Source organism: Chenopodium quinoa, unplaced genomic scaffold (assembly GCF_001683475.1).
Source record: "Chenopodium quinoa cultivar QQ74 unplaced genomic scaffold, ASM168347v1, whole genome shotgun sequence".
Lineage (NCBI taxonomy): Eukaryota > Viridiplantae > Streptophyta > Magnoliopsida > Caryophyllales > Amaranthaceae > Chenopodium > Chenopodium quinoa.
Genome location: NW_018743014.1, coordinates 1927834 through 1999922, shown reverse-complemented (window position 1 = coordinate 1999922; position 72089 = coordinate 1927834). Strand labels below are relative to the sequence as shown.

Here is a 72089-nt window from a genome sequence, read left to right as displayed (position 1 = left end):
AATAATGACATGTTATGAGGAAGAATGAGCTAATTTGATTAAAAATGTAGAAATTGGGCATACAAGTAGTGATATAGGCCTTATTTTGGCCATTTTAAATGAAATTGCGTCCAAAAACCATTCAAATGCTCTTTTAATGTGATTTCAAGCCTTATCTTCCTCTCACTAGGTAATAATGACATGTTAAAAGAAAGAATGAGTTGATTTGATAAGAAGTGTAGAAAATAGGCATACAAGTATTGATATAGGCCTTATTCGGGCCATTTTGGTTGAAAATGCGTCTTAAAACCATTGAATTGTTCTTTTAATGTGGTTTCAAGCCTTAGCCGCCTATTAATAAGTAATATTGACATGCTACGAGTAAGAATGAGTTGATTTGGCAATAAATATAGAAAATAGGTGAAGTAGTAGTCATATAGGCCTATGTATTAAATTTTTGCCTAACTTAAATTGTAAATGTATTTTTACATACATAACCTAAGTAATTATTTCTAGCTAACATCATTTTAGTTTAACCAAGTTTTGCAAGGTACAGAAAGGAGGTCCATTGACGAGCAAAGAGCTGAATGAAGTTCGAGACATGTTAGCGTCTTTCATCACATATAATTTAATTTGAACTTGTTAACTTATACATTAATTATTAGTATAGTTTGTAAATATAACACCTTTTAATTAATGAGTTGTAAAAGCTATATGACATTTCATTGTATTGCATTTACGGTTATTAATTAATATTTATGTATTGTTGTTATTATTCCAATGTAAAAATTATTATATTATTAGTATTTTTAATAATAATATTATAATAATAATAATAATAATAATAATAATAATAATACGGGTAATAATTATTATTATTATTATAGTTATTATAATATATATTAATGGCATAATTAATACAGGATGTGCAGGTTTTTAATTATTTTTAATTATAAAAAAAAAATTTAAAAAAAAACAGGTTTTTCCCACCGGTTTTTACAATGAACCGGTGCCCAAAACAATTTTGAAAACTGGCACGCTGACTTTTGGCACCGGTTCAATGTGAAAACTGGTGGGAAATCTCATGGTTTTGCCACCGGTTCAATTGAAAACCGGTGGGAAAACTCCTCCAGCTATTTGCTAAATCGCATGTTTTTGCCACCGGTTCACTCCAAAACCGGTGGGAAATATTTGGGGATTTAGCACCCCCCAAATCAAGACCGGTTCAAAACCGGTGGGGAATGTGTGGTTTGAACCGGTGGGGATTGGGGTTTTTCGCCTAGTGGTGATTGTTGATCTAAAATTGATGCAGATTATGTCGTTTGTTAGCTCTTCTCCTTCTAAGGGAAAAAAATACCAGTGTGGTGTGCTAATGGCCAAGCTCACTAGCTAGACAAGGAAGAATCCAGGCAGGAAGTTCATATCCTGTAAGTTTTATGACCCAATCACATAAACAAGGGGCTGCAAAGCTTTCGAATGGGTTAATCAACCTGATGGGACAGATTGGCAAACAGGGATTATCAACAACCTGTTGTTGGATAAGAAGCTGCTAAAGGGTGAAGTCAATGGCTTGAAAAGGGAAGTTGATGAAATCAGTGGCCAAAGGAGGTGCCTACTTAATGAAGTTGATAGTTTGAAGATGAGATGCAAGGCCTTGAACGCTGACAGGAAGAGAATGAACAGGGAGGGTAATGCAAGGAAGATGTCTTCAATCAACTGTTTTGGTTGGGTGGGCATGGCTATTTGTATTGGTTTGTCAATGGTTGTAGTTTTTCTAATGGTTAGGGGTGTTTAATAGTAAGTTGTATGTAGTATTTGATAATTTGTTGTAATGACTTTGGTTTTAGTGTTATATATATGAAAAATTATGAGTGTTGTTGTAGTGATAAATATCCAATATATATGTATCTACACAGCATTTTTATCACTTGATTAAGCTGTTAAATTGAAAATGTTTAAACTTGCACAGATGCACATATTAAGCACTTCATGAAAACTTCAAGTTGACAAAAGAAAACATTGCAAATCTACATTGAAAATGGATAAAAGTACTTCAAGTGCAGGTTGCCAAAAGAACCTTACTTGAACCTGTTTTAATGGCAATCAAAGCCATGCAAAAGCTACAATAATGTAACCAATTGTTTAAATGGCAATCAAGGCCATAATAGACACAATGTTATATTACACAGAGACAATGTTTTATAACCAATTAAGAGTACATCACTGGGTGATGTTTAACTTGCTAAAGGTTTGCAGCTTGGACCTTGTAACAACACCTGTTTGGAGTGGTTGTTGAACTGTGGGTGGTGCAGGCTGACTTGAGGAAGGCTGACTTGAAGAAGGCTGACTTGAGGAAGGCTGCCTTGAGGAAGGCTGGCTTGAGGAAGGCTGACTTGAGCTTGGCTTCCTGGACTGTGACTGTGTTTGCTTGCTTAATGGCAGGCAACCTTCTTGCTCTTGAGGAAACTTCTTGTTTGCTATGCTGTTTGGTCCTGCCCCAATTGCCTCTATGACATGGCATGTAAAATAAAAAAGTCAGTGAAAAAACGTACATATATATTAAACCAATTGGGATTTGGTGTTATGATTGTGTTACCTTTTTTGCAGCCCTAACCTCTTTCTTCTTCCTCTCCTCCACTATCCAAGCTGTGTTCAAGGGGGGTCTGCCTGCTGACTTTATCAGCTCTGTTGCTGGTGCAGCAGGTCCTTTGCAAGTCTTGGCATAATGCCCAAATCCCCCACAGTTGCTACATTGCTTCTTCCTCTTTGTGCTTGCTTGACCCCTTGCAGTGGAACATTCTCCTGGCTCAAGCTTCCTTTTTTTGTTTTTAGGTCTCCCAGGCTGCACCTTAACAGAAGGAGGTAGTGGTTCCCTTATTTGACTCTCTCCCAGTGCTTGGGACCAGGCATTGGTTGGACAGCTGGTTCATAAGCATCCCTGTATGTGTCCATGGTATAGTATGGGTCAACATATGCCTCTATGTCACCCCTCACATCCAACATGCATGCATAAGCATGAACACAGGGAATGCTAGTGAGTTCCCAATGGTAACATGTGCAGGTCTCCTTATCCAAATCAACCAAGACTTGGTCATCCTTCAGCTGCAACTCAAATGTATTCCCTCTTGATGGTTGCACCACACAGGACCTAGCCACAAAGTCTATCCTAGCCAGAACATGCCTCACATATGGCACTAAGTTGTGTGTCATTTCTTTTGAATCCTCCCACTTTTCATTATTCCTGTTCATTATATACCTCCTCATCCATTCCATTTGGGTGAGGATAGGTTTATCTCTAGCAGGCCTAATCACTGCATTGGAAGTCTCACACATGTTGGACTTGCAGTTTGGTGTAAATGCATGTCTACACCAATGACTGGTAGGAATGTTGGCTAAATAGTCATATGCCTCTTCATCAAGGAATTTGATAGACTCCATGGCAATTTCATGCTCAAACTGACAATATTCAATGACATACCAGTTCAGAACAACATGAATAAAAGCAGGACATTTATAACAGATACAGACAAATGCAGACAGAAGCATGAACCAATACTCAGACAATATAAGTAACCATGCAGACAAGACAAGTAACCATGCATACCACTATTCAGGTAAAATGAAGCATATAAAAGCAGGACATTTACAACAGATAAAAACAAATGCAGACAGAAGCATGAACCAATATTCAGACAAGATAAGTAACTATGCATTTACTATAGCCCAAGACAGATGCAGACAGAAGCATGAACCAATACCAGTATTCAGGTTAAATGAAGCATATAAAAGCATTTATGTTTAAGCAAACCAACTTACACAAGTGGTAGCCCTGGCTGCTCTCCAAAATAGCTCCTTGAAGGTTGATCCAGTGTAGTTGAGCTTGAAGTTAGCCCAACTATGCCTAACACAGAACCTTTGTTCTGCTTTGGGAATTACATCAGCCATTGGTTTAATTAAACCCTACCAAATGCAGACAAATGCAAAGTCAAAAGCCATACACATGGAAACTTAAAAATTGAACCTAAATACTAAAAAGGGAAACAAAAGCGTACCTTCTACCTGTCAGACATAATGGTTAGCCCAGCTCCTAGATCATGTGTGAACATTGCCATAAGGGATTCCAAGAACCAACCCCAAGTTTCCTGGTTTTCTATCTCCACTGTAGCCCAAGCTAGGGGAAATAAGTTGTTATTCCCATCCTTAGCCACTGCCACCAGAATTTGCCCAGAAAAGGCACCTTTTAGGTGACAACCATCCAACCCTATTATTGGCCTACAACCTTTTGCAAAGCCATCTCTCATTGGCCTTAAACAGATGAACATTCTCATGAACAAGGGTGGCTCTGGGCTGTTAATACCATCAACAACAACATTGCACCCAGAATTAGGGTTGTACTTCATCACAACTTTCCCATAATCCCACACCCTTGCATACTGCTCCCTAGCTGAACCAAATATGATCAGTTTTTCCCTACACCTAGATAACCATGCCTTATAATAACTCACTTCAATTCCTAAATTATTCAAAATCCTAGCCCTAATCTCCTTAATTCTCCAACCTGGGTTACTCCTAAACTCTTCTAAATACCTCTCTGCTATATATTCAGCAGTAAGCATCTTGTTTTTCTTCACTCTAAAACAGGTGTGGTCTAATATCAAGGTTTTTATTTGCCAAGTTTGCTGCTTCACAAGTTTTGATGCAAACACCTTGAAATGACACTTCACTCCCCCCACACATGTACAAGCAGGCATTCTACAGGTATAGTTATTGAACTCACATGCACATCTATACCTACACTGAATTGTAATCCTTTTACCATCATTATGCAAATAGTTTGTATATTTTTAAATTATTTGTATATTTTTTTAAAATAAATAATAATAATAATAATGGCTATTATTTTTCGTTATTTAAATGGAGTTAGGTATCGCATTTTCGACCTGGTGCGGGGAGGAGCATGGACGTTATTAGAAGTAGAAATTATTCAATGGAGAGCTCTGGGCCCAGACACGTTAGATCCCGTGGTATTTCGGCCTCGGCTCGCAGACAACGAGTTCACTATCTCGAGGAGGATGAAGATGATGATGGTGATGAGGAAAGGAGGAGAAGGAGGACGCAGATGAGGATGTGGTGCTTGGGATGGACGATCAGAGTGGACCATATGATGATTACGGTCCATTCAGTCACAGGCTTGATGATATGTATTAGACGCATAGGGTATATGTGCGTAAGGGTAGAGATGGTAGATTTGTTAGTAGATCTGGCACAACATATACGTCCACTGTGTCTATGGTAAGCAGAAAACGGTTGAGGGCCGTTAATGATTCTTGGGTGGTGGGGGGTGAGATGGCTGGGGGACTTGTAGACGGGAGTGTGATTCCTAGCTTTCTAGGACGCATAGCTACCCGTATCTAGGAGGACCAGGAGAGGGCTTTGGCTATGGGCATTTTGAAATTCCAAACCCGGAAAGGACTTGTAACTTTTTGTGTAGATGGGCTGAGGCTTGGCCGGAGGAGAACGAGATGTTCGGCCGATTGCAAGGCACTAGAGTGAGTCACCTTCCTACAACCATGAACGATAAGATTGACTCAACGCTGATCATGGCTTACGTTGAGCGATGGCAACCGGATACGAACTCTTTCCACCTTTCATTTAGTGAAATGACGATCATGTTGCACGACGTCGAGGCCATCCTTGGGATTCGCGCAGAGGGAAAATGACTTTTTGTTGTGACTGATGATAGGCCGTCATCGAGCCTACCAAATATAAATCCTATCTTGGTCTCACTAAGTAGTAGCAAGGGTAAAAAAGGGTCGAACCCAAGAGAGGCGTTGAATCAACCACCGAGTACTACCGTTTAAACAAGTTAAATGAAGTCAAAATTGGTTGAGTTTCAAGTAACTTCTACTAATTCAATACAACTAAAAGCTAAGAGGATATTAACAATATTAAGAGGAATCTAGGGCTTGGGTTATACTACTCAATTTCATCACAAATCACAATTAGCATGCAACAATCAAGGTAAATTAAAGGGATAAATTAAGGGAAGTCATCTAAGGCACCCAACTACTCTCTCAAGCTAGAGGGATTACTTAAATCATGAATACAACCTACTCTCGTGGTTACAAAGCATAAAACAAGTGTTAAAGCATAATCACGATGACATAAACATTCCCTTGACCAGAAATTCCTATTCTCATGGCATTTCGGGTCAATCAAGCATAAGGGAGCTAACTCAAGTTCATCTCTCGATCCTTCGTTGAGAAAGCTTGGATAAATAATTCTAGCAATGGCCATATACAAGAACTAAGCAATTAAACCACTTAAGCTCAATTAATTAACATCCCACAACAACCAAATTAGCACATGCAACTATTTATTAGTGACTACATTGAGGGTTTTACCCAAACCCTAGAAATTAAACTACTCACAATCCATGGAGGTTAAAGCAAATAGAGATTTCAAGCAATTCATGAACAAGTTCAAACTAAGGATTAAGGTAATTAACAATCTAAGCATGCAAGAATTAAGCAAGTAATTAAAAACAAAAATAGAGAGTAATGGAAGAGAAGAGTAAGAAATAGTTACTATGAAGCTTCAAAGTGAGCAACAATGGTAGAACTTGTCTTCTACAATGGTTGAAATTGAATATTTCCAAGCTAATAATTAGAATCTAACTAATGATTTGAGAATTTAATGTTCTAGGATTACAAAACTAAGAGGAAGCTCTAAAAACCTTGCTGCCCCGTACAAATGAGTTCAAGGAGGGTATTTATAAGACCCACAAATAAAAAGGACGGAGAAAACGAGTAAGGAGTTCGACTGCAGGTCTGCACGGACGTGCCATATTTGGCACGGACGTGTAAGGCTCAGCACGGTCGTGCCAAGTTTTGCAAGGACGTGCAGAAGGGCCAAAAAGGAGGCAGAAGCTACTGCCAAGGTCTGCACGGACGTGCATATTTTGGCACGGTCGTGCATCCTTGCACGGACGTGCCATCATCTTGCACGCCCGTGCAAAATGCCCTGCCTAGACAGCTTAACTTTCGGAGGCTGCAACTTTTTCGTTTCTTGCCAAAAATGAACTTGTGACTAGTTGTTGGAAAGCTCTTGAGACAAACTTTAATCTCCAATTTGAATCGCTTCAAAAGGTTGAGTAGATCAAAAGTTATGATCAGTTGAAGTTGACGCTTACGCAAACGACCTTTCAAGGTTCTCCAAAAGATTTTCATTTCCCTTTAAGGAATTCCTCCTTCTTCCTCCATGGCTCTATCAACCAAGCTTGCCCTTATCTTGCTCACTCATGCTTAATCACATCCATAGTGCTAAAATTAGCTACATTACATCAAAAATACAAACAACCCGTGAAGCATGGATGGTACAAAATTTGCATAAAAATAGGTTAAAAAAATGAACTTTGATGTCGATTAATAACGAAAATAAGGTTCAAAAGTATCCTAAAATCATGCCAAATAACAAGTTATCAAATCCCCCAAGCTAAGCTTTTTCTCGTCCTCGCGAAAAACAATAATGTCAAACCAAAGAAGGGGAATAAGTTGTTAGAATCAAAACAAGGAGGGGCAACAAGGAAAATGCACATACACACTAATCCGCATGGTAGCAACCACAATCACTTTTAGCACAAGTGAAAAGAAATTTAAACCTCTAAGTTGCCCTAGAGGACGAATTTTTATCTCGTGAGGGCTTCCAATGAGCTTACCCACAACTCACACAAACCACAACAAAACTATCAAACTACACAAATTCCGATGTTATTATCACCCAAGTCAACTCATCGGGATATAAATCGCAAGCAAGACAAGTGAGCGATTTTCAAGAATTACCAATCATACAAATGTGCACATGATTTGGGGGTAAAGAGGAGAACTAAGCAAGATTGCACTAAGATACTTCTTTAGACCTTTTACTAGTTCATTAGAGCACACCTAGATATTCCAAAGTTTCAACAAGCCCTTTTTCGGTTTTAAAATCTCAAAATGCTAGTCCACCTCCCAAAATGCACACCCAAGGCCTCTTAACTACACTCTAACTCGGGAATTTCACAAGAAATAATGATGTAAACAAGGTGTGGGAGGCATCCACAAGTTAACCTCTAAAGAAGAAAAATTTGAGAATTTTCGGGAGAGTTTTTGTTCTCCCTTTTTATTCATTGTTTTATGCTCTTCTTTTCTTCTTTTTTGTGTTTTTTTTTTCAACTTTCAATGCTCTCACCTCTTTTAACTGTGAGCGGCTCTTTCTTTTATTAAGTACATGTGACTTATTATGCCACTTATTACACATGATACAAATATAACCAATTCCCTAATAGAGTTTCATTTTGGGGAGGAAAGGAGGCACATTAAGGGCACAAGGGACCGCAATTCAATTCAAACATATCCTACTTGAGCGAATTAGACAATATCCTATACTAGGTGTGCAATTGAGCATTCATTGGCTTTCATTTCATCTACACTAATGCAATCAATATTAATAAGCCTCTAAATGGCCCCAACTCTTGCATACACCCTTCTAAAAGAACTAGTACTCATCGCTCAAGAGTCAAGCAAGCAAACCATATAAGCATTGTCATTTGAGTCTCATCCTTGGGCAATTTTTTTTTTCATTTTTCAATTTTTTCATCATTTTTTTTTATGAAGAGAAAGCGAAAATATTCACATTACTAACTAGAGAGGGGACACTAATATTCACATGACAAGAGGTTTGGATTTCAAGGAAGCTAAATTGGATTAAGGGCCTTAGATATTAAGGAAATGAAACAACCAAAACAAACGCAACCAAAATAAACCAACATGTTAAGAAGGCATGCAAATGACTCCCCCCCAAGCTATCATAAACATTGTCCTCAATGTTAAGCAATAAAAGCACATAAAAAAAAAGGAGAAAGAAGACTAACTCAAGGATTGGGTCTTCTTCGACGCTTGAACCTCCTTGGTACCTTTGTTCCTGTTGGTTGTTGTTGGTAGACATGCACTTCGTGCTGTTTTTTTCTCTTTTTTTTTTAAAGTTAATCCACTACAAAAATACTCGGGTTACCTCCCGGAAGCGCTTCTTTAACGTCACTAGCTTGACGACATTGCGCTATCCATAATTAGGGAGGGTCAGGGCACACCTTTTTGACCCATCTCATTGTTCCCACACAATTGCCATTTTCCTTAGGCAAAATAATCACATTGCCATCATCACTAGAAATGCAACCAAACAACTTGTCCATCAACTTGACCTTGTTTCTCTTTTTCTTCATGGCCCTCTCTTGCTTTTTCTCCTCCGGAGCATGAGCCAATTCATCTTGTGACTCCTCCATGTCTTCTTTCAAAATATTATATCAACCCGATGAACTTGTTTAACCATAGGGTCATTCAATGTTTCCGGAAACGAGAAAGAGATTCTTTCATCCCCAACATGTAAAATAAAACCGCCCTTGTTTCATGTCAATATTAACACCCGCGGTTTTCAAAAAGGGCCTACCCAATATGAGAGGAATTTTTAAATCCTCATCCATCTTCATGATTACAAAATCACAAGGCACAAGAACTTTCCCCACTTGAATTGGGATGTCCCTTAAGACTCCCAATAGGACTCTAACCGAGCGGTCGGCTAGTTGGATTGACATTTTGGTGGGGCTAATCTCCCCAAGAATTAATCTTTTTGCCATAGAGAGAGGCATAAAGCTAACACTAGCCCCAAGATCACTCAAAGCATTTGTTGATTCAAGATCCCCAACCTTCACCGGTATAGCAAAACTACCGGGGTCACCAAACTTCTCGGGAAGCTCATTTTGAGGAATAACACTTATCTCTGTTGGAAGGGAGATAAAGTCACTCTCCTCAAGCCTACTCTTGTTAGAAAGAATATGTTTCAAAAACTTTGCATGTGTAGGCATTTGTGACAAAGCATGAAGAAGTGGAATGTTTGATTGAAGTCCTTTCATTTCATCAAGGAACTTGGAAAGTTTCTCATTTAGCTTCTTCTCTATCATCCTATAAGGGAATGGAATATGAGGCTCATATGCTTTCAATGAAGCTTAGCTCTTCACTTCTCCCTCGTCTCTCTTTGAGGCACCCTCATCACTCATTTTTGACCATCCTCTCGCCTCCTCACTCACTTCATTTTCAAACTCACTTTCAACTACCCAACTATCTCCCTCATCTCCCTTTTTTGCAACATTTTCTCTCATAATTGGAGCTTCATATCCCCCTTCCAAAATCAAGGTGATTGATTTCGCATGTTCTATTGGATTCTTTACCGTTGTGCTTGGAAATTGACCATCGGGGTTAGGGGAGCATCCAACTTGTTGTGCAATTTGAGATAATTGACTTTCAATCATCTTGTTGTGTGCTTGGAGTTGTTGAATTGAGCTACTAACTTCCCCATTGATCTTGATTTGTTGGGTCATGAAGGTTTCCAAAACGGATTCAATGTTGGATTTTTGAGGAGGAGGGGGAGGAGGAGTGGGTTGGTTATATTGTGATCTTTAATGGTTTTGATCCCTTTGGTTAGGGTGGCGGTATGGAGCTTGTTGATTTTGAGAATGGGATTGGTTGTAGTGGTTTTGAGGTTGGTTTTGGTTGTAGTTGTTTTGTGGGGGGCCTTGATTGTGTTGCTTCCATCCCGTGTTTTGTTGGGGTTTCCAACTTTGGTTGTAGGATTGGGAGTATTGTTCATTTCTTTGCCTAATTTCCGCCGCTTGCTCTTGATTTGTTGAGTTACAACAAGAGGACAAGTGATCATTTCCTCCACAAGTCTCACAAGACATGACTTGTGAGGAAGAGCTTGAGGGTGTGAGGGTGGCTTGATCTAGCTTGTGAGCTAGCATATCAAACTTTGATGCAATAAGATCTATTGCACTAAGATCATGAATTCCGCCCTTCTTTGTTTGAGGTTGCCTTCGATCACCTCCATATACATAATGTTTGGCCACTTCCTCAATCATCTTATATGCATCATCCACCGATAGCTTTTTGAGGCTACCACCGGCCTCGGAATCAAGGTTGGCCCTTAAAATAGGAGTAAGACCATCGTAGAAGCTTTGTACAATGATCCATGATGTAAAACCATGGTGGGGGCATTTCCTTGTGTAATCTTTGAAACGCTCCCAAGCTTGACTCAGTGTTTCATCAATGTCTTGATTCAAATTAGTGATCTTTCTTCTCAATTCGGCGGTCTTTTCCGGAGGACAATACTTTCCTAGAAAGGCTCTAGTGACTTCGTCCCATGTACTCAATGATCCCTCTTCAACCGTTCTCAACCAATGCTTTGCTTTATCACGGAGGGAGAATTGAAACATGTGCATACGGATGAACTCTTCCGAAATGTTGTTTTGCTTGATGGTTGTACACAACTCAAGAAAGTTGTCCAAATGAGCAAAAGGAAACTCATGAGGACTACCTCCGAATTGATCGCTTTGAATCATGCGGATGAGTTGAGGTGAAAGCTCAAAGTTGTTTGCATTTGTGGTGGGGAGACGTATGCCACTCCGAAGTTGGAATGCGTTGGGGTGGTCATAGTCTCGTAACAGAGGTTATGGAGGATTCTCTCCCATGTTATCTTCTTCGTTAGCTCCAAAAACCTCTTTCGGATCGGAATCCGAATATACAATGGAAAACTCGAGTGTGCCGTACAAGAGTCTCCTCACGTTTCTCAAAGTCCTATTTAGCTCTGGATCAACGGGAATAAGCGGTGATTGCTTACTCTTTCGTGTCATGCAAAGTCAAACAAAGCTAAGAAAAACGTTAGCAATGACTATCACAAGTTAAACACACATAAACAAAAATTAAGGTAAGAAAACTACTATACATATACACACATTTAGTCTCATTCAACAATAATGCATTCAATGTGACTTTGCCTCCCCAGCAACGACGCCAAAATTTGATAGGCCGTCGTCGAGCCTACCAAAGATAAATCCTATCTTGGTCTCACTAACTAGTAGCAAGGGTAAGAAAGGGTCGAACCCAAGAGAGGCGTTGAATCAACCACCGAGTACTACCGTTTAAACAAGCTAAATGAAGTCGAAATTGGTTGAGTTTCAACTAACTTCTACTAACTCAATACAACTAAAAGCTAAGGGGAGATTAACAATATTAAGAGGAATATAGGGCTTGGGTTATACTACTCAATTTCATCACAAATCACAATTAGCATGCAACAATCAAGGTAAATTAAAGGGATAAATTAGGGGAAGTCATCTAAGGCACCCAACTACTCTCTCAAGCTAGAGGGATTACTTGAATCATGAATACAACCTACTCTCGTGGTTACAAAGCATAAAACAAGTGTTAAAGCATAATCACGATGACATAAACATTCCCTTGACCGGAAATTCCTATTCTCATGGCATTTCGGGTCAATCAAGCATAAGGGAGCTAACTCAAGTTCATCTCTCGATCCTTCGTTGAGAAAGCTTGGATAAATAATTCTAGCAATGGCCATATACAAGAACTAAGCAATTAAACCAATTAACCTCAACTAATTAACATCCCACAACAACCAAATTAGCACATGCAACTTTTTATTAGTGACTACATCTAAGTATGCAAGAATTAAGCAAGTAATTAAAAACAAAATAGAGAGTAATGGAAGAGAAGAGTAAGAAATAGTTACTATGAAGCTTCAAAGTGAGCAACAATGGTAGAACTTGTCTTCTACAATGGTTGAAATTGAATATTTCCAAGCTAATAATTAGAATCTAACTAATGATTTGAGAATTTAATGTTCTAGGATTACAAAACTAAGAGGAAGCTCTAAAAACCTTGCTGCCCCGTACAAATGAGTTCAAGGAGGGTATTTATAAGACCCCCAAATAAAAAGGACGGAGAAAACGAGTAAGGAGTTCGACTGCAGGTCTGCACGGACGTGCCATATTTGGCACGGACGTGTAAGGCTCAGCACGGTCGTGCCAAGTTTGGCACGGACGTGCAGAAGGGCCAAAAAGGAGGCAGAAGCTACTGCCAAGGTCTGCACGGACGTGCATATTTTGGCACGGTCGTGCAGCGTTGCACGGGCGTGCCATCATCTTGCACATCCGTGCAGAATGCCCTGCCTAGATAGCTTAACTTTCGGAGGCTGCAAATTCTTCGTTTCTTGCCAGAAATGAACTTGTGACTAGTCGTTGAAAAGCTCTTGAGACAATCTTTAATCTCCAATTTGAATCGCTTCAAAAGGTTGAGTAGATCAGTAGTTATGATCAGTTGAAGTTGACGATTATGCAAACGACCTTTCAAGGTTCTCCAAAAGATTTTCATTTCCCTTTAAGGCATATCTCCTTCTTCCTTCATGGCTCTATCAACAAAGCTTGCCCTCATCCTTGCTCACTCATGCTTGATCACATCCATAGTGCTAAAATTAGCTACATTACATCAAAAATACAAACAACCCGTGAAGCATGGATGGTACAAAATTTGCATAAAAATAGGTTAAAAAAATGAACTTTGATGTCAATTAATAACGAAAACAAGGTTCAAAAGTACCCTAAAATCATGCCAAATAACAAGTTATCAACTGATGAGGATCAAACAGATTTACTAGCGGAGCTATTGGGGGTGGACAAGGCTCCGCTGTACACTGGGGCGCTTGGTGTTTGGGATCACGGCGATGTGAAGATCGCATCCGTTTTGCAGAGTTGTTTGCACCCCACTACACGTAGGACGCATGACACACAACTAGCTGCATATTTTTTTCTTCTCCTCGGGTGTATCTTGTTTCCGGATAAGAGCAGAAACAAGCTCACGCCACGCGACATAGTTGACGCATGTGAGCCTGACAGAGTAGGCCAGTTTTCTTGGGGGTCGGCTACGTTGGCGTATCTGTATCGCCAATTAGGATTCTCGAGTCAGGCTGACGCTGCAGGTATAACTGGATGTCTGACTTTATTACAGACCTGGATATACGAGTGTTTTCCTGCATTTCGACCACACCGCGACCCGGTTCCTATTGGTGATGGGATGCCACGTGCCTATGCGTGGAGTCCGCGGTTCGAGAAGAAGTCTGTTGACCGCCTCCGATCGATACGATTATTGCTTGACAGGATGTCTCCCTTAGAGTTAAAGTGTATTAATTATTTTTAATTTTATATTGTGATGCATTGATTATATGAATCTTACTAATTTGAAAAAATGTATAGGTGAACTAGATGCCTTTCGGCCAGAATCCTAGTAATAGGGTACCTAGGACCCTCTACACGGGACTGATTCAGTATCGTGAGATCGTAGAGGCGTACATGCCCCAGCGCCATCTCCGTCATCTTGGATTTGTCCAAGTTGTCCCTCCTCCACCAGCATGGCCTAGTAAGGCGGTCCGATCTGCGTCGAAGGATTACGTCGTCCAATGGCCGGAAAGCATGATTTCCACATGGGAGCAGTTCCCGATTGTCGCCCTCTTATGGACTGCGGAGCTGCAAAGGCCGTCAACTGGGGTGCCTCCCATGTGTGACCACCACTACATGGAATGGTACAGCTAGTATTCGCACTCGAGGTTGATCAGAGACCTCCACCATGAGGACGACGCCGATGATGATGATGTGCCACCGCCCACTGCCGTGGATGCGGTATGTCTCATAAAACATTTATTGTTGTGTGTGTTTTTTTTTTTTTTATTATATATCATTATTGAATTTCATTTTTTTTGTTGTGTAGTGGATGGGATAGATGATGCAACTGGGATAGGCACTCTTTTAGGAGAGGGACAACATGACGACTGCATCAGGTAGAGCTGTTATTGATGATATGGAACGGGCCCTTGCGCAGTGGGAGCGGGCGTTAAAGAGGGATTACTGATATGTTAGCAGTTTATTTATAGAACAATTTGTACATTATCATAGTAGTTTGTAAAATCTGACATAACGTTTTTGTTTGTAATATTTGACATTACCTTTTATGTTTGTAAAATTTGACATTATCTTTTTAGTTTGTAACGTGCAATACTAATTAGTCTGCATGCAAGATATAAATTTAGTCAAAATTAGAATACAAAAAATAAATGAATTGAATAAAAAGAGCAATACAAATACAAGGTTACATAGAAAGAGTATATGCATGAAAAACTAAAAGGCAGCTATGTTGTTCCAATGACGCATCCGGTCATGATACATCACATCCCAACCCTCTACGCTTGGTCTGCGAATAGTGTACCACCGAGGTAAAATCGGTGGCACCAGAAAATCGGATGACAGGTCCAATCGGGTGAAATGTCTGTATGACGACCCCAGAAATGCAATAGTAAACTCTCTCACCGGTCAGGTGACAGTCGCATGCGAATACCAAGGGAGAACCGTGCAAGATGGAAAATAAGCTCGACTATGCAAACCAAGCCCGAAATGCATGACTACACACTTGTAGATGATTGCAACGGCAAAGAAATCAAGTGGCGCGTCGAATCAATGATTTTGACCGCAAGGTCCTCCTCCCCACCGGATACGCTGAAGAGAACTATCCAAGTCTTCGCTGTACACATGACAATAAACATCTCGGTTTGCGGAAATTTTATTGTACATCAACTGACGCACTAAAGCATAGTTGTCTTCACCCATCTGAAACACGTCAGCCACGACCCAGAATCCGCAGTTGCCATCTACAACCACATCATTCCACCCGTCTAAGTATTCCATGATGATGTTAGGGATCTTGTCCTTATATGGAAACTGATCAATATCCACTTTTCTTGTTGCACATAACAATAAACACAATTAACAAGTCAGCAGTAAACTAAACAAACATTTAAAAAAGTAAAGTAACGTAAAGTACTATACCGGTTCCGGGCATGTTCACCGACGAAGAAGATCCGACCAGACGAACAACTGGATGACGATGAACGACCACGGCCACTACCACGATCACGAATGTACTCAAACGCACTCCTGTTCCGCCGTGGTTGTCGACCTCTAGGTCGCTCGACCCCTTCAGGTTCCTTGCGATCCAAGCATGACGGGTTGAACATGTCATGAAGTATGTGGGTAGCATCATAAATGATTGAAGGGTGACTAGAGGACACTCGGTCGGACATCGAATGAAACTGCTCCAACTCCTCCTGTTCACGGTCGACCGTCTGTAGAACAGCATGCTCCCCAATAACGAGCGTCTGCCAGAATGGATGAACCTGATCAACATGTAACGACGCCCTATCTTGGGTAATTACGCGGTGAATGGTGCATGCACAAGGTAGTCCATGAGTCACTGATATAGCACATCCGCACCGAATAGCCACTTCATCACCCAACTCCTTCATCCTGTTGTGCATTCTCAGAATCAACCCCAAGCAGTAGTGTGACACACGACCATGGAGAATCTTAAATATGAAATGGCAATACATCATACCATGTCGCCATCTAGAGTCCTCGAGAGAGTTCTTGATGTTGTTCTTCTGAATATCAATAGCCTTGTTTTTTCTCTCAAACTGTGTATCTAGAGCAGAGGTGGAAGAATCAGTCCAGTCCTTCAAAGCTCTATGAGCGCTCTCAACTCTACATGTTGTAGTGTTTCCAAAATAAAGAACTTTGTTTGTCCAATATTTGACAAACTTTTCCCTGTGAGGTTTCCACTGCTGCATCACATAGTTTAACATTGCCGGACACCATTGGTACGCATCCTTGAAGTTATCCAAGGCTTGATCGTATAGGTAGGCTTTGACTTTCACACAGTTGTTGATGTCCCATGTGCATAGTAGATGCTTTGGTTATGGAAACAGCTCCGCTATAGGGGCAAAGAGACCTCCCTCATAATCACTGACGATGGCTGATGGCTGAACATTAGGGTCGACGTAGTTTCTCAACTTCTCTAACACCCAATAATAACTCGCAGCCGTCTCATCCTTGATGACTGCATAACCAATCAAAAAGTTCTGGTTCGTTGGAGCCATTCCAATCATCTCAACCAGTGGGAACTTGTGCTTGTTTGTCTTGTATGTTGAATCGATCAAAATCAAAACGGCCAAGACTTGATCATACTAGCACATTCGTGATGCACAAGGAATAAATGAAACACCTCGAATGTCTCTACATTAGAATTAGACAAGGACAGGTAACCACGCGCTTGTGCCTGGTGTAGAAGCTGCTGTATAGGATTCCTTCCCTCTGACTGTTCAAACCTCAGTTTCTGTCTGACAATGTAGATGTGTCTTCGGTATGGCTGGTCTTTAGGAAATTTCTCTAACACAGATGCTAATATATTAGCACGCTTCACTTGAACATCACTCATTTCTTTGACAACTAGTTTTGCAGCAGGACTTAGGCCGCTTAACTGTCGATGACCCACTTGATATACTATCATCTCATGGTTGTGATACCCCCATTTAGAGTAACCCTTCACTTCCCAACCGTCACGACTTTGGTGTTGTCTAACCTTTACTCTGAACTCACACCCACAACCTTTCTGCTTTGTATTAAACCGAATCGCTGTACTGAAATCTCGTTACTCCCTTTTGCGATAACGGTCGCATCTCAAAATGCGATCCATTTTACCATCCCGTTGAGATTTATGAGTTGCTACTACTAAACAAAAATCAAATCTAATTGCAACCTGTTTTTCCTAATCAATCGCTTGTTAAACATCTTCGAAGGGACTATCATGTACAAAAATCCCACTATAATCATTTCCGTCTCCACCATAATCCTGCAACAATGACATATTATTTTTAAATACATAGAATTATATAAAGATTTAAATTAATACATTTAGCAAAAAATTAACATATAATTAATTTCTAAATTTTTTATTTGTAAATTTAATTTCAAAATTAACACATAATTAATTTATAAATTTAACACATAATTATGCATAAAAGTATTCATACAAAATTAACAAAAAATTTTTTTTTGAAATTATTAACACATATTTAATTTCAAATTAGTATCGAAGTTAAAAAACCAAAAAAAAAACAAAAACTTTAAATAAAATAATAAAAAAAATTATGAACTGCTGGGTGGCGTCTGGCCGGGACACCTCCACCATGACGGTGGCGTCTGGGCGGGACGCTGCCACCATGGATGTGGCGCCCCAGCCAGACGCCACTACCATGGTGGCGGCGTCCCACCCAGGCGCCACCGCCACGGTGGAGGCGTCCCAGCCAGACGTCACGGTGGCAACAGTCAGGCCATACACCAGCCAGCATTTCGTAATTTTTTACCGAAAAGTACCTCGCTTTCCGGCGACGATGACGGCTCTCCGGTGTCCCTCGGCGATCCAGTCCTGCTCCACATTTTTTGCGAGAGAGAATTACGTTTTGGGAAAAAATTAGAAAAGGGCAAAATCGTCAAAATAAAAATAATTGTGGGCGTTATGTAGAGATTTATGGGCGATGTTTAACAACTCCCACGGTTTCTGCATCCTTAGAGTAGATCCCACGCTAAAAAGTAAAGACTGAAAGCTCTTTTGGTAAGAGTACGTACTCTTGCATGTGGGCATTCAGTGTCTTTGTTGTACGTATTAACATTACCAAGTCGTAATTGTACGAGTCAACGCATAGTTCTCATGACTTGACGCACCAAAACAAGAATAAATACAACTGAATTGTTAACTGTGGTTGTAAATCAATAAATATAGCGTGATAAGATAATAACTCGAAATTGAAAGATCAGACAAAGATTACTAAATAACAAATTAACCAGATAAATATCCTAGGATCGAGTGGTGAAAGAAGGTTCAAAGTCAAGTCAATAGAAAAGTAATCATAAACTGTTTATTGTCACTTGTCCATGCTGATAGAGATTAAATCACAGCATTATGCAAAGTATGTATTAAGAGTATGCAGCTGAATGCCTGAATATACACATAAGTAATTCTTTAGTCCAAAAAAATTATTTATTTTAAAAAAAAATGTCGTGGGTTTGGGTTATGTCATTTAACACCATCAACATTATCCTTATACCATACTTGTTGATTTATAATCATGGATTAATTTTCTCCTTGGCTGCTGATGATGCTGCAAATTTGACTTCGTTAGCCGATAAAAGAGTTGCTGCAGGTATAATTATTCTCCTATTCACTTGCTTATACATTCAATTAGTTACTATGAAGCTTTATATTATTAAGAGTACTACCTAAATCATTACATGCACTACCTCAGCTTTCATTTACTTATTTATTTTTATTTTTTTTAAGAATACTTCGTATTTATTTTCAACCTTAGATAAAATTTCCAACTAGTATTTAAGATATGGGAGGAGAAAGTGAATGAAATACACTAAAAAGATGAATAGTACTATTATAGACGAAAGTTAGAGAGAGAAAGTGGATAAAAATACTCTCTCTGTGTTTTAATAAGTGCTATACTTTTGAACGGCACATAGTTTTAGGCAATTTAATTGACTTAATTAAAATAAGAGGTAATTGTGGTAGTTAGAGCATTAAAAAATTGTAAAAGAAAATTAGTCGGGTTAATAATATATTGAAACTAGGTTAGGTTAGTTTCACTATATTTAATTTGGAAAAGAATTATTTATAAAAATAATAGGACAAAATACGATTATAACATACTTTGTATTTGATAACGCCATGACTATATTTTTTTTTTTTTTGGGCGTTTAGAGAGCCACAAGGCGGGGGTGAGAATCGATCCCAGGATCTCTTAGAATCGGGAGGAAAGCTCTAACCACTTGAGCTATCCCTCACTCTCCCCGTGACTATATTAATACTATATCTTAGACCATATGAGTGTTTAAATAATTCAATGATATATGTAAAGAATAAATTATGGTGTATTAGCTAAATAAGTATTTAAAATTTATGTATTGCCACCGATGGGTACGAATAATAAGAAATACTCAATAACTTATTGTGGTAAATATGCTATTAGTAAGAAGATTCCTAATATTAATTTGTGTAGTACAAACTACGAATCTATTATTTAATAGATTCATCATTTTTTTTAAAAATATTATTACAAATTTACCATATTTAAAATATATTAAAATTTAAAGGGTAATTTCACTTTTGCTACCACCTAAATACATGCATCTCATTTTTCCTACCCTTAAATTTTTTTTTTTAATTTTACTACCACCTAAAATCACAGTTTAAAATTGCTACCAGTTGACGGATTCCGTTAAGTTTATTCAAAAAAAAGAAAAAATAAGTAAAATGTTAAAAAAAAAAAAAAAAAAAACCCAACCAAAACCCCAACCACCTTAGAACTCCAGCAACCCGCCACCTCCCTGGCCTAGTCACCTCGCTGGCCCAACTGTCGTCCCTCCCCACCACTAGACTCGCCGCTCCGGCGCTTCCCTTAAGCCACATTCCCTCTCCCAAAAACCCCCACTTAACCACCTTTAAACCCCACCATTCCCTATTTTGAAAATTTCCAACCACCACTCCGCTTACCCTAAAACCCTAGCGGCTAGGGTTTTCTACGGTGAGGAAGTGGTTGTTGGGGGTTTTCGGGAGTGGGGGAGGGGTTTTGAGGGTGTTTCGAATGGTTGGAGGGGTTTAAAGGGAGTTCCGGTTGTGGAGGGCGGAAAACCAAATCGAGAAAGGAGGGGATTGGGGGTGGAGGTGGGTCACAATACTAGCACAGGGTGTTTGGGGGGGGGGGGGGAAGCGACGATTCTGGTGGGGCGAATGGGGAGGGGGGTGGTTTTCGGTTCGGGGTGGAGGTCGGGGCAACAAGAAGGGGAAAAGGGAGGGGGGTGGGCTGCATTGGTGGGGGAAAGGCGGTGGGGTAGGGTCGTCGGCGCTTTGGGTGCCAGGCGCCGGCAGGGGGAGCCAGCCCCAGTCCACCACTACCTCCATCTCCACCTGTCAGCCACCCTCTCCCTGCGCCTTAACTACTAGCGCCTAGGGTTCCCCGTTCCCCCCGCCGGCGACGTTACCCCAGCCCCATTGTCACCCAGAACCCCAAACCCCGCCGACGACCTTCCCTCTCTATCCTCTTCCCAATGCAACCAGCCACCACAACCCCCTTATCTTTCTCCTCCGCCCAGACCAATCTTAAATAAGGGTTCTGACTGAACCACAACCACCATCCGTTTAGGGTTTCAACTGAGGTGGGGCGGTTTGGGTTCAATCTGGGCAGAGGAGAAAGCTAGGGAGTTGCGGTGGGTGGAGAAGAGTGGTCGGTGGAGGAGAAAGCTAGGGGGTTCGATCTTGACTAAGGTGGGAGGGGTTTGGGTTTCTTGGTGGGCAGTGGTCGAGGTGGAGCTGGCGTAGTGTAACCGGCGGTAGGGGGAACAAGGGTAGCGTTGCCGGCGGTCAGAGGAGCCTGGAGTAGTGTCGTCGGACAGGGAGATGGTGGTTGGGCAGGTTAGGGTTGCTGGTTTAAAGTGGTTGGGTTAATTTTTTTTAAATATAAATCTAACCGTTACTAATTTTAATCCATCACTAACTCGTTATAAAAGACCATATATGTTTAGGGAAAAAATACCCAGGTCCAAGTGGCCCTATCAGGTGGTGACACGTGTCACCCTAAAAAGGGTTTCGAAATGAACCAATCCTCTGTAGACACGTGGCACTCCCAGTCCAAAGGCAGAATATGGCCTTCTTGGCCCAATCCATGAATCAGCCCACTAGCCTTTTGGGTTTCATAACCCAAGAAGGGGAGCTGATTCCAAGACCCTATAAATAGGGAGATATCCTCATTTATGAGGGCATTCAAAAATATCCAACAAATCAAAGCAATATTAATTGCAGATATTCTCTTCTGAAATCCGAGAGTAACTCTTTACATTTCGCACTTTTAACTCCGTCCGCACACATAATAACTTGATCGTCGGAGGCGAAACTCCACCCAACCAGAGTTTCCGTGGTTTTTTCAGGTATAGATGATTAGCATCCATTCTTGGAATTGTAACTCTCCCGAGGGACTCCAAAAACCCCGAAACATTTGGCGCTGTCTATGGGGAGAGTACTTCTAAGATGGCTTCGCATGAGTCTGTACCGCCTACTAATGAGAAACGACCTTTGGCTGGAGTAGAGGCCTATACAGACCAAGACAGTGGTGACGACTTCTATGTCGAGACCTATGTGGCCCTAGACGGGTCACTCAAAACAAGACGTACCCGTTCCAAGGAAACAAGGGAACGAAGCGAAGACAAAGCTTGTCCAATAAACCCAACCGTCAAGCCGGTTGGACAACCCCAGGAGGTGGAGGGTGCTGCCCCCGTTAAAAGAGACGAACTCATGAAATTCATAACGAGTTTCAAAGGGGAAATCAAGGACCTGATAAACAAGAAGACGACTGGCACCAATAGGGGTCAGTCGGCTAAGAAGCCTTCTCCCTCAAGGAAGAATCATGTGAAGGACCGTGTGCCTACTCCTGACCCTAAACCAAAGGGGACGGATGGGCCCATGATTGATTTATCAAAATTCCGATTCCTTGAAGCCGAAAAAAGGAATGCCATCCTGCAAGTTCAGCCGGATGGATCAAGAAAGACTTACACAGATGCCTGGATGATAATCCAACTAAAGAGAAGTCAACAATTGTCCAAGTCGGCTTCAACATCGAATTATCTAGACAGTTTCCAGAATACTTCGATGAGGTATTCGGAAACAAACCGAGAGAGTCAGTCACGCGACTTGTTCGCACGTACTAGCCCTCAGATTATCCAGCCAGCACCGTATGTGCCCCAGCAGCCATACATGCCCAAAGGATCTCCACACATGCAGCTGGCCCTCTTTGGGGATCAGGTGGCGCAGAATATCCAGCCAATGGACAGGAAGCTCCGGCTTCTAAAACTTGGGGAATAGCCATCGGCGTTCTCCAAGGAGATAACCGAGGCGGCACAGCCGGCCGATGTTAAGAATGTGTTGGTAGGTACCTATGATGGTACCACCAACCCAGAAGACCACCTAATGGCATATACCAACCTCATATATTTACAGGGGTAGGATGACGCCACTTGGTGCCGATGATTCCCGGCAACATTTGAAGGGCATAGCCCAACGATGGTTTGGCAACCTGCCAGCCGGTTGCATCAATAGCTTCAAGACGATTACGTACTTGTTTGCTTCCAACTTCTCTATGAACATTCCTGCCAAGAAGACAAGTCTCAACATGGGAGCTATACAGCAGGAAGATAGAGAAGGGCTAAGGTCCTACGTCAGGCGGTTCAATCTGATGAGAATTCAGATTCAAGGGCTATCTGACGAAGTTGCATACACAGACTTCTTTAAGGGTCTGAAGGACGGGTCGACCTTTAAATTCAACCTCATCAGAAAGAGGGTTGCCACCCTCCAAGAGGCGTTGATGGAAGCAGAAGCCTATATACAGAAAACAGAGTTTTGCGCCATCAAGCAGCCGTCGGACCCTAAAAAGTCCGACAAAAAAGAGAGTCGGTCTGCTCAGCCGGCTAAAAAAGAAGAGAGCAAGAAAAGGAAAGAAGTTTGGGTGGCGGACAATTCTGGTTAGCCATCCCAGAAGAAAAAGAAAGAGTTGAAGCCGAACGTCCCCAAGTACGAGTTCATAAGGGCTGTTACTCCATCCCCATGGAGATCAAAGACCGGGTGACTATTGAGAAACCGGCTGCAATGAAAAGTTCCGCCAAAAGTCAGGACAAAAACAAATACTGTCACTTCCATGAGGATATAGGCCATGACACCAATGACTGCTATTACCTCAAGCGGTCGTTGGACCGTCTAGCTGACAAAGGGGTACTGAAATCCTACATTCTGAAGTCCAGGGTGACCCTCAAAACAAACAATGGACAGCCGTCCAAAAAATCAGACCAGCTTGCTATTAGCTCTGACACTGATGAAGAGCAGATCTATACTATAGCAGGCGGTTTCGCTGGAGGGGGTCCTACCATCCGGGGCACCAAGGACTACATCAGAAGGCTGGAGGTCAACTCAGTTGATGAGGGTCAGGCGTCGAAAGACACCTTTCCTGAGGTCATCATCACTGAGAAAGATCGGGGCAAGGTCAGGTGGCCGCATGATGACCCCGTAGTGATTGAATTTAAGGTGGCCAACCAAAGAGTGGGTCGAATCCTTATAGATACTGGGAGTTCATCTGACCTGATCAGCTACTGGTGCTTAGCAAAGCTCAAGTACAAGCCTAGGAGCATGCACAAGGTCTCTCACCCCCTGGTCGGTTTTAGGGGTGGAGTAGTGCATCCGGTGGGGAGGATTGACCTACCCATCCGGCTAGGAAAGAAGGGGGAAGGACGCCATATGGTTGTCAAATTCTTAGTAGTTGAGGAACTGACAGCCTACAATCTGATTTTGGGCCGTCCAACCCTCAACTCCAAGGTAGTCATCATCCCATCCCTCATGTTGCTGAAATTTGAGAGGGATGACGGGTCAGTGGGTTCTCTAAATGGGGATCAGAAGACGGAAAGGGATTTTTATCTCTTAGACGTCAAGCCTACAGTGGCCGCATCCGCCCAAGGCGAAGAACCCATTGACCTTGAGGATTTCAAGGAAGCCGCGCCTGCTCCAAAGGCAGCCGACAAAAAGAGGAAGGTGGACCAGTTGGTGGCCGTCAAAAAGGAAAAGCAATAGCAATCACTGATCGGGGAACGGTCAGATGATCTCCGTCCCTAGTCGGCTGGTGAACATATTGACATCCCTTTAGACGATGCACGTCCGGAGCGAACTGTTAAGGTTGGGACGGCTGCTTTTGCAAGGTTGGGTGCAAACTTGCACAAACTATTGAAAAAATTCAAAAACATTTTTGCCCTTGAAGTGGAAGAGATGCCAGATTGCCAGGCGTCAGCCCGGATCTCGTTGTCCACAAACTTGCCGTGGATCCAAAAAAGAAGCCTGTTAGGCAAAAGAAAAGAAACCACGATGAAGAGAGATCTCAGGCGGCTGCTGCCGAGGTCAAGAATCTGATGGATGCCGGGTTCATTCGGCAATGTTACTACCCGGATTGGGTAGCAATCGTTGTTCTAGTGAAAAAGCCGAATGGTAACTGGCGCATGTGTGATGATTACACAGATATGAACAAGGCATGTCCGAAGGATAGCTATCCACTTCCAAAAATCGACAGTCTGGTCGACTCTACAGCCGGTCATGCCTTGATGAGCTTCATGGACGCTTACTTAGGCTTTTATCAGGTACCTTGTGGAAAAAAGATCAAGAGAAGACGACATTCGTCACTGATCAAGGGTTATTCTGTTATGCGGTGATGCCGTTTGGGCTGAAGAATGCGCCTGCTACTTTCCAACGAATGATTAATACAGTCTTCACTAATCAAATTGGGAGGAATGTAGAGGCGTACATTGATGACATGATAGTCAAATCTAAGCTATAGACGGATCACCTTGCTGACCTCCGAGAAACATTCACCACCCTCAAGCGGGACAAGGTCATACTTAATCCCAAGAAGTGTGTCTTTGGTGTTGAGTCTGGGAAGTTTCTCGGATTTTTGGTTAATAAAAAAACAGGCGGTAATTGATATGAAGTCACCCCGCACTGTCAAAGAAGTTCAAAAATTAACCGGTTGTCTGGCGGCATTGGGGAGATTCCTCAGCCGGTTAGGGGACAAGTGCCTCTATTTCTTCCAAGCAATTAAAAAGAAGACTAGATTCGAATAGGGGGAAAATGCCGAGGCGACATTTCAAAAATTGAAAGAGCACTTGCATTCATTGCTAAGGCTGGTTAGCCCCCTAGCAGGGGAGGTTCTTTAAATGTATTAGGCTGTCTTAGACCATGCTCTCGATGCCGTTCTCCTAGCTAAAAGAGACGGCATTCAGCTCCCAGTCTATGTCATTAGCCATGTTCTTCGAAATGCTGAACTGCGGTACCCCTTGGTTGAAAAATTTGGCCTTGCTCTTTTCATGGCAATTAAGAAGTTGAAACCCTACTTCTTGGCACATCCGGTGGTGGTCTACACAGATCAACCCTTCGAGCGACCCATGACAACTTCGGAGTCATCCGTAGGATGCTGAAATGGGCTATTGAAATGCAAAGCCTTGAAATCACTATCGAACCTAGGAAGGAAGTCAGGCGTTCGCTGACTTCATTATCGAAATGACAAGGCCGAATGACCGGAAAATCTTGACCAGAATTGGAAAGTTACGTAGGCGGGAGCTCTGCCATGAACGGCTGTGGTGCAAGGATAATGTGCCAGTCTCCGGAAGGGGACAAATATGAATATGCACTACGGTTCAAGTTCCAGGCCTCAAATAATGAGGCAGAATATGAGGCCCTACTAGCCGGTATCCGCACGTGTAAGGAGGTAGGAGCAAGAAAGGTTGACGCCTGCTCTGATTCACAGTTGATCATTAGCCAATACCATGTTGACTACGAGGCCACCCGTCCAGCTATGATCAAATATCTTCAAGCAGTCAAAGATGAGGCCAGGACACTTGACAAATTTCACCTGAGTCAAGTGCCCAGGTCAGAAAACAATCAGGCGGATGCTCTCTCTAAACTGGCATCATCAGCCTCCTGTGATACGCCTAGGTCAGTCTTTTGGGAAGTCATGGAAATGAGAAGTATTGAACATGATCCCATTGGAGTTCTTGACCGAAGCTTGACCTGGATGGATGGCATCCGGGCTTATCTGGGGAAGGCACTTTGCTGGAGGCTTATTCAGAAGCGGCTGCAATGAAAAAACGGGCCGCAAGTTTTGAGATCCATAATGGAGAACTCTTTAAGAAGGGTTACCTCCAGCCGTTGCTGTAATGTGTTACCCCAAAAGGGGGAAAGAGGTTCTAGAGGATCTGCACTCGGGCTTTTGTGCATCCCATATAGGCGGCATGACTCTAGCAAAAAGGGCTAGGCGGCAAGGCTACTTTTGGCCAACCCTCGAGGCAGATGCCATGGAAATGGTGAGGAAGTGTGATAAATGTCAAAAATTCGGCAAACTCATACACCGTCCGGCTACTGATCTAACGGCTATCTATAGCCCGGTGCCATTCGCCAAATGGGGCATGAACATTCTGGGTCCATATACGCTTGCTACAGGCGGACGAAGTTGCATTCTAGTTGCCGTTGATTACTTTACCAAATGGGTAGAGGCAAAGGCGGTCAAGGGCATAAAGACAAAGGATGACATCTCCTTCATTTGGAGGAACATTATCACCTAGTTTGGGGTACCTATGTCCATGGTCTTTAACAATGGCCCTCAGTTTGAAACGCCTACCCTAAAGAGCTTGTTGGGGGAACAAGGGATCTCACATTGCTTTGCCTCAGTCGGCCGTCCCCAAGCAAACAGCTAAGTTGAAGCCTTCAACAAACTCATTTCAGACGGCATTAAGAAGAAAATTGAAAGGGCTGGCGGTAAACCCCGTTTCTCGTGACATATGGTGCAGAAGCCATCCTGCCTATTGAGCACTATGAGCCAACACTTCGAATCATGCTCTATGACAAAGAGGCTAATTGGGAGGCCATGCGACTAGCATTAGATTCACTCCCAGAGCGCAGGGGCAATGCTGCCTTGCGTCATGAGATTTACCGTCTGAGAATGACTAGAGCCTACAACAAAAGAGTACACAAACGACCCTTGAAAGTGGGGGACTTTGTGTTATGAAAAAAGGAGGAAATCGGTAGGGCCAATGAGCAAGGAAAGTTAACTCCCAAATGGGAAGGCCCCTATCGGATATCTAAAGAAGTGAGAGGCGGCACCTACCGGCTGGAAACTCCAGGCGGCAGACAGCTAGCCAGAATTTGAAATGTAGATAACTTGAAAGAGTACTACTTCTAAGTCTTGTAAATTTTTTATAGATAAAGTTTATCAATGAAAAAATGCTTTATTTTGTACAAATACCGTCTGTGCAAGGCACAAACAGGCATGTAAAATTTTACGTCTACTTCAACATGAGCAGGCAACCGGCGACGCCCATTCGGGTGAATTCGTCGAAGAGAGAATCTCCCATTTGGGTGTTACATTGTTCTATAAATCATAACTCAAACGGCTTTAACCGACTGCCTAGGTTAAAGATAACTCACAGCCGTTTTAATAATCAATTGAGACCTAGATACAACCGGTCGTTGTTCCAAAACAACACAAACGGTGATTGATATCTTGGTTGAATATAACGTCATTGTTCAAAAGCAATACAGATGGTTATAATTGAAAAATAAAGCTAAGTCAAAACCTTAGCAGCTAAAACATAACTTGGTTATGGCACCTACACCCGGCCAATGGCTGCTTGCTATTTTTGCAATCGACAAAGACTGATTACCCTAAGGGCTAACTCACAGCCGTTAATCGAGTAATCTGGGTTGGAGCCTAGCCAAAACCGTCTGCTATTTCGACTTGGAAAGTAATTTGCAAAATTTCTAAGGTGGTCAATGACCGTCTGACTTTCTGTCCGGATGCTCGTTGGATGACTGCCTGCTTAGAGTGGGGCAATTACCAAGCAAGCAACTGTCCAGAGGCAGATAAGGCCAATGCATTCGGAAAACCGTCGTGTTAAGTTATTTCTCAAAAATTTCGTGCACATCCAAAAATATCTAAAATTACAAAAGTTAAAAATATGGAGCAAAATATTTCGGAGGCAAATATAGCAAAACCGACACAGTCGGCAAATTGTCAGCCGGAACTACGTCCGGGGTAAAAGGAAGATACATTTAAAATACTCGGCACGCTGGCCGGAAATTGAAATAAGTTCACTACTGCTAAGGAGGGGAAGACGTCTAGCCCTGGCTGGATGGAAGAGCGTCTTCGTGTTGCTGAGGTTAAGCTTGACTAGCATCAACTGGCGCTTGATCTTCCGGCTCCTCCTGCTCTTCATCAGAGGCCTCAAGGCCAGCCCATTCTTCAAAGGGAGCCGGCTTTACAAGGCCGAGAGCCGGGGCATCGTAAACCTCTTGGCATACTTATACCTCAGGTCAAAGAACTCCCATTCGTAGTTTGGGTGAACAAGATACCAGGCCATCTTCATACGAGCTTTGCAGTCTCGCTCGTTCTCAGCAACCAGTCGATCCTGCTCAGCCGCCAGCTCAGCCTTGTGATCAGCCTGCGTCTGGGCCAACTCGTTCTTCAGCCGGGAGACGTCTGCCCTCAGCTGGGTGTTCTCCTGATCGGCATCCTCTAGTGCCTTAAGATCGGACTAGAGGTTTTTTACTTGCAGCTTAAAGTCAGACGCCTTCTTGTTTGTCGTATACGCAGCCATAGTGAGCTCCTTCATCAGCTCCTCCTGTTTCATCTCCCGGCTTTTAGTTTCTATTTCATACATAAGAGTGTTATAGTGAACAACATCTATTGTGTTAGATGCCCGCCTATTAGCGTCCGTTACCTCCTGTTGTTTTTTCCTCAAGGGGACCTTGAGTCCATCCACCCTCAGCATGACCTGCAAAATCAGCCGGCAAAGTGTTAGTTTCTCTATGATGACACATCCGAAAAAAGAATAAATTATATAACAGTACCCCAGCCGGTGGAAAGTGAACTTGGTTCAACTATCCCAACCGGCAACTTACCTCAGCAAGCAGCTAGTTGATGCGGTCAATGTTGACCTGATGCGCACCCGGCACCGCCTCTATCTTAGATCGGGTGAGGGTCCTCAGCATCCTCTTCACGTATTGCTGGAGGTCAAGCCATCTTGGAAAGGCATATGCACCAATAGAGCGATTGGTTAAGTCACCAGCATAGGCGGCACCTATATTCTGCCGGCTGCCAGAGGAATCCCCTGATTGGGTAGCTTGGGACTTGACTCGCATAGGCCCAAGCGGCTAGGGGGATCAAAGGTGAAGGCTTTACCTTGATTTTCAGGCTGAGGGGCACCCTACCCCCAGCCGCATTGGAGCCAGTTACCGCAACAAGAGGCCGCCTCAAGGGCATCTCAGTGTCGCCCGTCTCAAGGTCCACCGTCTCGGTGTTCAGACCAAGATCTTTCAGGATTTTGCCTGCAGAGGTCGGTCGGTCAGCAACAGGCAGCCTTGTGGAGGTAGTCTGGGTAGACGACACTTTCCTTGCTTTGGATGGAGCCTGGGGGGGTTCCTCAGCCCTCCGTTTGAGCATCTTTTGGAGAGAGCGAGGAGAATTCTTTCTCCCAACCTAAAAAAGAAGTAAAATAACCACAACTGGTTAATAGTTGTATATTAACATCAAATCTTTGCAAAGAAAAGGCACAGCCGGAGCTTACCCCATCATCCTTGGCCGCCAGTTGGACCTTTTTCTTTTCCACCTGATCCTTTTGGATCTGGGCAACAGACTTAGCCGGCGTCTTCTCAGGCGACACCATTTCCAAGCCTTTTTCTGCAGCAAGAAAATTGACGGCATAAAAGTGCCGGTTAATTGTTTTACATACGTCTGCTAAAATGGGTGCTAAGGCCACAGGCGGAGAGGAAAGCCTCATCCTTGAGCCAGTCCGGATGGGGTACCCAATTCTTGGGTACAATTATTTCAGACCCATCATCTAAGGGCATGGTGGTTCTTTTGAAGAACCCCGCCTCCATTATTTGCGTCCAGGCCTCCTTCGGGACGCGGGGAAGGGCGCATGTTTTCCCTTAGAGAGCCGGCTGTTTATTATAATGACGGAGCTGACGGTTCATACGAAGGGAAGGAGAGGAAACTGAGTAAAATTTGCTCTTCCGATTGCTCCACTTTGACGGCTTGTCAAGCGTCATCATATATTTAGGGTGCGTGATCAATGTAAACCACGCCTTCTAGCCGCCTAGGGCACGGCTGAGGTAATGCATATGTGCAAACGCCTCCCAGCTAGGCATTATGTCCTGCATCTCGCAGGCGGCAATATATCATTATATATTCACCCAAGAATTGGGTGTTAGCTGCCAGACGCCCAGATCATAGCCTCTTAAAATAGCTCTGATGACGTTGTGGAGAGGGAACCGGAGGCCGGCTTTAAACGCTGCTTCATAATAGCCAAAATAGTTGACGACGTGATCAATGTCGTCATCCAAAACGACGGTTGCCTCTGCAGGCGGTACTAGGACCTCTCACCTATCCTCAATCGGGCATTTCTTTATAAAGGCGGGGAAGGTGGCATTCAGGGTAACGATATCCTTGGCGGACATGTGCGCTTCAGTAGGATTGGTGATGGATGGCCATTTGTAAGCCTCCTCATCCTCTTGGAAGGCATCCGGTTGTAATGAAGTTGACTCTTCTGAGTCTGATTGTTGGACGGTCTGATCGCCGTCTACATCCTCAGACTCTTCTAAAATGTCGTCAGTGGGTGTACTAGGTGCACCCGGAGGATCATAATATTCTATATATGTCTGCCGGTGCTTCAGCTGAGCCGTCTGATCTATAGTCGGGGTCAACAGCTGTCCGCTTCGTTCGGGCCATCCTGTCTTACACATGCATAGAGACGATCGGATTCGTGGAAGAGAAAGTGTGGTCCAAACACCCCGAGACGGCATCCCCAGTCCTAGACTCAGCCGTTTTAGAAGACCGGCTGACAACTGTCCTAGGCTGTGCCGTGTGTGTGTTGGGTGAGTCCATTATTCTTTACAAAGTATACAACTGGAAAAGCTTAAAAGAGTTGAAAAGGGTAGAGAAGGTACCTTGAAGATGCTTTAAAAGTGGAGAAGGTTGACTAGCTGAAGCAGCAGCCGGAAATCTATCAGTTGCTTGCTAGATACCCAAACGGTTGCCCGGATGTACCCAGTTGGAAAGCAAGAGAGGTTGTTGAAGAACCCAGACATTCTCGGAAGCATTGCTTGAAGATACCCCAGACAGTTGACCGACTATAGGTGCGTTGAATGTAGTGAAATCAGATGAAGTATGCTCAGACGGTCCTAATGAGCCTTGAGTGATGAGTACCCAGGCGGTAACCGGTTGAGTCAAGAAGAAGCAGACAGTTACGAAAATAATAACAGCCGGTCTCAAAGCTCTCTTTACTCTCTCTCCAAAATGTTTTCAACGATGTAAATGAGGAGAAGGAAAGGGGGGAGGTCTTACTTATAGACGAGTCTCCCCCTAGAAGGCGAATCGTCGCCTCCAAAAAAAAAAAAAAAAAGAGAGAGACGAACTGTCGCCTTCTCAGATCGTGACACCTGTCACAGGTGACACATGGCTTGCCACGTCACACCTGTGAGGGGAAAATGTTTAGGGTAAAAATACCCAGGTCCACGTGGCCCTATTAGGTTGTGACACATGTCACCCTCAGAGGGGTTCAAAATGAACCAATCCTCTATTGACACGTGGCACTCCCAGTCCAAAGGCAGAATATGGCCTTCTTGGCCCAATCCATGCATGAATCAGCCCACCAGCCTTTTGGGTTTCATAACTCAAGAAGGGGAACTGATTCCCAGACCCTATAAATAGGGAGATATCCTCATTTATGAGGGAATCAGAAATATCCACATAAATCAGAGCAATATTAATTGCAGATATTCTCTCTTGGAATCCGAGAGAAACTCTTTACATTCCGCACTTTTAACTCCGTCCGTATACATACTAACTTGATCGTCGGAGGCAGAACTCCACCCAACTGGAGTTTCCGTGGTTTTGCAGGTACAAACGGTCAGTATCCATTCTTGAAATTGTAACTCTCCCGAGGGACTCCAAAAACCCCAAAACAATATATATACATATATATATATACATATATATATGTGTGTGTGTATATATATATATACATATATACATATATATACACACACATATACATATATATATATATATATATATATATATATATATATATATATATATATATATATATATACATATATACATATATATACACACACATATACATATATACATATATATACACACACATATATATATATATATATATATATATATATATATATATATATATATATATATATATATATATATATATATATATATATAATGGGATTTCCCACCACAAGCCCGTTCTATAAGGGGTTGTCATAGAATACTTTTTCCGTCACAAAAGCCAATTATGACGGGCAAAAATCCCGTCGAGAAAGCCAATTACGAGTAGAATATTTGTTTGAGATTTTAGTTGAGTCATAAGAGTTGGTTGTTTGGGTCTTTTGTATAAAGTTGATTGTGTTTTATAACTGGAAAAAAGATTATCATTAAAAGTGTTGATTTAGAGACAAGATTTGAGGCTGTCACAAATGGGCTATCATAAAATTAAAGAATTAAATTAGATTTTATTTTGTAGTGGCCTCAATAGTTAAGATAGTAGCTTTAGAGTTTTGAAAAATAGCAAGCAAGTCCCTAACTATAACCGTTGAATAGATGCTCTAATAATTTATTAATTTATGGTGCATTTTCTCTGCCTTATGTGAACTTACCTGACTAAACTTAATTGAAATTTAGAACTATTTTGGACAAAGTAATAGTGTAAAATAGGCTTGGGTCACACTCGTCATGGGAAGAAAGTCTAATTTATAGGTCTAATGAGGTTTCACCTAAAAAATCATATAGAATTATGGGAGTAGCCCCTTAGCCTTATAAAATGAAATCACAACTTTCTACTTTCTTCAGGTCAGTGTGGCATGCATACATATACCAATTATCTCTCTTTTTTTTTTTTTTTTTTTTTTTTTTTTTTTTTTTTTTTTTTTTTTTACATTAGTTTAATGTATGTGAAACAATACTTCTAGTCACATGTAAGTTTGTTTATAGGTTTAAAAAATAGTCCTATTGTACCATGCAAATTAACAAAAAGTACGATATGATTGGTTATATTAGTATGTAACTTCATTATCATGATTAATTATCATTGCTAATGCGTGTTATTTTAATTTATGGTGGTTCTGATTGCATAAAAATTTGAAGGATTCATCAGCATTGATTGTGGAATGACTAGAGATTCACGATATGATGACGAGACTGGATTATATTTTGTTTCGGATGTAGAATTCATAAACACCGGAAGAAACATGGAAGTGGATATCGACCACACGTATGGTAGGCTTTGGAAAAGTTACAACACACTTAGAAGTTTCCCATATGGTAATAGAAATTGTTACACCTTGAAAGCTTCACAAGGGAAAAATAAAAACTACTTGATCAGAGCTAGTTTCTTCTACGGAAACTATGATGGCCTCAACACCATACCACAATTTGATCTTTATGTTGGAGTTCATTTTTGGGCGACAATAAGCCTAGATATAAAAGAAGGGCTATTTTACGATCTAATTTACACTCCACCGGAGGATTTCATATATGTTTGTCTAGTGAAAACAGGATCAAGCACACCTTTTATATCTACATTAGAGTTAAAGCCTTTGAACGGCTCAATTTACAATTCTAGTGATGGTGCACTACATCTACGGAGGCGCATGGATGCTGGCTTCTTTTCGAATACCTATATAAGGTACCTGTGTTTTGTTCCTTTATTTACTTTCATCGAATTCCATACACCACTGCTTATGAAAAAAAATAATTTTTATTTTAATGCTTATATTAAATTTATCTGTAAAAGTTCTTCCTATATAATTAGAGTGATTGTCAAAAAAAAAAATTGAAATAATAGATTGTATTACGATTGTTTAAGATTCTAGAAATACATACTTCTTCATTTTAGGTCCTATTGTTGTCTCTATTTTGATCATCATGGCTAACACAATATATAAACCTTTTACACAATATATGTTCAATTTTCAATTTTCATTTAGACAAAATAAAATTGATCTCTTTTGACTATATTTATTAAATACTTATACATTTATATGTACCTAAATAACAGAGAAATGAACTTCATATTTTTATTCAATTGGTGTAAATGTGGATGAATACCTAATTAGACTTAACAGGAAATACTCATTGGAAGGGGTTACGTATTGACGCATAGCTGCAATTTACATGGCAAGTAAATAGCAGCTACAAGACAAAAGAGTGGTGAATTTTTTTTTTTCTTCTAGTGGTACAAATATTGTACCATTATTACCTATAATGGTTATAAATAATACTACTAAAACAACTGATACTCTAGTAGTATAAAATACATGTATAATAGTATATTAAAAATATCACTATAAGTATAATAGTACATTAAAAATATCACTGTAGCAATAAAAAATCACAAAAATTAATTGAATTTACCAATTAGCCCTCCTATATGCATCTCAAATAAATAGCAACTATGCGCCTAGTTGCACTCCATTGGAAGTTATGAAAAATTAATATTTTAAAAAATCAAAAAGGGAGTGATAGAGACAGAGTAAATTTATATCATATAATGGGAAAATTTGGAAAATTCCCTCAAATTCTAAATCAAAGCAAAAAATAAATAAAAAGGAAACAATAGATAGTATTACGATTTATTAAGATTCTAGAAATACATACTTCTTCATTTTAGGTTCTATTGCTGTCTCTATTTTGATCATTATGGCTAACACAATATAGAAATCTTGTACACTTGTATGTTCAATTTTCAGTGTAGCTGATGATCCATATGATCGACTATGGCGCGGAGTTCCAGCTAATTTTCAGCAGGATTGGGGCTCTTTAAATACTAGTCAATCAATGGATTCTACGTTCATCGATCGCTATGAGTTACCACCTTCAGTTTTAAAGACAGTTGCTTTTCCTCTTAATAGCACTATCCCCTTAAATTATTACTATAGGAATATGGGATCCTCAAATACTGGATTAGTACGTGTTTACTGGCACTTTGCTGAAATTCAGAAACTGGGAAGCAATGAATCAAGAGAGTTTACTATTTCAATACCTGGAAAATATCAGTCAGAAACGATTAGTCCTAAATATTTGCAACCATTAACCATTGTTTCTCCTGTAATTACATTGATTAATGGATCTGGCATTGTGTTCCACATTACGAAGACAAAAAGGTCGAAACTCCCTCCCATTCTCAACGCTTTTGAGATATATGAAGTAGTGGACCTCTCAGCATTACCAACAGACCAGAATGATGGTATGCTGAGATTTAAAGAAAAATTAATTACATTGTGTATTAGTGTTTATTTCTTGAATGAGGTTTTTTATAGAAACAAAAATAAAACTTACTTATGCTTTTGTTATTATTAGTCAATGCCTTAATGAATATCAAGACGAACTACACAGTACCGGCGAGTTGGCAAGGGGATCCTTGTCTACCTGAAGTTCCTTTGGATGGTTTAGAATGCAGCAACAATGATCACAATTCCCCCAGAATAACTTCTTTGTGAGTTTAAACATATACCTTTTCAGGTTTTTCCATTCTTTGACATAATTATGTTAGTATATACTTAATAATTAAAATGAATTGAATGCCAGGAATTTGTCTTGCAATGGATTGGTCGGGGATATACCCCGTTCATTGTCTGCTCTTACCGCTTTAACCTACTTGTAAGTTGAATTTGTATCTATGAATATGTTTTAATTAATATTTAGGTTACCCGACGAGCGAGTTGTGTTATACATCTATGAAAGCCCACCATAATATATACTCCCTCTGTCCCATAATACTTGAGACGTTAGACATTTTTTTCACTATTCATGCAATAAGTTTGACCATAATTTTTTACTAACATAATAAAAATATATTTTATCGTATGTATTATATGTTGTTACATAGGTTTTAATATAAAATTTCATAATATAATGTTTATAATAATTTTCATTAATATTTAATTATATAAAAATAAAGTCAAACTAGTGCATTGACATGTGTACACGTAATGTTTGACTATGTCATGTATTATGGGACAGAGAGAGTACTTCCTCTATTTTCTTTTACTGGCAACACAACATTTAAGCACGCAGTTTTAGGAGGTGATTAGTGAAAGTAGACAAATGATTTTCTCAATAGTTTTAACACCATGATTAGGAAAGGATTACGTATCATGTGTTAAAATTATTTGGATTAATTTATCCATCTAAAATTACGTGCCACAAGGGTTTTGTTAGTTGAGACGAACACTACAAGAGGGGGGGGTTGAATTATAGTGAATTCCTAATGACTACTGTTTTTTGCGGAGTATAAAACAGAATGTAAAAGGAACTTGCACAGTACATAGTATTTTACGAGGAAACCTTCCAAGGCCTAACTGGAAGTAAAACCTCGACCCTCTAAGGGATTTCAAACTCCAAAATACTTCACTATAATAGGGCAAACTCTCCTGTTATAACCTATTATAATCAGACCTGAACTCACAAGTTCCAGAATGAACCTGCTACAAAGTAGAACCCTATTCTACCCAATCTAAGTCCATGACTTAGATTCTCTCCGTACTCCCAGAGTACTTTCTCACTCTGCTTCAATATAGAAGCCTACAAACTGTATGCAATAAACAATTCACTCACCCAAACCAAAACAGTACAATACAAACACTTGACTTCTAATATGTGATAGGAAAGGTACGCATGAAATCCGAAACTAATATGACGAAGCTAGACTTGGAAAACTTACACAATTGATGAGCTCTCTTCAGATTCTTCACGCATAAAACTCACAAGTTGTATAAATTAAAGTATGAATTCCACTTTATATACAAGAGATACTGGTATGTAAAGTAGGGTTTTCCAAAAGATAGAAATTATAAAACTACCATAATTCATAAAACACGTTTTTATGTAAATCTTTTGTAAAGAAAATCTGTTTAGCTAGAAAACTTATCAAAGATATATATATATATATATATGTATATGTATATATATATATATATATATATATGTATATATATATGGAAAGTACAATATAATTTAAAATCGGATTTTATAAAATAAAAATATTTAGAAAATCTTTTCATAAATCAAAACTTATCTTTTATAAACTCTCCTTTTTATAAGCTTGCCAAGCTTTTGCCACGCTTCTAATAAATTCCATCCATAAACTAACCTAACATATTTACAACAATCCTTAAAAATATAGACTTAATATAAACTAGATTGTTTCATCAATTGCTGTAGGTTAAGGATACTTTATTGGCTTCACGCGGTCTAGGATTAAGATCCTGCTGTCTTCTATTCTCTAGTTCCTTGCTGGAAATTCGCAGGCCAAGTTCTTTTGGAACTTGCTGTCTTTAACACATAACAAGTTAAGCTTCTCAACTTGATGTCTTCATGTTCCTGTTAGGGAACTCAGTTAGTTCCAGTGTGGAACTCTTCTTCTACTTTCTTTAACTTTCCTCGGAATCTCCTTGATTCTTCATAGATAGGTTACTTTTCCACTTCCAAAGCCTACTTCACCTGTTATAATTATAGCACTTAGAGAATTCTCATTAGATGAAGTTTGCTCTTTGTATTCATCATCATCAAAACCTTTTAAGCTTCAACAATTTCCCGCTTTTTTATGATGACAAACTTAGCAAACTTCTAAGGAAATTTAAATCACATAGAAGGACGTATTTTTGTATTTTTGACTTTTTAACAAGAAAATAAACACACATCAAAAGAAAAAATAAAATAACAGAAGAAAACAGAATTAAACTGCTTTATACATAGCATTAGAGAAATTTATGATACTTTATCAACTGGAATCCAGAACAACTTCAGCCAACTTCAGCCTTCAAGTTTGCTTCTTCTTTTCCCCCTTTTGGCATTATCAAAGAGTTCTGCACTTTAAGTTATTAGACATCTAAACACAGCCCCACAAGCAATTCATCGAGTGCGGGAAACTAAAGGCAGCGGTCACAAGCCCCCTCTAGTTAGTCCCACCATCCTGCATATGTTTTCATAACATACAAAGCACACATGTATAGGCAAAGTTCCAAAATAGACATTAAAACCAAAAGATCGTCCTATTTAAGCGATTACAAACCAAAGTTTTCAAAATAGCATAAAAGAAAACTAAAAGAAATTGTTCATGACACAAACAGCAAAGAAAAATTATGAAAGGCTATATTAGGGTAGGCTAAGGTAGGCTGCAAGGTATAAGCTGGATCCTTCTTGAAGAAGTTCAAGAATCTTCTTGTTATCTTCATTCTGTGTTTCACTACTCCCATCCAGCTTGTCTTCTAATTCTTGATAGCCATCTGGAACTCTAACTGTTGTCCCTTCAGACTCTTCTCAAGACTCTGTATGTTTTTCTCTAGCTTTTGAATTCTCCCAGTTGCTTCCTTCAACTGTCTTTCTGCAAATTTAGCTAGTTCAGTAACAGATCCAAAGGTTTCTCCATACTAGTCTGTGGAAAGGAACTTACTGATAGCCTTCTACTCTTTCTTACAGGCTCACTAGAAGCTGCCCCTTCTTTATTTTTCCACTGGCTGCAGACTTCTTTTCCTCCACTCTCTGAATAATCCCATCTACAACCTCCAAACTGATTCCCAGCAAAGTCTCCTCATTGATCACATTTTCTGCTTTTTCCTTCAAACCACCATAAGTTCCTTTGAGTTTCACACCAAGACTCTCAAAGACAGTTGATAGCACAGCCCCATAGCCTACTTTGTTCTTGTTAGGAACGCAGTGGGCTAGATGTTGATACATCAATGAAGGAAAATTGAGTTTTATCTTTTTAGCCAGACAAAAAATTACACCCATATCCAACAAACACGCTTCACTTTTCTTTTGATCATTCCTAGGCAGTATTGTCTTTCTCACAAGATTAAACAATAGTTTGTTCATAGGACTTAGATCATTATGACTCATAATATTCTTCCCCCTTTTGCCTCCTAGAAACTCAACAATATCACCACCTAGAAAGCTACCCACTTTCACACCAGATTTACCCTTGACATACATCTCATAACCCTCAGTTGGAACTCTCAGAATAGTTCATAATGTTTCAACATCAAACTTAATCTTCAATTTGTTAATTTCACTTGAAATTACCCCTTGTATCAATTTAAAATTTTTGCAGAACTCATTCATGGCAACAGGATACAAACAATTATTAGAAGACTTAGACAACATGTACTCCCATCCTTGAAATCGAATTAAATCAAGAAATTCCAAAAACCTAGCTTTTCTACACCTTAATAGATCTATTCAGTGACCAACAACATACCTTCTTGCATTAGCTTCCAGTTCGAATTGCTCACCCTCTTCATCAATTGGATCGTTCTCCTCATCCGAATCCAATTCCCGCTCTGCGAAATCCTCGACTTCCTTGATGTGTTCTTCAAGTGATTTTTCCTTCGCCTTATTTTCTTTCCACTCTTTCAACCGTTTGAGCACATCTGAGGACGAAACTTCTCCGACTAAAGACGCTTCTCCTTAACCATTGTACTCTTTTTTGTGGTAGATGTAGTGGGGGTGTTTACAGTATGTCCTTCTTCGGGTTTCTCTTCGCTTATTTCTGGTGCTTTGTAAATTATCATAGAAAGAGGTGAGGTTTCTTCAGGCTCAGAATGTTGTGGTGTTGTAATTTTCTCAGCGGAGTTTTGGCTAGTTTCAATTGCCAGGATTTTGAAGGTTTAAGGGTTTAGAGAGTTTGATGATTTTTACTAAGAGTGGTTTAGGAGATTTGACAGTGGAGTGAAAAGGTTAGTGAAAGTTGCTTTTATAATTATTAAGCAGTGCAAGTGATATGAATGGGTTACTGTTCAGTCATCAATTGAACAAGTTCAATTGATTTTTCAAAACAATTTATCAAGATGAATTTTCAACAAAATCTTTTCTTTCCAAATTCAATTAATTTACAAAAATAAGATTTTCCTAAAATGGATGTATTTAAAACACGCTTTCTACACACATGCAATGTACAATACTAATCACATACGCTTTCAAGTGTTAGTGGACTAACCTCTAAGAATTCACCAACGATGACACTTCGACTATGTTTAGCACACCAAGATGTGCTAGATACCCTTTTTGATCTCTTTACATTATTTCTGATTTTGCCATATCTTGGAACTTTAGAAGCAATCAAGTCAGCTTGATCATCACAAGTTCTAATCTCAATTTCTCAAATCTTTCTCTATTAAGTTAGAAAATCTGCAATTTGATTTTCAGTTTGACAAAATTCTAACTTAATATTCCCTTGCTCCACATTGTCTTTTAAGAAGTGATGCCTAATGTGGATGTGCTTGACCTTTGAATGTTGAACTGGATCTATAGAAATACATATAGCACTAGTATTATCACAGTAAATAGGAACACACTCAAATAAAATACCAAAGTCTCTAACCTGTTGCTTTATCCATAACATTTGAGAACAACATGCTGCTACAGCTACATATTCAACTTCAGCTGTAGATAATGCAACTGTGTTTTTCTTCTTGGAACCCCAAGAAACTAAACATGGTCCTAAAAACTGTACCATACTTGAAGTGCTCTTTATATTAACCAAGTCACCTGCATAATCAGCGTCAGTGAAACCATTTAAATCAAATGAATCACTTCTAGGATAGAAGAGACTCAAATTCTCAGTTCCTTTCAAGTAGCGAAGGATTCTCTTCACTGATATCAGGTGTGACTCCTTAGGGTTTGCTTGGAACCTGGCACACAGACCTACACTAAAAGATATGTCAGGTCTACTAGCTGTTAAGTAAAGTAGGGAGCCAATCATACCTCGGTATATAGTCTGATCTATGCAAGTTCCAGATGGATCTTCATCAAGCTTAGTTGCAACTCCCATAGGAGTTATTAGTCTTAGCATTATCAAGCTTGTATTTCTTTATCAGTTCCTTAATAATTTTTGTTGATGGATCATGATCCCTTCTTCAGTTTGCTTAATTTGCAAACCAATAAAGAAATTTAACTCACCCATCATGCCCATTTCAAATTCTCCTCCCATATGGTCAGTAAAATGCTTACACGGAGATTCGTTCGTTGCACCAAATAATATATCATCAACATAAATTTGTACAACTGAAATGTCAGTTCCTTTTGATTTTAAAAACAAAGTTTTATCAATTTTGCCACATTTAAAACCATTATCCAGAAGGAACTTGGACAACGTTTCATACCATGCTCTGGGAGCTTGCTTCAGTCCATAAAGGGCTTTATCAAGCTTGTAGACATGGTTTGGGAATTCTAGATTTTCAAATCCAGGAGGTTGTTCCACATAGACATCTTCTTTAAGAAATCCATTTAAAAATGCACACATGACATCCATCTGGTACAACCTAAATCCCATATAAGCAGCAAAAGCAATAAGTAAGCGAATAGCCTCTAACCTTGCTACTAGAGCAAATGTTTCTTCATAGTCGATTCCTTCCTGTTGATTGAAACCTTGTACTACAAGTCTTTCTTTGTTTCTGACAATAATACCATGCTCATCTAGTTTGTTCCTGAATACCCATTTCAACCTTATCGTCTTTTGATCATTAGGTCTAGGTTCCAGATGCCAATGCAAACTTCGTTTCTTTCAAACTCATTTAATCCGGCCTGCATAGCATTAATCCAGTCAGCATCAGTCAAAGCTTCAACATGGTTCTTAGGTTCCATGGAAGATAGGAATGCATAGAATACACAGAAGTTCCTAAGCTAAGATCTTGTTTGAGTTCCATTAGTAATATCACTCATGATTGCATCTATTGGGTGTGAACTTTGATGCTTCCAAGACTTAGGCTTAAAGTCCTTGATCGGATACAATCTCTCTTTATTAGCATTGTTGAATGGTACATCAGTTGGAACTTCATCTTGAGTTTCAACTTGAACTTCTTATGGAACTTCCACATGTTCTTGATCTTGATTTTAGAGTGGAGTTCTTTGTGCATCCTCTGTTGTTTTCTCTTCACTTGCTTCATGATTCGCTTCACCTTCTTCTATGGTGTGCTGCTTCTCCAATGATGTTGGTTCCTCATCTGGATCATACTTTCGCACAAGTCCAATTTCAAAATCATCATCACCATCCTGTACATCAACTAATTGTTCAGTTTCATCAAAAATAACATGTACAGATTCCTCAACACACATTTTCTTTTATTATAAACTCTATAGGCTTTACTGTTTGAGGTGTATCCTAGGAATACAGCCTCATCCCTACGCTCATCAAACTTTCCCAAGTTTCTTTTACCATTATTATGAACAAAACATCTACAACCATCTAAAGTAAGAAATCTTAGGCTTTCTCCCTTTGATGAGTTCATAGGGAGTCTTGTTGGTGATGGCCCTAACAGTTACTTTGTTTAATATATAACATGTTGTATTCACTGCTTCTGCCCAGAAGTTTCTAGGTAGACCACTTGAGATCAGCATTGTTCTGGCCATATCCTCAAGGCTTCTGTTCTTGCGTTCTACTACACCATTTTGCTGTGGTGTTCTTGGGGCAGAGAAGTTATGATCCATTCCATGCTCTTTGTAGAATTCATCAAACTTTTAGTTTTCAAATTCTGTTCCATGATCTGATCTTAGATGCACTAATTGATTACCTATTCTTCTCTGTTCTTTCTTTAAAAAAGCAACAAACTCATCAAACGTTTCATCCTTGCAAACAAGAAAGAAAACCCATGTAAGAAATCATTGACTATAACCATAACATATTTCTTACCACTTCTACTTTGGATTCTCATTAGACCATAGAGATCCATGTGAATGAGTTCTAATTAAAGGTCTTTTGGTACTGACCATATATTTAGATTTAAAAGAAACACGAGTCTGTTTACCTCTAACACATGCATGACATACTTTATCATATAGGAACTTTATAAAAGGTAGACCTTCTACAAGTTCCTTGGATCTAAGCTTATCAAGTAAAGAAAAACATGCATGACCAAATCTTTTATGCCATAACAAAGGATCATCCTCAATAACACTACGACAAGTCAAACTGCTATTTGGAACTTCGTTAAGATCCACAATATATGTGTTTCCTTTACGAGTTCCTTCCAAGATAATGTTCCTAGTATCATTGTTGATGATTCTACATTTATTAGAAGTAAAGCTAATAGAGTTACCTTTGTCACAAAATTGTGAAATACTTAACAGGTTTTGTTTGAGACCCTCGACCAAAAATATATTATTAATCGCTTGGGAACTTGACCTTTCTACCTTTCCGATAGCAATAATTTCACCTTTCATATTATCTCCAAAAGTCACAGTCCCTCCATAGTAAGCGTCTAGTGAGAGAAATCTTAATTTATCTCCATTCATGTGCTTAGAACAACCGTTGTCGAGGTACCACGTGTTGTTCTCCCTCACTGGAACCTACATGAAGAATCAAACGTTAGTGTCAGGAACCCAGTTCTCTTTGGGTTCCTGTGTAACAGATGTAGAATCAGATTTCTTAACCCGTATTTATTTAACATGATTTTCATTCTTCAGAGTGCTCTTTTCTTTCTTAGGGCATAACCCAGTTCATTAGTGAACATTTCCTCTATGGTTTCCTTAGGTAGCATTTCGAATCTTTCATATTTAGGCATCAATAAATCAATTTTAGAACGTTTTACCTCGTTTGTGCCTTCATGAGTAACTTCAAGTAGATCCCGGCAGACTTACATCCTATGATTCTATTATACTCATAGGGTCCAAGTCCACAGTGCAAAAAATTTATAGCTAAAGCATTCAATTCAAGTTTCTGAAAATCTTCTTTATCAAAATCAGATAAAGATTTAGGAACTACCTTGTTTTTCTCATTAGTTTTGGTTACCTCAAAATCACCAGACTCAATGACACGCCAAACCTGGTAATTTTCAGCCTTGATGAATATCTCCATCCTGGTCTTCCAGTAGGTGTAGAACTTACCATTGAACATAGGTGGACGTTGGGTAGAGTACCCTTCTTCAAGCTTCTTTCTATAGTTCATCTCTCCTCAGGAACTTACTAAGCAAAGTTATTTGCTTACACGCGAGAACCAGTGCTCTGATACCAATTGTTAGTTGAGACGAACACTACAAGAGGGGGGGTGAATTGTAGTGAGTTCCTAATGACTACTTTTTTTGCGGAATAAAAAACAGAATGTAAAAGGAACTTGCACATCACACAATATTTTACGAGGAAACCTTCCAAGGTCCAACTCGAAGTAAAACCTCGACTCTCTAAGGGATTTCAAACTCCAAAACACTTCAATACAATAGAGAAAAATCTCCTGTTACAACCTATTATAATCAAACCTAAACTCACAATTTCCAGAATGAACCTACTACAAAGTAGAACTCTATTCTACCCAATCTAAGTCCCTGACTTAGATTCTCTCCGTACTCCCAGAGTACTTTCTCACTCTGCTTCAATATAGAAGCCTACAAACTGTATGCAATAAACAATTCACTCACCCAAACCAAAACAATACAAACACTTGACTTCTAATATGTGATAGGAAAGCTACGCATGGAATCCGAAACTATTATGACAAAGCTAGACTTGGCAAACTTACATAATTGAGCTCTCTTCAGATTCTTCATGCATAAAACTCACAAGCTGTATAAATTAAAGTATGAATTCTACTTTATATACAAGAGATACTCGTATGTAAAGTAGGGTTTTCCAAAAGATAAAAATTATAAAACTACCATAATTCATAAAACAAGTGTTTATGTAAATCTTTTGTAAAGAAAATCTTTATAGAAAACTTATCAAAGATATATATATGAAAAGAACGATATCATTTAAAACCGGATTTTATAAAATAAAATCTTTAGATAAGGTTTTCATAAATCAAAACTTATCTTTTATAAAATTTCCTTTTTATAAGCTTGCCAAGCTTTTGCCACGCTTCTAATGAATTCCAGGCATAAACTAACCTAACATATTTATAACAATCCTTAAAAATATAAACTTAACATAAACTAGATTGTTTCGGCAATTACTATAGGTTAAGGATACTTGGGCTTCACGCAGTCCAGGATTAAGATCTTGCTGTCTTCTGTTCTCTAGTTCCTTGCTAGAACTTCGCAGGCTAAGTTCTTGTGGAACTTGCTGTCTTTAACACATAACAAGTTAAGCTTCTCAACTTGATGTCTTCATGTTCCTGTTAGGGAACTCAGTTAGTTCCAGTGTGGAACTCTTCTTCTACTTTCTTTAACTTTCCTCGGAATCTCCTTGAGTCTTCATAGATAGGTTACTTTTCCACTTCCAAAGCCTACTTCACCTGTTCTAATTACAACACTTAGAGAATTCTTATTAGATGAAGTTTGATCTTTGTATTCATCATCATCAAACTCTTTAAGCTTCAACGGGTTCGTTGCAAATTTGCAAGTAAATAAAACAGAGGAAGTATATGTTATACATAAATCAAACATATATAAGTCTAAGGTATGCAAAATAATATAATCACATTTATACTACAATTTTTTTCTTCTTTTTTTTTCATAATGTACAATATAGGTTTTTGTTAACTTTATTGTTTGCTTTTTTCTTAGTATTCTCAATGTACGAGATTTATATGTGTTCTTGACCTTATGCTTATTGTTGTTTTAGGGACCTTTCATATAATAACTTTAAAGGAGTTATACCTGATTTTTTGGCTAAGTTACCGTCTTTGCGTACCATGTAAGTTTTTTAATTTGCTGAACATACTTCCTCAAACCTGAGATATGCATGCAGTTGACCATGTTAAATCCTCCTACAACAGAGATTTGAGATATAATATGCTCACTGGTTCAGTTCCGGTAGCATTAAGAAAGAAGGCAAAGGATGGCTCAATAAAATTGAGGTTAAGTTTATATCTTATGCACATCGTTTATAGTTTATCTTATATAAGAAAAAATAATGTATTGATAGTAGTTTTATAATTGTTCCCACAATCATAGTTCATGTAGCATTCTGTCTCACCCAATCCTGCCCTCGTCTCATAGATTGGATGGCAATCCAGATCTGTGTATCTCAAACCACTGCAAGAAGAAGAATTCAAAGACAATGGTGGCTTTAATAATATTATTTGTAACACTCATCTCTATTGCAATAGTAGGAGTATTGATCTACATGCGTAAAAAAAGAAAACCAGGTAACTTAAATGTTTTGTTATTTGTAACAATTTTTTTTTTTTTTTTTTTTTTTTTTTTTTTTTTTTATGTATAGCAAGGGTAAGAAATTAATATACCAGTTTTAGAAATTGAAATTCCCAGATTATTAGAGATTCACCTAAAATGTGGCCTAATATCAAAATCATACTTTATCTTGTAAATTGACTACGTTACTTAATTTAGACCTTAACCTAACATTTTGCTATCTGAATAATAGACCTAGAAGTAGTAATCAACTAATAGCAACATATGATTAGCCGTGCAACTTTGATAAGCACTATGATATGGTGGATAAAGAGGATAGGATCATTTTATTGCGTCTTCTGCAAGTCACTAATGTTATTTTAAATTTAGACTCCTCCGTCCCCAGATATTTTTTTTTTAAATGGGTTAGGTTTAGGTTAAAGATTCCTACCCGAAAACGACCACATAACTCGAAAATATTTTTGGGTCAAAATTAGGTCGGGTTGACCCAAATTCGACCTGATAACCAAAACCTGGATAAGTAATGTAAAAAAATTCCTAAAGAAACCTAATGAAATTAGCCCAAGCCCATATATAGGTCCATATAAAAACGAAAACCCTAAATCCTTTCAAACTCTCACTCCTCTCATCAACTGTAAGAAGTCCACTTTCTCTCTCATAGTCTCATGTTTTATTCTTCTTTCTCAATTTTCTCTCTCTTCAATTCACAAGAAATCAATTCCTAAAATCCTTTGCAAGTTCAAGTGTTCCTCCTTCATTTCTTCCTCTCCTTCACGCAAATCAAGTTTTAATTTGCAAGTGTTTAACACCTTAATCAATTTATAATGTAGTTTGCTGATTTCAATTTTTTTTTTTTTTTTTTTTGTGTGTACGTTATTGTATTGTTTTGCTTTTAGATTTTTGTTGTTGTTCATGTTAAATTACAAGTTTAATACACTTAAAATTATTCTATTTTTAATTTATGTTGTCGTTTTATTGATATAATTTATGCGCACTACAACAAAACAAATCAAAGGTAACAATGAAAAACCATTGCCTAATATTAAAAATGTGTTGCCTTGTAGCTAAGGCAACACATATGAGGCGTAGTTTATGCCCTCGTTGTCTATTCATAAGGCAACCCATTTTTTAGTTCAAAGGCAACATTTTTAAAAGCCAAGTTATAATGATACCTAAGGCAACAATTTTATAAAGGAAACAAATTAAAAGTGTTGCCACCTTAGGAACCAATTTAAAATTGTAACCTTATGTCATAATATACAACAACCTTTTCACTTGTTGTATTTGTTAGTAATAATACAAAAGTGATGCTAAATATCTTAAAAGCAACACCTTAAAAGCGATTATATGTGAAAGTATAAATTGATTGAATAAAGATGAATCAACATGTGAACTCAACAATAGACAATAATCAATCTAATAGGAAACAGGACATCAACATAGAAGAAAATTGATTTTATAAAAAAAATTCATGTGTACTCATCAAAATCCAAAAAACAAAATCCAATAGAATTTCACTACACAATATATCTACTCTTAAAAATCCTAATAAATAACTTATGATTCACGATCTAGTACATTTCTAATACCAGTAACTGTTTAACTCTTTATACAAGGGATAGAATACAGCGTTTAAAGAGGGAAATGGGTCAAATGACTATAAACAATCTAAAGTGCTAATTGATTAACTCTTCGTCTTTGTCTTGAATATATATCTTCTTCCATGTACATGTACGCCCTGTATTACCAATCAATCAACAAAGTTAGAATATAATTTTTCAAAAACTAACACTATTAGAAAAAATCCCAAGTGTTGCGGTTAAAATGGGGGTAAAGGTAGCCAATAACAAGAGTAAAAGACTCCAGTTCATAACCGGAGCAAATAAGGCCCATAGAGGCTTTTTTTTGTTTTTTTTTTTTTTTTTTTTTTTTGCAATTTTTTAAAAGATTTAATGATGATTTGAATTTCTTAATCAAACTAAAATTTGTATCAATATTGAAAATTTTTGTACGCCACATTTGAATTTGATGATCAAATTGAAAAAAGTATCCTAATTACTTATTTACTTGCACTTTTAGATATTTATTTTAAATATCAGCAGCTCAGTGAACTTAAAGGGAATATGGGGCTATACATACAAATAATATCAAAACTTTGCTCATCTTTGTTAAGTAGCTACTCACCAAAAAAATAAGTTAAGAATCTCTAATCACATAACTCAGGTCTTACCTCTATGAACTGAGTTGCTTTCCTTCATCTTTATTAGAGACTAAGAGTCTTTAGAAGCTAACAGTGACAACAAACCCCACACAATCATAACCTTTATCCTTCTTTCTTTATCCTCAGCTCCAACCTATTTCAAATTAGTTACCCTTTTAGCATAAACTCATAATCAAAGTCAGCAAAAAACCAAATGCACAACATGCAACTAATTCACTTCAATTATAATTTAGTTTCAAATTTTATTCAATTCAACTAAGCATTTTCCAATATTATAAATCCATAGTCTGATGATCATTGCATCAAACAAGCAATATTAGATATATTAGAAGTTCATAAGCTATCAACAAAGAGGTTAATAAGGAAAATCCAAATTAAAATACCTTAATAAAGATGCACGACTACACAAGTACAGAGCAATAATTAACTTTAACATAGTTCTGAGCAAAGTGCAAATTAGACGTTATGCTAAAACAATGGAGTTCTTAAGTTAAACAGTATGTCAGCTATTGCCTCTCCATTTAATTTAAATTTTTTAAAATATTGTTGGCGGTTTAGCTTACCTTGTTAAACAGGCCTTTGCCCTTTGGCAACAACACAAAACACTTAATCTGCATCAAAAGTAAAAGTAAAAGTCAAAACATGAACTACACTGAATATTTGTCGGTCAATTTTTATTAATATCATGCTAGTCAATCGTAGTGCAAGCTTTAGATAACTACAAAACTATGGTTTACTAGCATGGCTAGGGCTACGATCGAAAGAGAATGAAAAGATGACATCAAAAAAATAGTCTGATTAATTATGCAACACAAAACAGAACCTTAAACAAACCAAGTATACAACATCAAAAAAAGATTACTACTAAAAAACGAACAGCATCAGAGATTTATATGAGTAAACATGCATATTGGTTATATACTTGCAAGTCATGAAACTGATAATTTTTACACCTAACCGCGTACCATTATGCTTCTCAGATGCCTATCAAATCTCTAATAGAATTACATCTTTACTAATCCCAACGAGTAACATCATCAACTGGAAGTACCTCTAATAGGAGTTATATAGGTCATAAGCATATAAACCATGGAAGTACCTCTAATATATAGGTGATAAACATATAAACCATGGAAGTACCTCTAATAGGAGTTATATAGGTGATAAGCATATAAACCATGGAAGTACCTCTAATAGGAGTTACATAAACTCATCTGCTATAATTTTATACACAATCATGGTATAAGCTACTTCATAGAATAATTTTTTTAAGAAAATATGCATAGGTCACTTGATCATATCTATAAATGGCCACACCTAGACAAAGTACTAGTAAGCAATAAAAATACCCTGAATTCTACTAAATAAGATAAGAAATTAAATTATTGTAAGATTTTACAAAAAATTTAGTATATATTTAGTATGATCTTAATCAGATATACTAGTCTACTCATAAGAGTATCTTGCATTCTAGTAGTAGTTAAAATAAGTAGGACTTTCATAAGCTTTTTAGATAATAGCTAGGTTAATAAGAAGCTGCTCGACACCTTGATGCAATTTAATTAGCTAATGACCAAGTACTCTGTACCTATCAAACAAAATTTAATGGTTTATATATTTGTCATCATGAGAGTTTTGACTAATACTGTATAACCAATATTTCAATTAGTTAGTAGTCTTGATATGCTAACAAGCAGCAACATACAAGCAATGAGTTAATAAGAAAAAAATAATTCATAAATAATCATATAGTAGCAGGCACCCAAACCGTTTATCATATATAGATATAAAATTCCCATTCCAATTATATACCTCTTTAAATGGCCAATTTATACATAATCAAGGTTCAAAATGCGTCAAAATAATTGTCACAACCAGGTATTTGCCTAAACCTTCCAATAATCAAGCATATAAGACTATAAGAGTATAGTCGGTTGACAATTACATAAACCATTAAATTTGGTATTGAGCTCTTTGTCGTCAATGCTTTATGACTAATTTGTCAGAATCTTAGGTATTTAACTCAAAAGTCAGTTTACTACTCACATCAAACTTTATGACTAATTTCATAAAAGTTACTAATTCGGCCATATTGTCAAATTTCTTGGAGAAAATTCGACGCATAATTGTAGAATTCAATTTAATTAACAGCAATAGCAAATTAAGAAACTATAATGTTGACATCAAACAACTTGATAGAATGGAAATTCATTCATTCAAACATAATAGATTGCAATTAAAATAGAAAATGCAGCCAAACAATTCAAAAATTCCAGATACAGTTCAGAAATTTAACGATTGAAGATGAAAAACAAACCAGACTTAGAAATCGTCTCCTCTTTCTTTTTCTAACGGTCTTTTGTAACTTTTTCTCCGATTTGTTGAAGCGTTGAGAAATTCCCTTTGATCTCACTGAAAATCAAGCCCAAATTTTACAAATTAGGAAATATTTTCTGAAATTAACCACAAATTTTGTCAAGCCCTAGAATACCAATTAACCTAGAGGAGAGAGAAAGTGAGAATTGCAGAAGTAAAAGCTCCAAAAAAAACCCTAGAAAACCAAGCTAGAGGCGATAGAAAAGAAAATGCAAGAGAGTATTTGTCGCCAGCAGTGGTGGTGCTTAGGCTGCGGCAGTGCGTCTGCACCTCCATCTCTGAGGAGAGAGAGAGTGAGGAAGAAGAACGAATTAGGTAACTGAATAGCTAATGTGAAAATCGTAGTAGCAGAAATTCTTCCGCCCTTTTTCTTTTTATTTTTAATTTTTCCGCCCTTTTAGAGCTTGTATTCAGATTGTTATATGGATCGGGTCATCGGGACTTGTCAATTCAGGTTAACGGGTCGGGTTTCAGGTCGAATTTTGGGTCGTTTGATTCAAATGATTTTGATTGTTTGGGTTAGTACAAAATACGATAAGTGGGTAAATTTTGGGTCAATTTTGGTTCAATTTTGGGTCGGATCCGGGTTCGTTCTCAATAACTCAAGTTTGGAATCGGGTCGGGTTCAATTATCCCAAGATTATTCAATTATAATTTTAACAATCCATTTTCATTTTTTTCATCTAAGATTTTTTAATTTATTTTTGTAATTATCATTAGTTTAATATTTAATAAGATAAAATCCTAAACATCATAACATAATTTTTTTATTTAATTTAACATCATAAATTATTTAATAATTAGATAACCCAAAAGTAATTAAATTAATCAACACTTTAGGTGATTGTTGTCTTTAATGCTCTATAGAAACACTTTTAAAGTTGTTGCATAGGGATCTAGTATTGTTATTTTGGTTCAAAGTAACATTTTAAAATCGTTGCCTTAGGTTATCAAGGGCAACAATTTTATTAGTGTTGCAATTTTAGGTGTTGCCTATTCTCATTATTTTTGTAGTGGCAGTTTACCAAATTTATACAGTCTTGTTCATATAATTTATACAATTAACCTAATTGAAGCACGGAACCTAATACCAGATTATTATTTAAAGAGGTCAATTTCAGATTAAAGCACCTTGATTTAAAATTAAACAAAAAAACAGGTCAAACAAGGTCATTTTTGGGTTGACCCGAACCCGAAAATATAAGGTTCAGGTTGGGGTTTTTAACCCGAAAAGTTAAATGGATCAGGTTCGGGTTGGGGGTAGCTAACCCGAAACCAGTTAACCCGAACACGAACCCGACCCGACCTGATCCGTTTGCCAGCCCTACATAGAAGAGAAGGGATATGAATGTTCGATTGTCTACAAATAGAAGCAAATGATATCGTTCGATTGTCTCCGAACATAAGCGATATTATTCGATTGTCTTTGAAAAGAAGCGATGTTGTTCAATTGGCTCCGGAAAAAAGCGATGTTGCTCGATTGGCTCCAAATAGAAGCAATGTTGCTCGATTGGCTCCGAATAGAGAAGCCAAACATGCTTGTTGATGATGATGATGCTTTGCGTCAAGTGCGTCCGACTACATAAGCGATGGAAGTTTGTACCTAAGTCCTGTAGAAAATGTTTTACTAAGGGACTCATATGGACAGTGATTGACTCAAGACTTTACTGACCTGACTGCACTAGACTAGAATTGACTTTGTGCATGACATTGTGTGCAGTGTGTTTTAACAGAGTATCACTTGAGCTATGTGAAAGTGTAATATGCTAAAAATGCAAAATAATTCCAGCCAGTTTTTTCATAAGTTTTTTATTTTTTTGAAACAAAGTTTTGTCATAAGTTGAGGGTACCAACGTTATCCTGAAAAACTATTCAAAAAAAAAAAAAACTCTTTACCGAAAAAGAGAAACATGAAAATGGATGTAAAGTAAATGTTTTGAATTCCCAAAAACAAATGATGATAAAAAATTGAAAATGGATGCCAAATACTGGCAACAAACAAGGGGATTGCGGACTCCTAGACAAAAGATTGAAAACATGGTTATTGAAATATAAGGACATATACTTAGTAATAATCTAACTCTAAAAAAAACTAAATCAAAGTTCACAACCTAGCACCATGAATTCACGAACCACCACCACCACCATCAAGCACCACGAAACCACCGAACACCACCACTTAGCACCACGAAACCACCCAACACCACCACCACCTAGCAGCGCGAACCCACTTACCACCCAGCACCACGAAACATCAAACCCACCACAACCCAGCAGCACCAACAACCACAACCCACCACCACCCACAACCCCAAAACCCACAACCCATGAACTCAAAACCACAAAAATCACAACCGAAGAACCTAAAACCCACAACCCAGAACTCGAACCTAGAACCCCAAAACCCACAACCCACGAACCCACAATCCACGAACCGACGAACCCAAAAATCCTGCCCCTAAGAAAAAAGCAACCCTAAAAATATGAAGGAAAGGGATGTAAATGACAAACTAATGCCTTCTCTATTATCAATTAAAGCTTTAATTGGTCAAATTTAACCATCAAAACTCTAAATCTAGAGTTTTCATGGTTAAATTTGACCATAAAACCTTCAAATTTGAGCTTCAACGGCAATGACGAAACAATAAGAAAAGGAAGAGAGAGAAAACGGAGGCGGCCGCAAGCAAGGGGATAGCGGCAGTGACTTCCGGTGATAGTGGCGGTCTCCATAGAATGTTGCAGTCTAATTGAGGGGAGATGAACAAAGAGAGAGATTTCTAGGTTGATGAAGAGAGACTAGAGATTGGTGGTAGTGGTGGACGTGGTTGCCAATGAAGGTGATAATGAATTTCAAAGGAAGGGAAATATTTTGGGGAAATGGTTAAGTTAATCAATGTTAAGGTTTAAATTAATAAGATAAAATCAGTAGTTTAATTAGGGTGTTTAAAAAAAAGTAAGGGTCATTATGTAAAATCACACAAAAAATTACCATAAAAGGAAAAAAAAGTTTGTTACGAGTAATATATAGGGGCTATTTTTAGTAATTGTTGCGAGCAATATGTAACGGAGGGAGTACGTTCATGTGGTCATAATTAGTAGGAGTTTAACCAACATTTCATATGGAGTTCTATATTGTAGAACAGGAGTAAGGAGTCTATTAATAATGTGAGCCTTGCCTGAAATCTGATGGCTCTAGCATACTCAAGAACATGTAGGTGTTTTCTTTCAACTCTAGCATTTTATTCAGGCCTAACACAAGATGTTTGATGTATTATTCCTAATTCATCAAAGTCTAAGGCATTGTCAGATCTCATAAACTTGATTTTTTGAGTTAAAATGTGTTTAAGCATACTTAGAAAATGATTTCAGCTGACTGAGAGCATTAGACTTATGTTGAAGCAAGTATACCCATGTATTTCTAGAGTAGTCATAAACTATATATGGTGAAAAAATACCTGAATTTTCCCTTGTACACACTTTGTATGGACCCCGGACCCCAGATGTCCATGTGAATCTGCTCGTCAAAAGGTTCAACAGCATGAGATTGACTTAACTGGTATGGAAACTTTGTAAATATTGCCTTTGGGCAAGTAACACATATCTGACTATTCTTTTTTATAGTCCGTTTTACACATGGAATGTACTGCAATTTTCCAGAGAAACATGTCCAAGGTTATGATGCTAGACAGCAAAAGAAACTACTCTTGTATCACACTTAGTTGTAAGACATGTGATAAATTTTTGCTCTTGAGAAGTCTCATCTCCACCCAATAAATGATCAACCAAGTAATGCAACCTATTCTTTTCTTTTCCCACACCTTTGATTCATTTTGTGACAGAATATCTAATTACACAATGTGTGTCATACAAATTTACCTCACATTGTGATTCTTTGGTCAATTTTGGTACTGATAGAAGGTTATACCTAAATTTTGGCACACATAGAACATTGTGTAATCGTAAAGAGTTGTATAAGTTAACATCACCAGTATGAGATATGGAAGCTGAACCACCTGTGGGCAATGTTATCCTAGGAAGAGCAATAACACCTTTAGGATCATAAAATTTGTTCTGATCATAGGTCATATGATCTAAAGCTCCTGAATCGATTATCCATCCATCGGGAAGAAAGACGCATGATGACAGGACACCATGCTTGAGAAATTGTTTTCTTATTTTTCATCAGTTTCACTCTCTTTTGTAGTATTTGGAGATGGCATGTGTTTGGGAAATTGTTCAAATTACTTCTGAGTGAAGGTAACATATCCTCCTCCTAACTGAGAAAATTAAGCCACTACATCAGCAAGTTTGGGTGTAGGTTTTTCGCTGGCCTGGTCCAAGTTTGATCAAAATTTCTTCCCTTGGTAGTGGTGTAAATAGTGTTTGTCTTGGGTTTAAACTATCGTTTGGGAAATCCAATGACATACCAACACTTACTCTGAATATGTCCTTTCTCACCGCAGTGAGAGAAAGAGACATGGTTCTCTCAAGGTCATCGGCTCTACAAAATAACACCTCCCTTAGACTTTCTTCTCGCTGAAGCATAGAGCAAGCAGATTCAGCTGTGGGTAGTGGGTAGTGGGTTCACCATGAGCATTTGACTTCTCATGGAACCATAATGGTCATCAAGACAATTAAGGAATTGAATTAGTCTATTCGCTTTCTCATTTCTAGCTATTGTGTTCAAGAGATTTCTAACTTCATTAAATGGACCAGATATCACAAGCAAGACATTCATTGAATCAAGTAGTTCTTCCCACAAGCTAGCCATAGCAGTGTAATAAACATTAACAGGATTGCTATTTTGCTTAAGCTGATACAGATCGTTGTTCAACGAACTTGTATTTTAGATCTACTAGCCATTGAAAAACGTTTATCAAGTTGTACCCATGTTTCTCTATCAATATTGACATAAAGCACATAGTTTTTAGAGTATAAAAAAGACAAGCATGGATCTAAATAAGATATTACCTAGAGTTATAAGTGTCCCATTAATCTGCTTCGACAGGATCTTCGATCTGCATAGGTGGATCTGAGAACCCACTACTAGAAAACAGGCGATTTTCGACGAAATTTTTTCGTCAGAAGCTGTCGCCGTAAACATTTTTGTAGGAAAAACAACCTTTTTCGACGGAATTTCCGACGTTATTCAGGCGTTGGAAGAGATTTTCTGGGTCGGAAAAGTCCATTGGAAATTTCCGACGGATACAATTCCGCTGGAAATTTTCGACAGAAATTCCGTCGGAAAATGTTTTTTTTAAAAAATTAAAGGCCACCGCCGCCACTGGCCTACACCCCACACCACCACTGCCACTTGCCCCCCACATCAAACCACCACCACCAGCCAGCCCCCACCCCACCTCTCCCTCTCTCCCCAAATTAACCAACTACATTTCCCTACCTAAACCCACCCACCCTAACCCTTAGCCCTGACGGCCTGACCTAAACTCACCTAAGCCTAGATCTACACCACAATTACCCGAATACAAACCACCCACCACCACCACATACAATTCCCCAAACGCAAATCAGCCACTACCTCTGCAGTTTCCTGACACAAAACCACCCACCACCACCGCAGTTTAACTACACATCACCATAAAATTAAAATAAAAATCTCAAAAACCCCAAAAAAAAAGAAAAAAAGAACATACCTTGAATTCAACAACAAAACCCCGAAATTGGCTTGAATTTGGGTTTTAAAGGTCAAATTCGACCATGAAAACTCTAGATCTAGAGTTTTCATGGTCGAATTTGACATGAAAAACCTTACTTTGTTCAAAAAATTAAAACCCCAGTCGATTTTTCATGCGTTAAGTGTTGCAAACTTTTAATGGTGCGATTTTGTGAGAAAGAAAGAAAGAAGAAAGGAGAAAAAATCGGGTGCGACTGTATGGAAGGTCTAGTTTTAGTACTGTGCTTTTTCTTTGGTTTGTTTTTAGTTGTACTAGTACATCGCTTATGCAATGTTTTTTCAATATATAGTAAAATACATAAAAGATGCATCATTAAAGCTAGAGAGTCGGAGTTTCACATACGTTGAAGTGATGAATATGACAAATAATTTTCAATCAATCATTGGCAAAGGAGGATCTGGAGCAGTTTATCATGGCTCCTTACAAGATGGAACTTCTGTGGCAGTTAAAATGTTGAACCCATCATCCACTCTTAGTTTGAAGTTGTTTCGTACAGAGGTATAATATTCATTATTCTAGTATACACTATATAAAATTTGTGATCGATACAGAAGCATGCATAATCAATGCATACAAAATAACAACTTTGTTTTCTACTGACAGGCTGGACTATTAACAAGAGTTCATCATAGAAACCTTGTTTCTCTCATAGGTTATTGTAAGGAAGGCACAACCAAGGCACTTATCTATGAACATGTAGCTAATGGTAACCTGCAACAACATTTATCAGGTAAACATTGCAAATAAGCTAGTAACATGTCTTATAATGGAGGAAGAAACATGAAGGTGCAGTGTGACCATGAAATTATTTTGAATGTATATATAAGGTATTATATTCTTTTGCAAAGGTAGCATGAATGTAATCACAAAATTTGTTCATTTTCTAGTTGTAGAAAAATTTGATAAAGCACAAAACAATGCTAAGGTTTTATGCTGGAAAGAGAGACTACAAATTGCCATAGATGCTGCACAAGGTCAGTTTGCATCATATGCAACACTATAACTTTATATGAGAAATGTTTGATATAGTTTGCATTATATGCTACACAAGGTTAGTTTGCATTAAAGATAACAATAATGTAACTGTAGGGTTGGAATATATGCATGGTGGGTGTAAACCTCCAATAGTACACAGAGACATGAAAACTTCCAATATTCTATTAGACGAGAACATGCATGCCAAGATATCAGATTTTGGCATCTCCAAAACGTTCTCTATTGAAAGTACAAAGAGTAATTTGTGCACTAACGTGATGGGCACACATGGCTACATTGATCCAGAGTAAGTTTACAATTCTCATATATACTTGATTTCATTTGTATTGCAATCATCATTTGCATGCTATCCTCTTTTGAATTAGAAGAATTATGAAGCTTTTAGAATATATGGTGTAATTTCTCAGCCTTGGAAAGAGATACTAGACTTTTAAATTCCTTAGTCTGATGAGTGATTATCATAATGTCTTGTGCTACAAATACTATAGCACTCAAAGACTTAATAAGAAGAGTGATGTGTTTAGTTTCGGGGTTGTTTTGTTGGAGCTCATCACAGGGCAATCACCAATTGTGAGAAGCAATGGTGAACCCATACACATAATCGCATGGACTACTCCTAAGTTTGAGAGTGGAGATATAGATATTATTGTCGATAAGAGATTGGAAGGACATTTCAACACTAACTCTGCATGGAAAGCCTTGGAGATTGCTATGATGTGTGTATCATCTACTGCAATCCAAAGGCCAACCATGAACCAAGTGTTAAGTGATCTGATTGATTGTTTTGCCATCGAAATGTCCCAAGGCAGAAATAGAGAGATGTATAACCATGAATATGGTTATCTTACTACTGACATTGCCATTGCCGATACATCGATTGAAATGGGTCCAACAGCAAGGTAGTTACCTGAAATGATGTCGGAAAATCACTTTAATCTTTGAAATAGAAGAACTCTTCAATTGAAACGTATTATCAGTATCCATGTACTACTATATGTTTCTGTAATTTGAATTGTGGTGTATAAGCTGCTAAATAAGTTCCCAGCATTGTGATACTTCTTTAAAGTTTTACTTTAATGTTTGAATTGTCAAAATATATATTAAGACTAAAGATTATATTATAATTCAATTAATATTAGAAATCGTAGTGTAGCGTTTATGTTACTTAAGAAGAATACTACAAGAGGGAGGGTGAGTTTTAGTATGAGAGGAATTTGACAACTTTTTGCGGAAATGTAAAAACTAAGCTAAAGGAACTCAAAGTCACACAAAGAGATTTTAGCATGGAAAACTTCTTGGCCCTAACAAGAAGAAAAACCACGATCACTTGGGATTTTAGGAAAGATTCTTTACTAGAATAGGGCAATCAACCTATTACAAGCTAAAGACTCTATCTCCAAGTTCCTCAACGAACTTAGAGTTCCCAGCAATAAGTCCCTTAACTTACTGCTCTTCTCTTTTCTTTCTCTTCTCTCTCTTACTCTTATGACTTCTCTAGAGTTCACTCAAACTCCCAATCCCCAATTACAACTCTTAGAAATAAATACTCTAATGAAAGAAAATAAGAAAGTTATCAACTAAAGTAGAATGCGACTCTTGACTCTTTTTGAAAACTAAGAAGATAGAAAGTATCAATGAGCAAGGTGAAGTTTGCAACTTCTATATTTATAGGAAAACGTAGCTTGATTAAAACACTATTTTGCACTCCACTTACGCCACTACTGCTGCACATCAACACCACTAGTCTCCACCACTTCCAGTGCTTCAATCACGTCCTAAAACTCAGGGCACGTTGAACCATTGAGAAGCAGTTTCCTCGTTTAGTGGAGGACTTAATCAAACACCAGTAGCGCAAGTTTAGGGAGTTAGTTGCAAAATATTTTTGAAGAATATTTTTCCAAAAATAAGAAGATATTCTTGTAAACAATAAATCAGAAAAAGATAATTTTCAAAACTAACTTTCCTATAATCAAGCACTCTTTAAATCTTTTAACAAAATATTATGCGCATTCTACTAAGTATCCAACTCCAAATTACTTTCACTTATATAAAACCTAAAATAAAAATACTTTAGATTGTGTCAATTCTCTTAAGAATTCTCTACTCTGAGTCTTCATTCTCTCGCTTCTACTCCGAAGCTTCCGTTCCTACAAAGGAACACTGCAACCAGTTTTTTGCTTTTTGAGCTCCAGTTCCTTTATCTCGAATAAATCTGCAACTTGAATCTCCAAACTACACAACTTATAAAGACATTAGTCCAATCATAAGTTTGACTTGTGTTATCATCAAAACATCGAGGGCAACAATATTCCCCCTTTTTGATGATGACAAACAAGGCAAACTGTTAAAAGCAAAAGAAAACAAAAGACTGTTATACTATAAACTACTGTAAGAATAATAAGAAGAGAAAGACAAAATATATTTGTTTTATACCTGACTGAGAACCAGAGAGACACAAAACTTGAGGAGAGATAGATGATTAAGTGTTAAGTAGTTTGCCTATGTACTTTCCCCTTTTTGGCACTATCAAAAACACAATGTATATAGCACAGCACCACAGTAGGGTTTAATGATAAGGCAGAGAGCATATAGACAGTCATAGCAAGAAAACACACAAGATAACAATAAAACATATTCATCCAAAACCAATGTAAAACATCAGCCAAAGTGTACCAAATCCACAAGTTCAACCAAAAGAAAGCAAGTAATCCCTGTTTTAGTTATAGACCCAAAAGAAAAGTGTTTTAAGCTAATTAAAATGAAACAAAAACAACATCATCATTATGAGACAGAGAACATGATCAGGCATCATCTTCTTCAGGAGCAAGCTCATCCAGCTTTCTCTCAATCTGCTGTATAACCTGTTTGACAGCTTCATCTCTAGCCTGAGCAACTTAGAGAAGCAGAGCTCGAGCATTAGAAGAACACCAAGAAACAGACTGCTCCAGGACATCCAAATTGCTGGTGTTTGACTCGAGCTTAGAAGCAACCTTTCCCAACTCCTCTTTCAGTTCTTTGAATTCTATGGCCAAGGCCTCATTAAGCTTCACTGGTGAACTGGAAGCTGCAAATCCCATACCTACAGGAACAAATTTGGATGGAGATTCTGGTGGTGTAGGAACTGTCATCTTTTCCTTTTCAGGATCACCCAAGTCTATATGAACAGGTTCTACTTCTTTGGGGTTCTTCTTGCAAGGCAACCTCAAACTTTTCCTCTTCCTTCCCCTATTTTCTATACCCCAGTCTCCTGCACATCCTGCGCCTCTTCTAACTTCTCCCTCTCTCTCTTTTTCTCTTTCTTTTCTTCTTCCTCCTGCTTTTTCTTAACATCACTTTTCTCTTCCACCTGTTCCCCCTCAGTTGAGGGCTTTTCCATTTCCTCCTCTTCTACAGGTATCTCCTCTAAACATCCATAAACCACATGCATGCCACAATTTTCAAGGAATATTATTTGCACAAATTCATTTTTTTTAAGGCAGGGGTTCTTATTTTGAGAGATCAATACCAAAGTCTTTAAAGATAGTGGTGAGGAGGTTTCCATAGCCAATTTTCGAGCCTCTAGGAAGGCAATGGTCAAAGTGTTGGATCATAATGGAAGGGAAGTTGATGTGAAATTGATGTTCAAGGCAATACATGAAGATACAGTCAAGCTTATTGGTTGAATCTCTTTTCTGGGTTCGAGAAACAATGTCATTATAAACAATTTCGAAGAGCAATTTTTGGAGAAGGGTGAAGTTATTGCGGTTGACATAGGTGAGCTTAGGGTTTCCTTGGTAGTGTTCAACAATATAGTCAATACTAATGTCAGGAAGGGGTTTTTGAGCAGAACCTTTGAAATACAACTCATAACCAACATTAGGCATTTTAAATAATTCAGCCAAATATACAACATCAAATTCAATTTTCTTATTCTGCACTTCACTCTTGATTTTTCCTTTTTCATATTTATAATTATTTCAAATATCTTTAGAGCACCAGCATACAAAGGTTTATTGAAGCATTCACTCAACAAATAAGTCCAATTTTGAAATTCAATAAGATCGAGAAATTCGTTGAACTTACAAGCTTTGCAGCAGGAAAGATTCAAACACAGACCAGTCACGAAGTGCTTTGCATTCTCCTCAAGTCTCTTCATAGTAGGAGACTTGTTCATGTACGAAACCCCCAATTCTTCCACATCTTCTTCTTTGATTTCCTCTTGTTCCTCTGCCATTTTTTTTTAGTGAGTAGAGTGAGGTGATGCAGGGCATTCTAAAAGTAGTTGGTTTAGAGTGGATTTTGCGATTTCTATAGAGAATTCTTGAATCTGCACGGTGGGCTACAGATTTTTGTTTAGGGTTTCGTCTTTTGGAGAGATGTCCATTGGAGAGTAAGAGCTAGTTTCTTTGTAAGGTAAGGGAATCATTGATCTGAGTGGTGTAAAATTTATTGTAGGGGTAAATGTGAGGTGTCGGTTCAGAGAGATGGGTCGGTGAGGTGAATAATGATGATGAGACACTTTATTTAAAGCTTTGGGAAACTAAAAAGATAATACTTGAAAGTTAATAGTATTTTGCATGCAAAGGGATCACTTCAACAAAATTAGATGAATATCTAATGTATTCAACAAAAAAAAACTGTGTTTGATGATAAATACAAAGTATTGGAATTTAAATCAAACAATATTTTTTATTAAAAAGATATACTTGTGAACATGCAAATTGATACACGAAACAAGTCAACATATTTCATGCCATTAGTCAAGGACTTCAAGAATTATCATTTTACTTGTGTACAACTTTGAGACTATATATGCTTGATTCTCATGCCTTATCTATGTAATTAAACATATCATTTTGTGTGAGATAAAATGTACATTAGTTTAGAGATTTTACCTGAGGGAACATCAAGGCTTTTCCTCAACATAACTTAATCATTCCAAGCTCTATTCTCATCATCTCATGTCTTTCTCTGTTTAAGGGCTTAGTCAAAATATCAGCAATTTGATTAGTAGTTTCACAGAATTCTAATTTTATTAAGCCCTTCTAAGCATTATCCTTTAAGAAATGATGTTTTATATGAATATGCTTAACATGAGAGTGATGAACTGGATCTTCAGAGATACATATAGCACTTGTGTTATCACAAAAAATAGGAATGCAATCAAATTTCCTACCAAAGTCTCTAAGTTGTTGTTTGATCCAAAGCACTAGTGAGCAACATGTGGCTGCAACAACATGTTTTGCTTCATCCATAGATAGAGCTACAGTGTTTTATTTCTTAGATCCCTAAGAGACTAAGCATGGCCCAAGGAACTGGACCATACCCGATGTACTCTTTCGATTGACTAAATCTCCAGCATAATCTACATCTGCAAAACCTTTCAACTCAAAAGAATCACTTCTAGGATAAAAGATACATAAATAATTAATTCCTTTCAAGTATCTCATAATTCTCTTTAAAATAGTTAGGTGAGATTCCTTAGGGTTTGATTGAAACCTGGCACGCAATCCAACACTGAAAGCAATGTTAGGTCTACTAGCAGTTAAGTATAATAAGAAACCTATCATACCTCTGTACATCTTTTGATCCACACTTGTTCCTTTTGGATCTTCATCCAGTCTTGTGCCTGTTCCCATAAGTGTATGGTTTGTTTAAGCCTGATCAAGGTTATACTTTTTCAGTAGTTCCTTGACATATTCTGTTGATGAATTGAGATTCCTTTCTCGGTCTGCTTAATTTGTTGTCCAAGGAAGAAATTCAATTCTCCCATCATGCTCATCTCAAACTCACCACTCATGTGTTCAGCAAAGTACTTGCACAAGACATCGTTAGTTGCTCCAAAAATTATATCATCCACATAGATCTGTACAACTAAAAGATCAGTTCCTTGAGATTTTAAAAACAAAGTTTTGTCTACTTATCCTCTTTTAAAATCATTTTGCAAAAGGAACTTGGAGAGCCTTTCATACCAGGCTCTTGGAGCTTGCTTAATTCCATAAAGGGCTTTGTCAAGCTTGAACACATGATTAGGAAATTTTGGATTTTCAAAACCTGGAGGTTGTTCTACAAATACATCCTCCATTAAATAACCATTTAGAAAAGCACATTTCACATCCATTTGATAGAGTTTGAAACCCATGAAAGAAGCAAAAAGGCAATAAGTATTCTAATAGCCTCTAATCTAGCTACAGGAGCAAAGGTTTCCTCGAAACCAATACCTTCCTGTTGATTGTAGCCTTTCACAACCAATCGAGCTTTGTTCCTCACTATTGTTCCATACTCATCTAGCTTGTTCCTGAACACCCACTTAAGTCCAATAACCTTCTTGTTCTTTGGTTTGGGTTCAAGATGCCAGACTTTATTTCTTTCAAACTCGTTCAATTCCTCTTGCATGGCTATGATCCAGTCAGCATCTTCCAAGGCTTCCTGATGATTCTGAGGTTCCTTAATGGAGAGAAATGCATGAAATGCATAGAAGTTCCTCATCTGAGATCTTGTTTGAGTTCCTCTGCCAATATCACTGATGATGAGATCAGTGGGATGGGATCCTTGGTATTTGAAGGGCTTAGGGTGAAATTCCCTTGTTGGAACTCCTATTTGAGGAGTTTTTTCCTATGTTCCTTCACCTTCTTCTTCATTTGTTGGTTCCTCATTAATCTGTTCTCCTAGAATTTCCTGTTGAGGAACTTCAGCATTCTCTTGTTGATTTTGGTCTGGAACATTTTGCTCTTCTCTAGTTTGCTTTTGGATTTCATTTTCTTCTTCCCTGTTCTTATCAATCTAATTTCAAAATCTTTATCCTCTTGTTCCTGCACATTCATAAATGAGTTAGATTCATCAAAGATAATATGAATGCTTTCTTCAACAAACAATGAGTTCTTATTATAAACTTGTTAGCTTTTCTATTTGAGGCATAGCCAAGGAATATAGCCTCTTCACTTCTTTCATTGAATTTTCCTAGGTTTTTCTTACCATTGTTGTGAACAAAGCATTTACACCCAAAGGATCTGAGGTGAGAGATATTTGGTTTCCTTCCCTTGAACAGTTAATAGGGAGTCTTGTTAGTTATTGCCCTGATGGTTACCCTGTTGATAATGTAGCATCCTGTGTTGATTGCTTCTGCTCAGAAGTTCCTTGGCAGAGAGCTTGCAATTAACATTGTTCTTGCCATGTCTTCCATCGCTCGATTCTTTCTTTCAACTACCCCATTCTGTTGAGGAGTCCTTAGAGCAGAGAAATTGTGATTCATGCCTTGTTCTCTGCAAAACTCATCAAACTTTGAATTTTCGAACTCTGTACCATGGTCATATCATAAATGGATTATAGAGAATCAACTTGTTTTCTGCACATGTTTGGAAAATGCTACAAATTCATCTAATGTCTCATCTTTACTTGTTAGAAAAATCACCCAAGTATATCTAGAGTAATCATCAACAATAACCAACGCATATTTCTTCCCACTCCTACTCTGAACTCTCATAGGACCACACAAATCCATATGAATTAATTCTAATGGTTTTGAATTGCTCACCATCTTTATAGATTTAAAAGAGCTTCGGACATGTTTTCCTTTTACGCAGGCATCACAGATTTATCATTCAGGAACTTGATAGAGGGAAGTCCCACTACCAAGTCCTTAGACCTGAGTTTATCAGTTAAAGAGTAACTAGCATGTCCAAAACATTTGTGCTAGAGTAGAGAGTCATCTTCAATTACACTCAAGCATGTAAGGCTACTCTTTGGGATTGAGTCAAGATCTACTATGTATTTCCTTTTCTCGTTCCTTATAGAATAACCTTTCCTGATTTGCTATTGAAGATATGGAATTTATCTGAAGTAAAGCTTACCGAGTTTCCTTTATCACAAAATTGTGATATACTAAGCAAATTGTGCATTAAGCCCTCGACCAGGAACACATTCTCTATTGCATGGGAGGTGGACTTTCCAATTTTTCCTTTAGCAATGATTTCTCCTTTCATGTTATCTCCGAAAGTCACAGTTCCTCCTGGATAGGCCTCTAGTGAAAGGAATTTTGATTTGTCTCCTGTCATATGCTTTGAACAACCACTATCGAGGTACCATAGGTTGTTCCCCCTCACTAGGACCTACAAGAAAACTAAAGCGTTAGTTCTAGAAACCCCGGGATCCTTGGGTTACTTTGAAGTTGAAGCAATATCAGTTATCTTTACCCATACTTGCTTAACATTTCTTTTATCATGTTCTATTTTCTTTCTACATTCAACATGCAAATGTCCAATTTTCTCACAAAAATTACAAACTTTGCTACTTGGCAAGTCCATATAATTTTTCTGTTTTCCCTTCTTGGATATATATCCAAGTCCTTCAGTTATTTTGATTAGGGAATCTTTAATCCATTTTGAAGTACCAGTATGATCAATACTTCTATTTTTTCTACCGTGCAGTTCCTTTTCAAGACGATCCTTATGAGTTTTTAAATTATCAAGATCTATCATGAGTTTTTCAAAATCATCATTAAATTTCTACATAGGATCGTTAGAGGAACTGCTAGAGCATATATCAATATTGATAAGTTTGTACTAGGAAAGCTCCACATTTAACAGGAAGTTTTCCTTTTTAACTCTTTCAAGCATTTCAGTCATTAGAAGATGTTTGTCATATAGCTCTCCAAATCTTGTTTGGATATCATTACGAGCTGTTTCCAGCCAAGCACTGTAATCTTTCAAGATTTTTAGAACATTTTGACATTCATCTTTCGGCATGCATTCATTATTCAAATTTTCTTCTATTTCAATCAATAAATCAATTAACATTTCCTTAGACAAAGTTCTAAGCTGAGCAGGATTTAATCTAACATCACACACCTCCTTTTCTAGTTCCTTAAGATAGGCTCTTCTGTCATCTGAGTTAACCATCAAGCATAAGTTTGCGGTTTCCTTTTCCGGCTAATCCTCATCTTCTTCACTTTCAGAGTCACCCCAGGCAGCAATCATCGCTTTCTTGACATCAGTCTTTGGGAAAGGAGTCTTGTACATTTCCTTCCCTTGTTCCTTAGCCTTTCCTTTTCCCTTCTCAATATCCCACTGGGGACAATCTCTGATGAAGTGATCTATTGATCCACACTTGTGACAATCATAGTCAGGCTTGGTGTTAAAAGTCTTCTTCTGGAAGTTCCTTGAGTTCCAGCTGTTCCTGTTGAACATCCTCTTGAATCTTCTGACAAGCATTGTAGCCTCTTCTTCGTCCACTTCAGAATCTTCTTGGTCGGCCTTTAATGCCAGCCCCTTGTTCTTGACTCCTTCACTGTTGCTAGTTCCCAGATGTAATTCATGAGTCATAAGGGAACCAACAAGCTGTTCAATATTGAACTTCGTGAATTCCTTTGTCTCTTGGAGGGCAGTCACCTTGGCTCTCCAACGCTCATCTTGAGGCAGACTTCTAAGCACCTTTCTCACCTCTTCATCTGTAGGAATTTTTTTACCAAGAGATACTAGCTCATTTATAATGTTAGTAAACCTAGTAAGCATTTCCTGTATAAATTCTTTGGGTTGCATCTCACAGCGTTCATACTTTGACATCAACAAGTCAATCTTTGAACACTTGACTTCATTAGTTCCCTCATGGGTAACCTGAAGTAAATCCCAAATTTCTTTAGCATTCTTGCACCCTATAACACGATTGTGTTCATGTGATCTAAGTCCACAATGAAGTAACTTAACAGCTAAGACATTCATTTTCATTTTGTCAAAATCTTCCTTTTCATATTCAGACATTGGTTTAGGAACTACCTCATTCTTAGCATTGGTTTTGGTTACTTCAAAATCTTCCACTTCGATGACTCTCCAAACTTAATAGTTGTCAGCTTTAATGAAGATCTTCATTCTGTTCTTCCAGTATGTGTAGAATTTTCCTTTAAACATAGGAGGTCGTTGAGTAGAGTATCCCTCTTCGAGTTTTTCGTGAGTATTCATTTTGTGCCAGGATTCTCCTCTTCAGGGTGTCCTGATTTCAAGAGAATTAGGCTCAGATACCAATTGTTACTTAAGAAGAATACTACAAGAGGGGGTGAATTTTAGTATGAGAGGAATTTGACAACTTTTTACAAAAATCTAAAAGCTAAGCTAAAGGAACTCAAAGTCACACAAAGAGATTTTAACGTGGAAAACTTCTTGGCCCACAAGAAGAAAAACCACGACCACTTGGAATTTTAGGAAAGATTCTTTACTAGAATAGGGTAATCAACCTATTACAAGCTAAAGACTCTATCTCCAAGTTCCTTAATGAACTTAGAATTCCCAGCAAAAAGTCCCACAACTTACTGCTCTTCTCTTTTCTTTCTCTTCTCTCTCTTACTCTTATGACTTCTCTAGAGTTCACTCAAACTCCCAATCCCCAATTACAACTCTTAGAAAGAAATACTCAAATGAAAGAAAATAAGAAAGTTATCAATTGAAGTAGAATTCGACTCTTGACTCTTTTTGAAAACTAAGAAGATAGAAAGTATCAATGAACAAGGTGAAGTTTACCAGAAAACAACTTCTTTATTTATAGGAAAACGTAGCTTGATTAAAACGCTATTTTGCACTCCACTTACGCCACTACTGCTGCACATCAACACCACTAGTCTCCACCACTTCCAGTGCTTCAATCACGTCCTAAAACTCAGGGCACGTTGAACCATTGAGAAGTAGTTTCCTCGTTTAGTGGAGGACTTAATCAAACGCCAGTAGCGCAAGTTTAGGGAGTTAGTTGCAAAATATTTTTGAAGAATATTTTTCCAAAAATAAGAAGATATTCTTTTAAACAATAAATAAAAAAAAGATAATTTTCAAAGCTAACTTTCCTGTAATCAAGCAATCTTTAAATTCTATCTCTTAACAAAATATTATGCGCATTCTACTAAGTATCCAACTCCAAATTACTTTCACTTACATAAAACCTAAATAAAAATACTTTAGATTATGTCAATTCTCTTAAGAAGTCTCTGCTGAGTCTTCATTCTCTCGCTTCTACTCCGAAGCTTCCATTCCTGCAAAGGAACACTGCAACCAGTCTTTTGCTTTTTGATCTCCAGTTCCTTTGTCTAGAATAACTCTGCAACTTGAATCTCCAAACTACGTACACAGCTTATAAAGACATTAGTCCAATCATAAGTTTGACTTGTGTTATCATCAAAACATCAAGGGCAACAGTTTATCATTAGTATATAGTGTTAACTAGCACCCATGCCAACACATGCGTGCATAAATCCATTCGCTTCGACTAAAGTCTTAACTTTATATATGATTTTTTTCGTGATACTTCGTTAAAGAGATTACAAGGACAGTTCAACACCAAGTTTGTAAGGAAGGCCTTGGAGATTACTATGATGTGTGTATCATCTACTGCGACCCAAAGACGCAAGCTCGAACCAAGTGTTGGTTGATTTGAATGAGTGTTTTGTAAGGTGTTAGGTACTCTAAGTGGAATTTCATGAATCTCATTCAAACACACCTAAACAGGATCTTATGCATATACAAATAAAGGATCACATAATAGTTACGAATTAACCTTTGACGCGTGAATTCCCAAGCTTTCTTCAACCTTCTTGCAGAGATTAGAGCCCCAATTGTTGCTCCTATATTATTAGTCCACAAGCGTAGATCGAACCTCCACCAATGCTAGTTGGACGGGAAAGATTAATCTCCTTTTCTATGGAGAACTTCTAACCGGTTGTAGAGGGAGAGGAAGAGAAAAATATTACCTTGTTTCTTTTGCGAAAGATGAACGTCTGTATTATTTTTCCCCAAGCCCTTTATTATATAATCATATTATCTAATTAGGGCAAGACTTATTCCTCTCTTACTCCTTATGGCCAGTCATTCACTAAGCTCAACTTTTGGACTCGGTTTTCTTGTTCGACCTAACACTGTAACGTGTGACCTCATAGGATCCATTTAATTGGCATTGGTTTAACCCAATGACCAATATTGGTCTCTAGCAAGACGTAAAGACGACCCAACTAAACGAACTTATTATCTCCATAATGCGATCCATATTATATTAGTAATTGCACGAGAGTCGAGGTCACATTTCCTTCAATCTCCCACTTGTTCAAGACAAGCGTGCAATCTTCAAATTCCTGAAGTCTCTTAGTGTCCAATTTGATAGTATGATTACTTCTCTATGTCATCCATACTAGTCCACAAATCATTTCTTGAAATCCGAGTTCGAAATGCTTAAACAAATGATTATCTTATAATCCATTTTAGCACGGCCGTGCATTTCCAATCCTTACTCTTCAAGAGGCCAAGACACCCATCCTATCTAACATAGGAGGACCGTTTTCAATCTTATGGCAACCAAAACTCCCACTCAACTTTTAGTACAACCCGAGTGTTTCCTTTATAGTCCCCTTTTACAGCATGACGTTTGACAACATCAAAGTTACACTAATCATTGAGCTAAATAGTGTTCCACTCATGTCTTAGGAATTCACTATTATAATTGCGAAGTTTTCATAACTTCTAAGTAGGTCAGTTCGATCATGTATCAACCATACAGATCCATATGATTGACTGAACATCTCCATGTTCCCATAGCCTATGAAACTACGCTATCAATCAATCTTATATGCTAATCCTTTTCAATAAGTCGTTTATGTCCAGTTTAACGACTTGGATTAGGAACTTAAATATTCCATGAATTCAGTTAAATTATTGGGTTTCATTCATCAAAACACGCATTTGACAAACCCATTGAAATTCATAAAATATCTTGGACATTTTATTTAATACTAAACCATGATAAATAAGTATGAAACTTGGTTTCACATTGATAAACATAGGGAGAACACAATTGATAGTTTTACAACTGTGTCCAATACACAATCAAATCCATCTCATATATGTTCAATTTCAAATGAACCTATTATGACTTTCATATTTAGGCTTTTGAAATAGTTTAGTTAACAAATTTTGAGACATTCTCATCCATATGAACTTTGCAAACTTTTCTCTTATAATAGTTTATCTCCATATACATAGACGTTGCCTTCTGTCCTTCTCCAAGTACTTTAGAAAACTCTGAACTATATAAATTCCAATATCATATATCATAATTTTGTTGAAAATTGCACATATGCCTTAAGCGTGCATTAAACGAGTATAAAGCATAGCTTACATGCATGACAAATCCTTTGCAAATGCACAAATGGAGGGAATATTTCAAACATCAACCTTGAGCCCCACTATGATCATGCATTTAAGCATGGCGGCGTCCAAAGGGAAGGAAGCTAGAGACAAAAGAGTCGCCAACAAGTTATAGGAACTTGTAAACTGTTCACGGGTGTGAAGGTTACACCCTATTCACGATCATAGAGATCGCTAACTCCATAGTGGTCCAAAACCATGACTGGATATTCGGGGATGATGGTACGAATCCAACCTAAAAGAGATTGAACTCGCCCTATATCGGCCTCTACTTAATTCTTATGATATTCATGTGCGCTTCTCGATCAACATACATACAACAAGTTAATCCTAAACCTGTTTAATCTACATTGGTTGATTATTAATGCACAAATAAATCTCTTATTGGTGATCACTTGAATTAAAATCATATTAAGCCTAAATCAAATTATTAATTATCTTATTAAGCATGATTTCAAGTACAATTTCCCTTTAAACCTACAAGAAGGGGCGTGATCAAGCAATAATAATAATAATGAATAATCAAGCAACATATGATTAATTGACACAACAATCATCATCATCATCAAAATCATCAAAACATCATTAGTAAGATCCTAGGCATGACACTAAACGGATTAACAACAAACCCTAGCATTATACTAGAAACTAACATGATATTAAAATATTAATTAACACCCTAACATGATACTAGAAATCACGAAAACATCCTAACATGATACTAGAAATCATATAAGCATCCCAACATGATACTAGAGATTAAAATAATATTCTAAGCGTGATTTCTATATCAAAAGCGAGGAATAAGCATAGCAGATCTACTCACTTTGATGCCTCGTATCTCTTTCTATCAAAACAATACACACGTTAGTAACTTCAAGAAAGATATATATAAATCAAACAAATAAATCAAATAAGAATTGAAATATAGATTTAGGACCAAACTCTCAGAACTATCAACCTTTTCACGTCGAGGTCGAAGGTAACTACGAGATTGGCTTGGAGTATTCGATGCTCGTGAAGGAAGTATGGTGTTTGTATAGGAAAAGTATCAAAGGATGTGTCAGGACGTGTTTAGGCTAGGCTAAGAAAAGAATCAAGAGAGAGATAGAGAAGGGATTAGATGATGATTGTTGGTGATCAAGCTTCTTGATGATTGATA

At 38.1% G+C, this 72089-nt stretch overlaps 2 protein-coding genes across 3 annotated transcripts; one reads left to right on the top strand and one right to left on the bottom strand.

The window, feature by feature from the left end:
* Positions 1 to 2853: 2853 nt before the first annotated feature.
* Positions 2854 to 3924, bottom strand: LOC110729953. Its single transcript, XM_021909745.1, has 2 exons — positions 3796 to 3924; positions 2854 to 3585 (listed from the first exon to the last, which is right to left on the bottom strand). The coding sequence occupies exons 1-2, from the start codon at positions 3922 to 3924 to the stop codon at positions 2854 to 2856; spliced, it is 861 nt and encodes a 286-aa protein (XP_021765437.1).
* A 14690-nt stretch (positions 3925 to 18614) lies between these two features.
* LOC110729901 (probable LRR receptor-like serine/threonine-protein kinase At1g05700) lies at positions 18615 to 58870 on the top strand. 2 transcript variants are annotated; one of them, XM_021909688.1, is made up of 13 exons: positions 18615 to 18948; positions 33553 to 34093; positions 35157 to 35653; positions 35767 to 35902; positions 35995 to 36066; positions 45958 to 46029; positions 46112 to 46192; positions 46335 to 46483; positions 57070 to 57278; positions 57384 to 57510; positions 57674 to 57754; positions 57870 to 58062; positions 58256 to 58870. In XM_021909688.1, exons 1-13 carry the CDS (start codon positions 18801 to 18803, stop codon positions 58677 to 58679), a joined length of 2730 nt encoding a protein of 909 aa, XP_021765380.1. In that variant the 5' UTR covers positions 18615 to 18800; the 3' UTR covers positions 58680 to 58870. The 2 variants fall into 2 exon arrangements, with proteins under 2 accessions (XP_021765380.1, XP_021765379.1); XM_021909687.1 differs by having other exon boundaries at positions 57668 to 57754.
* Positions 58871 to 72089: the final 13219 nt, after the last annotated feature.

What these genes read in the sequence shown, in the direction of transcription:
- LOC110729901 (XM_021909687.1), top strand. Translation starts at nt 18,801, where the DNA reads ATGTCGTGGGTTTGGGTTATGTCATTTAACACCATCAACATTATCCTT. An exon ending in CGATAAAAGAGTTGCTGCAG is followed by an intron (nt 18,949 to 33,552) that starts GTATAATTATTC and finishes AAAAATTTGAAG; the next exon opens with GATTCATCAGCATTGATTGT. An exon ending in CATGGCTACATTGATCCAGA is followed by an intron (nt 58,063 to 58,255) that starts GTAAGTTTACAA and finishes CTTGTGCTACAA; the next exon opens with ATACTATAGCACTCAAAGAC.
- LOC110729953 (XM_021909745.1), bottom strand. Translation starts at nt 3,924, where the DNA reads ATGGCTGATGTAATTCCCAAAGCAGAACAAAGGTTCTGTGTTAGGCAT. An exon ending in CAGCCAGGGCTACCACTTGT is followed by an intron (nt 3,586 to 3,795) that starts GTAAGTTGGTTT and finishes TTACCTGAATAG; the next exon opens with TGGTATGCATGGTTACTTGT.